A 71,149-nucleotide genomic window follows, 5' to 3' on the forward strand; every position below is an offset into this window, starting at 1 on the left:
AAAATGGAAAAATGTCCTCGGGTGAGGATAAAAAAAAAAAAAAAAAAGAATTCAGTTTACTTAGTTGCTTTGCAGCCTCAGCTCTCTCAGGGGCTCCAGAGAAGTTATGATTTTGTAGATTATCCAGTCTTGTCTCATTATGATGTTGGGAGTGATGACCTTTGTATTTATACATTCTAAGCCAACACCAAGAATCTTGATTGAATGCATACTATGTGCCTGGCATTGTTCTAGGTGCTGGGGGTAGGGAGGCAGACCAAACAGATCCACTCTCATTTGAAATTTATATTCAACTGAAGGGAGGCAGATATATTTACATATTATAGTACCAGGTGGTAATAGGTTCTATTAAGAACACTTAAGCAGATGAGAGAAAAGACAGTAATAGTATTTGCCCCTTCCCTTATACCTGACTATTGGTGTGGACACTGTCTACACTTCAGTGAACTTTTTTCTTCTCCTCAGGGATCTGTGTTAGAGAGTTGAGTAAACATAACCTACCCTAATCTAATACATGACTTGGTAAGATTTCAGCTCCACATAGTCAATGGGACCATAATCCCCATCAGAAAGGATATGACTGTTCCTTATGAACAAACAAGCCAGGTGCTGTTTAAGGACAAACTAGTACCTATAGACCCAAAATAGAGGGGTATGTACTTTGACTCAAAATAAAGAACTTTCAAATAGTCATAGCTATCTGCAAAAATAAAAAGGGATATTGTTCCGGAAGGTAATACTTTCCCTTCCTTGGAAAAGTTCCACCTGTTCCTGGAAAGTTTCCAACTTCCCCTGAGGGTATCTAACCAGACAGGTGAGGTGAACGGTCCTAGCCTCTAAAAGTAGAAGGCCAGCTCAGCCGGTGTGGCTCAGTGGATAGAGTGACCTCCCGTGGACTTGGAGGTCCCAATTTGATTCCAGTCTGGGCACATGCTCTGGTTTCGGGCTCGATCCCAGTAGGGGGAGTGCAGGAAGCAACAGATCAATGTTTCTCACATCAATGTTTCTATCATTCTCACTTCCTCTCTCTCTGAAAAATCAATAAAAACATATTTTAAAAAATAAAATAAAAGTAGAAGGCCATTGCCAAAGGCTTTTCCTAGGAAGCCACTCTCCTGGGCTGCTCAGCACTGATTCTTCACCTGTCACCCGGTTGTTCAGAGGAGTAAACCAAGCTTCAGCAAAGAGTAATGACTTGACCAAGATCACAGAACCAGGAGCTGGGTGGCTGAATTGGGCTGGGTGCCAAGGTATCGCATTTGACTCCAAAACCTGTTATCCTTCCCTGCACCTCCCAACCTCAGGCGGCATTTTCTGGTGTAAAAGAGGCAACTTTCCCAAGTTCAAACCCTTCCAGCTGGTCATGTTAGACGCAGCCTAAGGTGCTGGAGACGTCTAGCTGCTAATCTGTACTCATCAGTTCTGGCTGAGCACCTTTTGCCTCAGGAGAACGGCTCTCTCCCTGACCTTCCACCCAAACTGATCCCTTAAGAAAATCCATTTCAGCCGGCAGGTGTGGCTCAGTGGTTGAGCATGGACCCATGCACCAAGAGGTCAACAGTTCAACTCCCGGTCAGGGCAGGTGCCCAGGTTGTGGGCCAGATCCCCAGTGGGGGGCATGCAGGAGGCGGCCCATCGATGTTCTCCCTCATGGATGTTTCTCTCTCTTCCTTCCTCTCTCTAATATCAATAAAGAAAAAGACAAAAGGAAAAGCCATTTCGATGTAGAGAGGATCCCACCTGGGGCAACAAGTAAAAAGTTAGGGGACGAACGAAAACGCGGCGTCTGGACTGGAGTCTCCTCTGTCGGGTGTGGGAGCCGGCCGGTAGGCCCTTTCCCTCAAGTTTCCTCCTTCGCCCCTTGAGTGACTGGTTCTGGCGCACTCACGAAGAGGAGGTGAGATGACCTTCCGTTAGTTGAAATGGCACTCTACCAGTCGAAACGGTCGAGGTTCCGAAGGCCGTGCGCATGGGAACCAACAAACCTCCCCAGGCCCGGGTTCGCCACCCCACTGCCCCGCACGAATGGCCAGGGAAAACCTGGAAAAGGCGCGCAACCCTCCTGCGCACGCGCATGTAGCGTCAGGAGGGCGGGGCTCGAGTGGGCGGGGCCGGCGGCACCGCTAAGCGAGGCCCTAGAGGACAGCAGCGCGTGCGCCCCGGTTGTGGGCGGGGTTGTGGGCGGGGCCTGGGGGAGCGGGAGCCTGGCTGTCACGCGCAGCCCCACCCCCTGGGCCGTAGTCAAGCTCCGGGAGGCGGCAACCGCTCCTGCTCGGCCCTTCCCGGTTGGCTGGGCCGGCTGCGCCTCGGTTCTCTGGTGACTATGGGGGACCCCAGCAAGCAGGATATCCTGGCCATCTTCAAGCGCCTCCGCTCGGTGCCCACCAACAAGGTAACGGCCGCCGGGCGAGTTCAGGCTTGCTTGGCATCCCCGCCGGACCCCGCGGGCGCCTCCTGCGACGCCAGTGTCCGCGGCCGCGGGAGGAGGAGCCGGCCCGGCCTGTGACACGTCGCACTTGCGGCCGCGGCAGCTGGGCCTCTCCAGGGTCCGAACCGCGCGCCGCCCCCCAGCTTCAGCAAAGGGGGAGCGGGGAAGGGGCACACACCCGAGGCCGCGGGCGGGGCGGGCAGCCGGGCCCTGGGGGCGGGAGGCGAGAGCACCTTGGGGTCCTAGGGGCCGGGGGACAGATACTTATGGGTTCCTGACACTTGGCTGAGGAACATACATGGGGGCGGGGGCGGCTTTTGGGGTGGCCGAGTGAACACGGTGAGTTCCTGAGAGCTGGGGCGAGCTTGGAGGTCCCGAGAGAGGTTGGGGAGGATACTTCGGGGTTCCTGCGAGTGGGGCACCTGTGACCCAGCTGGGAAGCATGCACCGGGTCAGAACTCCAGCTGGTAGCACTGGGCATTTGGGAAAGCTCGGCTCGCCTCATCCCCACCCTCGAACGGACCCCTCAGGGGCGCCTGCTGGAGCCTGATTGCTTCCCTGTGTCCCTTGATGGCAGCGTCACTGTTCCTGCTGATAGAGCTGCCAAGGGGTCTGCGCAGTGGCTTCCAGCTCTTTTCTCTTTCTAAGAAAGCCCAACACAGGCCCTTTTCCTTCCTTCCCTTCGGGACTGTTTGGAGATGGGAGTTTTCCCTTTCCTCCCACGTCCAGGGGCTGCCCCCTACTCCACCCCACACCCACCCCTACCCCATGACTTTTACAACTTTTGGAAACTGGCTGGAGATGTGATGACGCATTGGGCCAAAGTGATACCTCCTCTGAGGATCACAGGTCTGGATCACAGGTCGGAGTGGAGCCTGGAGAGAGCAAAGGGCTGTCCTGTCATCGTGGACTCTCTCCTCTCCTGTCACAGGAGTTCTGTCTGCGACCCATCGTCACCTCCAAAGTGAACAGCTGTTCACCAGCATGGTCATAAGCCATGACATGATGGCATAGAAAGTTCCTGAGTTTTACAAAATTTGGATGTCTTTATTTTAAGCCTTGATGGTGGAGGGGAGCCCATAATTTTACAGCCTTAGGAGTGAGAAAGGAAACAATTTATTGCAAGTGATAGCTGATGAAGGCAGAGCAGTCAGGAGGAGAAAGGCTCCAGGAATTCTCCAGTGCCCATTTCTTTGCTGTTTTATCTCTTTTTTTTATCCTCACCCGAGGACATTTTTTTCCATTTTTTTGTTCAGATAGAGTGGGAGGGAGAGAGAGGAAGAGAGTGAGAGAGAGAAACATCAACATGAAAGGGACACATCGAGTGGCTGCCACCCGCACGACCAACCAGGGCTGGGGACAAACTGCAATCGAGGCACGCGCCCTCAGTGGGAACCAAACCCGGGTCTCTCTGGACCGCAGGCCGACACTTTAACCACTGAGCCAAACTGGCCAGGGCTCTTTGCTGTTTTCTTGACTTTCAAATTTAGAGTCATCTGTTAATAACGAGTGGTTCCTGTATATCTAGACAACATTCAGATCTGCAGTTAGCAGTGTAGAAGCTATATTTTTTGGTCTGTTTTATCTCAGAAACATAACATGTACACCCTATTCTCTTTGATGGGATACACCAAAGGAAAGGTGCCCTTTTATTTACTTGCTTATTTTTCTTTATTGATTTGAGAGAGAGAGGAAGGGAGAGGGAGAGAGACGGAAACATCGATGAGAGAGAACATAGATTGGCCAGCTCCTGCATGCCCCGCACCGGGGATTTGGCCCACAACCTGGGCATGTGCCCTGATCAGGAATGGAACTGACGACTTTTGGCTCATAGGTTGTCACTCAGTCATAGAGCCACACCAGCTGGGTGGAAGATGCCCTTTTAAAATGAAAAATCAGTGTCTTTCTACCAAGAGACACTTTGAGGGAGATAGCTGGATGCGCTTGTAACTTGTTATCCAGACTCTGCTGCTCTCCAGCTATGTCACCCTGGGCAGGTTACTGGAACACTTACTTTGTGCTTACTTACATGGGCAGGATCTAACTCGGAGGGTTATTGTGAGGATTAAATGAGAAAATCCCAGAAAAGCACTTAGAGCAGTACCTGCACCTACTAGTCTTCAGTACTTGTCAGCTGTTTTTATTATGAAGAACACATCTTTGGAACATTTTATATTCTGTAGTAGGATTAATAAAAGCATTGAGCAAAATATTTTCTAGGTAATGTCCCATAGTATTGTGTTACATTTCTTGATTAAGACTTTATTTGATCGTTAGTAAGAAACAGTTACCTAAACAAAGGTGAAAACTAGTTTTAATGACGTGAAAGAGTCGGATGACAATAGCATTTTCGAAAAGGGTTCTAAAAAGAAGCTCTAAGTAAGACACGCGAGACAGGAAAAGTAGGTAAAGAAAGACAACTCGGTTGACTTTCAGAATGTGGTATCCAATTTCTTCCCTTGTGTGTGATGGCCATTACTCTGGACCCAAGGTTTCAGCTCATAAGGGTCAGTTTTCTAGTTTGTGAAATCCTTCCTTGAAGCTGTACTGTCCCTTGGTTTTATATTGATTGCTTGAGTGATTCATTCAGCAGATATCCATTGAGCACCTGCAGTGTGCTGGGCACTGTGCCAAGCACTGAGGGTACACTGATGTAGCCTCAGCCAAGGGGCAGGCTCCTGCCTTCAGGGGGTGGACAGTCCAGCGGACAAAGGATGAGTAAAGGGCTGCCTGGTGAAGGGGGAAGAATCTCCACGTGGATTGCCTGGGGTCCAGTCCCTGAGGCACCATTCTTAGCTGTGATACTTCAGAATTCCTTAATTTTCTCTAAAATGGGGGTCAAAACTGCACTGCATAATTTTGGGGACTGCAGAATGGAAACACACAGCCCTCGTTTGAAAAGTGTGAAGAATTTCAAGATAAGACAGCAAAGCGCTAACCGACCATGGGCCCTTCTGAGTGTGGGGCCCTGCGGGACTGCACAGATCATGCACACACCTTGGAAGCTGGTCCCAAAGGGGTAGTAACAGTACCTTCTGGTAGGGTTGTTATGAAGATTCAGTTGGCCAGTAACAGTGCGTGACAGGGAGTAAACACTCAATATTAGCTATTATTTTTATAGCAACTAGTCTCATCCTTAGGTAAAACAAACGGTTAGTCAAAACTGTTTCTTTTTTAACACCATAATAACTGATATTCTGCTTAGAAAAGAGTGTCTGAACTTTGGTTCGGTCGCATATCAACACAAAGGGCAGCCCCCGCTCTCAAAGTACTACCTCCCGACCTCCAGTCCCACAGGTCCCAGTCTAACTCATTAGCTCTTCCACCCCTCCAAACTGCCCCACTACCTGTATTTGGATTTAATGCCACTTGGTGCCAGGCTGGGTGCTTAGCTCAGCTGACCAAAATAGACTGAGCCCCACCCTCATGGAGCTACATTCTAGCGAGTCCTTATCTCAGTTGGTGGGGCAGGAGGATGCTGAGGTCACCATGGTAGGAAGCCCATGTTCTCTTCTTGTAGCCAGCCTTTCGACCACCTTGGGAGTGGTACTCAGACTTGCTTACTCTGGGCTGTGCACACCTAATCTCTGCTGTCACCTCCGCCCACAGGGCCATTTCCTGCACAGGCTTTTGCCACTTACTGCCCTTCTAGACTCTTCTTGAGACCCCAAATGCCTCTTGGACCCTGTCTAGGAAACTTTTTGTATCCTGTCCTTGCTTCCTGAGATTCAAGTGTGTAACTAATTGGCTTTCCCACTAGACTGCTGGTCTGTGGGCTCCAGGCACACCTGCTGAAACACCTCTGTACGTCCACTTTGTGTGCTCCAGGTACATACTTGATTGTACGTACAACACAACTGTCAGTTGAGTAAGTGAGGGATTACAAATGGCCCTCGCAGAGGGACAGCACCTTCGGCACAGTCGGCACAGTCTGATGGCTGTTACCACAGGGCGTCTGAATTTTCATGTCCTCTCCCAAAGGGCAGCATGCGCCTGGCAGGGGGTAAGGGCTCAGCAAGTGTCTGTGGAATCAGTGATGCCATCTACCTCTTAATACCTCAGTGCCTGCCCCAGTGTCTGGTCCCTGCACCGTTGAAGTGAGTGGCTGGTACCTTTCATGTCAGTTGTCACTCCCACAACTCACGCATGCTTAATGTGAGCCCATCAGTGTGGGGCTCTGGAAACCCACTCATGTTTTCGCTCTTCTATTGCCCTCAAAAGGCCAGAAGCCTGGTTTTTCCTGACAGTTATAGTTGGGACAATCTTCACAATAGGTGGCTCTGCCTATAAAGTGTATCTAAACTATGGGTGCATTTTTTCTGGAAAAGAAACTATAATTCTCCTCCTAGTGGAAGTGTTACTATCCTGTTGTTCTGCCTTGAATTGTGTTCATTTCCATGACAAGCACTGCATATTTTAAATTACTGTTATGCTCCTGTTATCAGATGGAGGGTGTTTGACTTTGGTCAGCGCTGAGGAAGGAAGGCTCAGGGTCTCCTGAGGCCACAGTCATCTGAAAGCTGGAGTTTCCACTCCCGAGGCCACTCACGTAGTGGTCGGCTGGCTCCACTGGACTCGGGGCCTCCATTCCTCCCCGCTTGAGCCTTTCCACTGACCTACCTGAGTGTCCTCAAGACACGGCAGCTGGCTTCCCCCAGAGCCAGTGATAGAGAGAGAGAGAGAAAGGAAGTCATGGCGTCGTTTATAGCCTGATCTGGAAGGGACATACAGTATTTCGGCCATATTATGGTCACACAGACCACCCTGAAAGCGAGGGTGGATTGCACAAGGGTATAAACACCAGGAGGGGAGGATCATTGGGGGCACCTTGGAGTCTGGCCACCATACTCTTCTTCAGTTGAGAAGTGTGCACTCCTGCCATGTGGTATAGACCACTGTCCAGGGGACAGTGAGGCCTTGAGCATTCTCAGCATGGGGCCTCCCTGGCTAGTGTTCATTTATGTGACTGACGGAACCCTATCAATGCTTCGAGGCTAGGGAGTGTTTTAGATGATATACACACCTCAGTTCTCTTCACCACCCATACTGCACTGTGTTATAACAGATTCACAATAATGTGTAACTTACTATATAAGTAACATGTAGTAATATCATTCTATTAATATATAATTAATGGAATATAATATTATAATAATAAAAGAAGTTGAAATTTTAGGTTTTTATTTATTTATTTGTATTGATTTTAAGGTGAGAGAGAGAAAAACATCCGTTTGTTGTTCCACTTATTTGTGCATTCATTGATTGTTTCTTGTATGTGCCCTGACCGGGGTGTACCTGCAACCTTGGTGTACCGGGATGACACTCTAACCAAGCTACCTGGCTGGGGCCAAAGTTTAGGTTTTTAAAATCTAGATGAGATGGTTTCTGTTAGCCAGTAAATTATAAAGGTTAAGCAACTTTCAAGCTAAATCAGGTTGTGTGTCCCATGGGAAGGCTCATTTGGCTACTATAAAGTAATTAATAGTTGACTTTTCAATTTTTTTTTCAGGTGTGTTTTGATTGTGGTGCCAAAAATCCCAGCTGGGCAAGCATAACCTATGGGGTGTTTCTTTGCATCGACTGCTCGGGGTCACACCGGTCGCTCGGTGTTCACTTGAGTTTTATTCGGTAAGTGAAGCTGTCCCTGTGGGGGGTGGGAGGGGTTACATTGTCCCATGGGTCTCTTTCCACTTTTTCCTTTATGTTTCTTCTGACATCAAGTAAAATGAGAGGTTGGCTATGAGTTGTGGAGATTTAAGTCATAGAATTAACTAAACTGGGAAAATGGGTTGTTTTCTATTTCCTTACTGTTATATAGAGCTCCGTGTCAGACATGAGGCCATGGTGTGGAAGACAGAGGGGAGGGTTCGAGACAGTATTTCCTTTCCCTTTACGATCTTCTAATAACTTGCAGTACAAAGGAGTCCTGCTGAGAGAGTCACCGTAGAAGGGGACTCGGGTGCCCGGAGAGCCAGTGGCAGGACTCCGGCATAAGTGTCCAGCCCTGGCTCCCGGGCCACTCATACCGCATGAGTGATGATTTTGGTATGAATTTCAGTGGCAGTTTTAAATGCCTATAATATAAACATCTTGCCCTGGCTGGTTTTGCTCAGTGGTTAGAGCGTCGGCCCATGGACCAGGGAGTCCCAGGTTCGGTTTCCGCTAAGGGGACTTACCTCAGTTATAGTTTCTCCCCAGCCCCGGTTGGGGTCATGTGGGTGGCAACCACTGGATGTGTCTTTCTCACACTGATGTTTCTCTCTCCCTCTTCCTCCCTCTCTCCCTCCCAATCTGTCTGAAGATAAATGCAAAAATGTCCTTGGGTGAGGATTAAAATATATATATATGTCTTTCTTCTCTTTTCATCTGAAGTCTTGGGCTGCATGGACTCCTTCTGACAAGCTCCAATCTTCCACTCTGACACTGGTATGGTAGTAGCCTGGATGGGCCTTTGTGTGCAAGAGAGAAAAGGGCCCCCTCTGGGCACACATGGCCCCACAATCCAGTGGGAGCTGGCAAGTGCCCTGGTGTGAGGTAGAAGAGAGTGAAATAATATAAGAAATAATGAAAGGGTTCCAGCAGGGCTCAGGGCTTGGAAGCCGAGCGAGGCCTGCACTTCAGCAGCCGTGGGCCTAGGCCGGGCGCCTCCTTGCGGCCCTGTGGGATCTGTGTGTTTGCCGGCCACCTCCAACCACGCCACCTAGTTCCCTGCCACTGCTTTTCCCAGGGAAGGAGCCAGCGAGGCAGGCGGGCTGTTTGTACGGTGAGCGATCTCATCTTACCTTGACCTAAGGAATACTGATACACACAATTACTATAAAGAGCATTCGTTCCTGAAGGATCAAGTCTTATAATGCATAATGAGATATTTCGTATGATCGCACAAAAATAAATAGTAATAATAGCAACATAATTCCCTTTTTTAATATATTAATTTATAAAAACTTTTCTGGTGAACTTTCCTGAGTTCTCTTTTCAGAAATCAGTTTGCAAAGGCCTGATGTGACATTTACAGCCATACCACTCCGTAGGTGTATCTAGAAAAGGGAGTTCTTCTGTGTGTTCTTACTGTTTTAGAGGATCTGTCAGCTTTTGCCTTCTTTTTCCCTAGCTGTAGGTCTCAGAATATTTTGAAATTACTATCCTGTCCTTGTCTCCTTTTTAAATATTGAGGGATTTCATTGCCAGGGCAAGTTTATTTTTAATGTACTTCCCTCACACCCCTAAATGAGTTGTTACCAGTTAACATGGTGACTTGCTCTGCCCAGAGCCCAGAAGGCAGGACTCGAGGCAGTACCTAGTTGGTTGTCTTTCTTTCTCTTTCCTGTATTCTTTTCCTCTTTTCCTCTGCCAGGCCCTGCCCTTTGTAGCCTGGCCCTCCCTCTTCCTCATTGCTAAAACACACTGGCAGTTTAAACCCTTCCAGGAAAGGAGGTGGTTTTCTGACGTATTCCTCAGTTGAGGGAAGGGCTGAGCTGGAGCCTGGTGAGCCTGGACAGCAGGGTCTGTTTGGGCTTCTGCAGGTTTAATCACTAGTCTTCTAGTGAGATCAATATATATAAAAAAAAAAGTCAGATAAATATAACTATGAGTCACAGTGCTTATAAATGATTCAAAAACAACTGTTAAAACTGTTAAGGGGCAGCAGTCTAGGATTTGGCCAAGACAAAGTCTAGGATGATAAGGGTACTTAGTATCTTTTTTCTTTTAAAGAGGTGGAGGGCTATTCTTTGAACAGTAAAAAAAAATTTTTTTTTCTTTATTGATTTTAGAGAGAGAAAGGAAGAGGGAGAGAGAAAGGAACATCGATGAGAGAGAACATTGACTGGCCGCTTCCTGCATGCCCCCCTGGGGATTTGGCCCACGACCTGGGCATGTGCCCTGACCGGGAATCGAACCAGAGACCTCTTGGTGCATGGGTCGACGCTCAACCAGTGAGCCACACCTGTCAGGCTGAACATTTTTTACTGATTAAAAAAATCCCAAACACTAGCTTATTGGGGACAAATGTTGTATCTTGACTCATGTAAGTTATAGAGGTTGTCGGGGAACCTATGTTCTCCTTTACATAGCTGGTTAACAGGAGCTTTTTGGTTAAACTGACACTGGTTCTTCAACTTTTCTTTTTTTCACTATTTACTTTTTTCTTAGCACTCAGATTCTCTTACATTTTACCATCTCTTAATCTAAATTCAACATAAGAAGTAACCTACGGTGAGTCACCTCCTTGTGTAGGAATGGGCACTGATGAGCAATTCAAGTTTCTTCTTAAGGTTGGCTATATTCAGAGTCCAAAAGGTTGTCATCACAACCTTTTGTTTTCAATTCCATTGTATGAGAGAGAATCCCTGTCAGCTCAATTCAAGAACAATTATCCCTGCTGGTGTGACTCAGTGGATTGAGCATCCTACCATGGATTTAAGGATTCTGGTTCGATTCCCAGTCAGGGCACATGCCCAGGTTTCAAGCTCAGTCCCCATTAAGGGGCATGCAGGGGGCAGCCGATCGATGTTTCTCTCTCACATTGATGTTTCTTCCCCTCTTTCTCTAAAAAAAAGAAAAAAATCATAAAAAAACATATTTTTTTAAAAAGAACAATTCGTTTTTTATATTTATTTCTAAGAAATATATTAAAATATTTGGCTTTATTATTATTATTATTATTATTTTATCCTCACCTGAGGACATTTTTCCATTTTTTGTTCAGATAGAGTGGGAAGGAGAAAGAGAGAAACATCAACGTGAAAGGGACACATCAAGTGGCTGCCACCCGCACGACCCAACCAGGGCCTGGGACAACTGCAACCGAGGTACATGCCCTTAGTGGGAACTGAACCCGGGTCTCTCTGGACCGCAGGCCAACACACTAACCGCTGAGCCAAACCGGCCAGGGCTATTATTTTTTTTATTATTATTTTTAATCTTCACATGAGGATTTTTTCCATTGATTTCTTAAAATATCTTTTTATTGATATGTTTTTAAATATAAATATGTTTTAAAAATATGGTTTTTTTAGGGAGAGAGGAAGGGAGAGATGGAAACATCGATTGGCTGCCTCCTGCATGCCCCATACTGGGGATTGAGCCCACAACCTGGGCACGTACCTTGACGAGGAATCGAACCGGGACCTCTCACTCCATGGGACAATGCTCAATCCACCTGCTGAGCTTTCCCATTGATTTTTAGATAGACTGGGAGGGAGGAAGGGAGAGAGAAAGAGAAACATCGATGTGAGAGACACATCAATTGGTTGCCTTCTGGACCACCCTGGCTGGGGCAGGGGATCAAACCTGCAATCCAGATACATGCCCGTGACCAGGAGTCAAACCCATGACTCTTTGGTCCAAGGGTCGATGCTCTAACCACTGAGTAAACTGGCCAGGGCTGGCTTTATTTATTTATTTTATCCTCACCCGAGGACATTTTTCCATTTTTTGTTCAGATAGAGTGGGAGGGAGAGAGAGGGAGAGAGAGAGAGAAACATCGATTTGAAAGGGACACATCGAGCGGTTGCCACCTGCACGACCCAACCAGGGCCCGGGACAAACTGCAACCGAGGTACATGCCCTTAGCGGGAACCCAACCCGGGTCTTTCTGGACCGCAGGCCGACGCTCTAACCGCTGAGCCAAACCGGCCAGGGCTGGCTTTATTTTTTTTTTAAGGAGAGCTTAAGACTAAAAGTTGTAAGGCAGATTAGCAAGTCTGAGGACTTGTAGCAGTTTTAGGACACAGTTAAAGTCAGGTATCTATTATGTGCCTGTGCCAGGAGTGTGAGAGAAAAATATGGAGCATGCCTGTCCTCTGGAGATTGCTACTGATAACACAGTGTGACAGTTACCATGATGATGATGGCGGTAATCACAGTGAGAATTTTAGCCACATGGTGTTTACCATGAGCCAAGCACTTTTCAGATATTAGCTTATTTAATTTCCACAGGAGCGAAATAGATAATCCTATAATTGTACCTACTTTACAGATGGGGAAAGTAAGGACCAGAGAAGTAATTTCTCCAAGGTCATGCATCTAGTAATGGCAGAGTTGAGATTTGCACTTTCTCTGTCTGTCTCCAGAGACTGTGTTGTTAATGACCACCCAATGATAGATGGGGAGGGGATGGCACCTAACTCATTGTGGTGGAGGGGTCATGACCATGTGGTGACTAAGCAGATTTTTCAGAGAAGGGATTTCAGAACAAGATATATTGTTTTTCTTTTCTTTCTTTATTGATTTTTAGAGAGAGAGGAGGGAAGAGGGAGAGAGAAACAGAAACATCAATGAGAGAGTACATCGATTGGCCACCTCCTGCATGCCTCCTACTGGGGATCAGGCCCACAACCTGGGCATGTGCCCTGACGGGGAATCGAACTGGTGACCTCTTGGTGCATGGGTCAACGCTCAACCACTGAGCCACACCGGCTGGGCTGAGATATATCATTTAATCACCTTGCTTGGTAATCAAATTCTAAAAGGAGATTTAGCCCTGGCCAGTTTGGCTCAGCGGTTGGAGCATCGGCCCGCGGACCAGAGAGTCCCAGGTTTGGTTCCCACTAGGGGCACGTACCAAAAAAAAAAAAAAATTAAAAGGAGATTTATTTTTGTCTTTGGGAAATATGTTTCTTATCAAGTATGGTTTCATGTTTACTCTTTATGTCCCCATGAAGTAGATATGTCATTTGTATATGTAATAATATGTATTAGTATCGTTATTCATTGTAAGTTAGCTAGGCTTCAATATAATATTCACAAAGGTTAAACGATACAAATAGGCATAGAAATGAGTAAATGGAAGGGCCCATTGTGTAAGGATAGCCTACCTATGCCCTTTCTAACCTGTCCACATTCCTGCACAGTCAGTGTGGGAGAAGCTGTTGTGGAATACAGGATAGCCTTGCTTTTGCTCATAGTTATCGACGGAATATAAAGACGTCCAGCCTTGTTGTGCTGTCCTGTCTTGTTTTGCACTGATCACTTGGTGGATTTTACTGCCTTTACCTTGCCCTGAGGTGACCTTAGCTTTCAAGCAAGCAGGGCATAAAGTGTGGTGGGGTAGGGGGCACTCGAGCTTTCACTGCTAAAGCATCCGTCCTGAGTTTTCTTCCTCCCTCGTGGTGGTGATGGTGGGTTGGTCCCTTCCACCTGATGGTGAATGATGAGCATCCTCCAGGGTCCTACTAGGTGTCAAACTGGACCCCTGAAAAAGTCCAAACAGGACATCTGTTCATTTATTTTATTTATTCATTAATTCATTTTGTTAATCCTCACCTGAGGATTTTTTTTTTTTTTTAGAGAGAGTAGGAGGGAGGGAGGGGGGCAGAGAGAGAGAGAAACATCCATGTGAGAGAGACACATCGATTGGTTTCCTCCCGCACGCAGCCTGACTGGGGCGGGGACTGAAAATGTAACCCAGGTACATGCCCTAGATGGGGAATCAAACCCTTCACACTTCAGTGCACCGGCTGACACTCTAACCACTGAGCAACACCGGCCAGAGCAGGACATCTATTCTAAATAGAGACACATTACCAAATTTTAGATAATGACCCACTAAGAATGTGAGGCAAAGAGTCAGAGTTGTTCCAACAGCCCCAGGAAGCTTGTGGTGTTCTGTTCCCTAGAAGACATGGCTGACTGCAGTCAATGCAGAAGTGTGGCTGGCCTGGCGTGGCCTGCCCGTGGTCGGGTGTGCAGGGTAGTAGGTGGTTGGGGTCATCAGAGCCTTGGCTTCTAGAAAGGATGAGAGGGGCCAGGAGCTGCTGTACCAACGGTCATGCACTTTGGAGTTCCAGCATCCTGGAAGCATGCGTCACTGTTAACACAAGCTTGGAATCTTCAGGATCCTGAGGATCAAGGAAATCTTGTTCTCAGTAGTTCAGTGGCTTGATTTTGGAGAAGAAAAGTATTAACATTTAAGAATGTTCTTTCCATTTAGATCTACAGAGTTGGATTCTAACTGGTCTTGGTTTCAGTTGCGATGCATGCAAGTTGGAGGAAATGCTAATGCAGTAAGTTCACTTCAGACTTGTTTTCCTTCTGTATAAATGTGTGTTCCACTGCTTGGGGGGCCCTGTCGGATAACAGAGAGACATGAGGGGCTTTGGAGTTGGATGACCTGGTTGACTTATTTATCCAAAAACACCTAAGAAACACGAAGCTTTGGACTAGATGCTAGGATATAGTGATAAACAAGACAAATGAGACCCTCCCTTTGATGGCAGAGACAGAGAGTCATTAAAGAAGCAGATAAACAAGAACCTAACAGGTGGTGAGAGTGCTTTGAAGAAAATTTAAACAGGAAGCGGTGATATAGAGGAATTGGGAGGCTTATGACAATACAGTTTTTTATTATGTGAGAGTGACTTTTGTGCTTAGAATTGAATGAATGCCTATAGCTGCTTACATCTGAATTTTAGTTTTTAATAAAACCTATTCTCCAAATTTTCAAATATAATATATAAAATCATATATTCATTTATAAACTTATTAATTTCTGTGCAAAAAAATAACCAATTATGTGGTCAGTGAATCTGTAATGGTAAAAGAGCAGACTTAAAAAAAATTTTTTTTTCTTTATTGATATTAGAGAGAGAGAGAGGAAGGGAGAGGGAGAGATAGAAACATCGATGAGAGAGAACATTAACTGGCCGCCTCCTGCATGCCCCACACTGAGGATCAGGCCCACAACCTGGGCATGTCCCCTGACTAGGAATTGAACTGGTGACCTCTTGGTGCATGGGTTGATGCTCAACCACTGAGCCACACCAGCCAGGTAAGAGCAGACTTTTTAAACCCTACTTACAAACCTAACTAAGGATCCTCAAACATTTTAAACTTGTATCTGATTTCTCAAACTCTAAACTGGCAGCTGTAGAAGCCTAGCCAGCAAAGTCACTCAGGGCACTGATACCCTATTTATAATGCCAAATAGTAGAGGGTTAATGAATAGGATCCCATAGACATGCCGTTAAACATTAAAAGTGTAAGAAATCAAATGTCATACATTTCAAATAAAAATTGTATCTAGCATCAATTTGATATTTAAAATTATAATTGTGCCCAGCTGGTGCAGGGGGCTGCCAGTTAATGTTCTCTCTCATCGATGTTTCTATCTCTCCCTCTCCCTTTTTCTCTCTAAAGTCAATAAAGAAAAAAATTTTTTAATAAATAAGTAATTAAAATTATAATTGTAAATTTAAAATAGTTTTCAAAATACCAGATTCCCTCGGATGAGTGTTTCTCGACCTTTTTTCATTATTGTTCATTTTTCTTTTAATAATTTTTTCCTTTATTGATTTTAGAGAAAGAGGAAGTGAAAGGGAGAGCGAGAGATGGAAACAGCAATGAGAGAGAACATCGATTGGCCGCCTCCTGCGTGACCCCCATTGGAGATCTGGCCCACAACCTGGGCATGTGTCCTGACCGGGAGTCAAACCAGCAACCTGTTGGTACATGGGTCGATGCTCAACCACTGAGCCACACCAGCTGGACTTGTTCATTTTGCTAAGCAGAAAAATTAAATTTAATTAAAAAAATTAAATTAAAAATTAAATTTAAATTAGATTATTTTAAATTTAAATTGGATTTAATTTTTCCCTAGTGAAAGAAATGAAATACCAAGGAACATGATTTTGTCAGGTAGGGGGTGAGCATTGGAGGGCCACAAACCATTGTAATAACTAAGATTTTTTTTCACTTTCCAAGAAACAATTTCAGCCCATTAAGAACTCATTCATGCCTTAAAATTTCAAGCATCTTATTTAGAAACCTGTGCCCATTATCATGATGTCCACAGACTTGTTCCAAAAGTTAATAATGTGGGTGTGTATTTATCTGTCCTTAATCCTAAGCCTTCCCTGCCCACCAGCTCTGCCTCTCACCTGTGTGACACTGGGCAAGTTGTTGAGCCTCTCTGTGCTTCAGTTTCCCCACCTGCAAAGTGTAGACAGTAACAGTGACGCCTGATAGTGTTGCTATGAGGATTTAATGGGATGGTGCCCAAAGAACCTAGAAGAGAATCTGGTACATGTGGGTGCGGGATACCATTATTAATCAAATTGGGCTAATAAATAGGTTGCTGATACAGGTTGTTGGAATACCTGCTTTAATTAAGATAGGAATTCTGTATTCATGGCTGCACATGGACCCTTATAGGGTGGTTGGAAGCAATTTCCTGAGTCTAATTGTTTAAGGATTTCTTTTATCACCTTGCCTGTGCTGTCTCTGTTCATGAAGAAATAGTGCCGAACAAGGTGAAGATTAGCCTTGCGCCTAACCAGTTTGTCAACAATTCCAATTTAGTAGAACCCAAATTGAAATGGATTTCTCATGAATTAAAAGCAGTCCTTTGTGGAAAATGTCCCCCCAATAACATTCAGAGTGACCGAGGTGATTTAATGGAGAAACTAAGGGCCAGGTATTTCATATTGTAACTCTTCTCATGTCATTTTACCAAAATATTAGTTAAATCTGTGGAAGGTATTCCCTCTTACAAGGAAAGATTTCTTTTTTTTCTATTTTGTGGTTTATATAATTTGGTTTTCACAAATATTTTCAGAAATCTTCATAACATGAAGTAGCATTTTTGGGCACTGTGCTCGATTTGCTGCAGTACTGCTAGTAGTCCGACCAGCCGCAGAATTGCTAGTAATCCGACCTGCCACGGTACCGCTAGTAGTCCGACCTGCCACGGTACTGCTAGTAGTCCGACCTGCGGCAGTACTGCTAGTAATCAGACCTGCAGCAGTACCGCTAGTAGTCCAACCTGCCACGGTACCGCTAGTAATCCGACCTGCCACGGTACCGCTAGTAATCCGACCTGCCACGGTACTGCTAGTAGTCCGACCAGCCGCAGAATTGCTAGTAATCCGACCTGCCACGGTACTGCTAGTAGTCCGACCTGCGGCGGCACCGCTAGTAATCAGACCTGCCACGGTACCGCTAGTAGTCCGACCTGCGGCGGTACCGCTAGTAATCCGACCTGCCACGGTACCGCTAGTAGTCCGACCTGCGGCGGTACCGCTAGTAATCCGACCTGCGGCAGCACCGCTAGTAATCCGACCTGCCACGGTACCGCTAGTAGTCCGACCTGCGGCGGCACCGCTAGTAATCAGACCTGCCACGGTACCGCTAGTAATCCGACCTGCGGCGGTACCACTAGTAATCAGACCTGCAGCGGTACCGCTAGTAGTCCGACCTGCGGCGGTACCGCTAGTAATCCGACCTGCGGCGGTACCACTAGTAATCAGACCTGCAGCGGTACCGCTAGTAGTCCGACCTGCGGCGGTACCGCTAGTAATCCGACCTGCGGCGGTACCACTAGTAATCAGACCTGCAGCGGTACCGCTAGTAGTCCGACCTGCGGCGGTACCGCTAGTAATCGGACCTGCGGCGGTACCGCTAGTAGTCCGACCTGCAGCAGTACCGCTAGTAATCAGAGTCCTCTCCTCTGCAGTCGTCCTTCTTCCATCAGCACGGGTGTGCCACCGGGGACGCCAACGCCAAGTACAATAGTCGCGCGGCCCAGCTCTACAGGGACAGAATCAAGTCGCTGGCCACCCAGGCTACGCGGAAGCACGGCACTGATGTAAGTGCGGCTTGACGTCAGCGCGGCACGTCAGCGTGGCATGACGTCAGCACGGCTTGACGTCAGCGCGGCACTGGCCTACATCTGTCCGTCTGGCATGATGTGATCCTGCGGGTTGGGTTTCCCCTTCAGAGGAACCTTCGTTTCAGTAGAAAGAGTGGTTTTCACCCCAAACACCCCTAAAGTTCCCAGCTTGAGCCGCTTCTCACTGTTGGGGACTGGCGCCCCGAGGCCGCAAACGCCGCACTAGGTTGCTGGGCCGGCCACGGGCAGGGCCACGGGCTCCCGCAGCTCTGGCCACGTTTTCGTGCCCTGGGCAATACTAGCCCTAGGTAACAAGCGTTTCTGTTTGAAGACGCCTTACTTCAAACAGGATACATTGTTGACCCGGACACTGAACCCGGCCAACAGCACTGTAAGTCATGCCTGAATGAAACCGCATTTCCTCCGGTGGGCGCATCACAGCCTCGTGTGCTTGGGGGCACTGGGTGGCACTTCAGCTCTATGCGCGGGGCCACATTACGCCATGAAATCGCCTACAAAAATCATAAAAGTGTGAGAACGTGGCACCAAATAGATCACGAAAAGGGCACTTGTTTCCAGTATGAGCTGAAAAAGGACAGAGCATCACCTGTTCAGCTGGCTGCAAACGAACACCTCGGGCGGCTCGGCTCCTTTGCTGCTCTGCGCATGTCTGTGAAGCACCAGAGCACGAGCACTGACCCAGGGCTACAAGCAGATTGTGGCGAGTATATGAATTTGCGAATAAGGAATCCACATAGGAGGAGGCTAAATGTGCACAGGGACCCTGTGTAGGCCTGTTACTGATTTTATAACAATGGAAAGTACCAGTGTTGACAAACAGGTCCCTAGAAAGGGTGTGGAGGTATTAAATAAAACTTTCAAAGCCAGGGGAGATACTAAACAGTATTTCATGTCTTGTTCTAGCTGTGGCTTGATGGTTGTGTGACTCCGCCTTTGTCCCCTACACCGAAGGAGGAGGACTTCTTTGCCACTCATGCTTCCCCTGAGGTATGTATTATATGCCTTACATAATTTTGCAGTGTACTTACTCTGACAGTTAGAAAGGGTATGTATTTTAAATGTTTCAGTTAGGCCCGCTGGTGTGGCTCAGTGGATTGTGCATCATCCCGTGGACTGAGAGGTCCTGGTTCGATTCGGGTCAGGGCACATGCCTGGATTGCTGGTCTATCCCAGTAGGGACGTGTGGGAGGCAGCCATGGATGTATCTCTCTCACATTGATGTTTCTCTCTCTCTCTCCCTTCCTCTCTCTCTGAAAATCAATAAAAACATTTTTTAAATGTTTCATTTAGGATCCAGGCTAAGCTGCTGTGACAACCGTGAAATATAGTCGCTTAACCAAGATAGAAATTAATTTCTCATCAGCAGTTCAGAGGTAGCTGTCCAGGGTTGACAGAGCGATTTCTTTTGTTATTCTCATGTGTAGCTTCTACCTCAGGGTCCAAAGTGGCTGCTCCAGTTCATGGCTTTTCCCAGCAGTGAGACACCCAGGAAAACAAGTGCCCCATCCTCTTACGGACAAAATCTGGAGGTAGTGCTGATCATTTCTGCCAAGATGCTATTGGCTGGAATTTAGTTGCGTGTCTTTTACCAGCTGCCAGGGAAGCTGAGAAATGATTCCTAGTAGTCTGCCACACTTCCATTCCGAGCTCTGGAACTGACAAACAATAAAGACAGTTTTTTTTAACCCCAATTTTTTTTTTATCCTCACCTGAGGACATTTTTCCATTTTTTGTACAGATAGAGTGGGAGGGAGGGAGGGAGGGGGAGAGAGAGAGAGAGAGAGACATCAGTATGAGAGAGACACATTGATTGGTTGCCTCCTGCATGACCCTGACCAGTGCCAGTGATCGAACCTGCAACCCATGTACATGCCCTTGACCAGAATCGAACCCTTTGGTCTATAGGTGGACGCTGTAACTACTGCACTAAACCAACCAGGGCTTAACCCAAATTTTAATAGGGGTTTGAATCTCATCATCCCTGATAGGTTGTGTATACGTAGAACATATCTCAAAGCTATTTTGAGAATGAAATGAATTAATACTGATAAAAATAATTAGTATCTAACACAGAGTAAGCCTTCAATAAATGCGCTGTACCTGTCATTATGTTCATTTTCGTGGTCTGATAGTAGCAGTAACAACAAGTCATGGTCCTTCTGAGGATTTTCCAAAAATTGTTTAAATCAGGGAATATAGGCCTCTGAAGCCTAAAATATTTACTAACTGGTCCTTTAAGGAAATGTGTGCTTAACTGGCTTAGAGCCTCAGCTATTCTGTTAGCTGCCCTGCCTCCTCAGTCCTACTGGGGAGGGGGCACCATTTGCTTAACTGCTGCTCAATCCAGTCTTTAATTATTTTTCCAGTAAAAAATGTATTAAGTCTTATAAATTGCTAAAACTTGATTTTTTTGCTATTATAATGTATATATATTACATGTTATCATTGGTGTAGTCAGTAGTTACCAGAAATAATTATCAAAAAAGAGAATAGAAAACAATAAGAAAAGATAAGGTGTTCTTTGCTATTGTTTAATTTAGAAGTAGATATGTAATATCCATGATTAGTAGCTGATAAATGTTAGGAATAGAAATGATGGGCTAAAAAAGAGAGATATGACTAATTTTGGTGTGGGAGATATTAGTATAAATTCATGTTTATTTTATTGTCTGTCTATATATACACATGTGGAGAACTAATTCTAGATATGTGTGTGTATGTGGGATAGTACACACACATTGTATTGCCTGGCTCTGTCCACTGAGGGCCTGAGGACAGTGATACTTCAGTGTAGCAAGCACACCCAGCACCCAGGTTTTGGTTTCTAAATACCATACTCCACTAAAAGGAACCGGAGCTGCCTCTGAATAAATGGCAGGTTGTAGGACTGGGGCTGCGGGGGCAGATGAGCCTGGAGCATCTTGTAGAGCTAGAAAGTAAGGAAGTGCTGGGAGGAGGGCACAGGAACTGGATGAGGCCATGTCTAAAGGACTCGGGAACCAACCTGAAAAAGCTCCCAGTGGTCAAAGCTGGAAGAATTTGAACATCAAAATAAATATTGACAGTATTGGATTATAATCCAAAGAATAAAATAAATATCCAGGAGTCTATATTGATAAAAATGGCTGATTGAGCCCTGCTGGTTTGGCTCAGCGGTAGAGCGCCAGCCTGCGGTCCAGGGCGGCCTGGGTTTGGTTCCCGCTAAGGGCACGTACCTCAGTTGCAGTTTTTCCCCGGCCCTGGTTGGGTCGTGCAGGTGGCAACCACTCGATGTGTCCCTTTCACGTCGATGTTTCTCTCTCTCTCTCCCTCCCCACTCTATCTGAACAAAAAATGGAAAAGTGCCCTCGGGTGAGGATAAAAATAAAGTGGCTGACTGAGTAAACAAATGGGGCCCTGGCCGGTTTGGTTCAATGGTTGGAGCATTGGCCCGCAGACCAATGAGTCACGGGTTTGATTTTGGTCAAGGGCACGTATCTCGGTTGCGGTTCATCCTCGGCCCTGGTCAGGTTATGTGGGAGGCAACCAGTCTATGTGGCTCTATCACATCGATGTTTCTCTCTGTCTCTCTCCCACCCCCACCCCACTCTATCTGATAATAAGTAGAAAAATATCCTCTGGTGAGGAATTTAAAAAAATACAAATGGGGAGAAGGGATAATCTTCCGTATAGAAAAATTCCAAATCATGTATAATAGATGCTCCCCCTTCAGGAGGTGGAGCTTTATCTCCCTCCCCTTGAACGTGGGCCAGACTTACTGACTAGCTCCCCAAACTAGACCATGGAAAGAGGAAAACAAGTTTACCGAGAGAAGACTGGCAGGCACCACCGGAACCAGAGGTTTTCTTCCCTTAAATCTAGTCTAATCATGAGAAAACATCAGATAAACCCAAATTGAGGGATATTCTACAAAATACCTGATCAGTACCCTTCAAAGTTTCAAGGTTGTGAAAAACAAGGAAAGACTGAGGATCTCTTACAGACCAGGGGAGAAGAGACACATGCAATGTGGGGTCCTGGGCTGGGTCCTGGGACAGAAAGGAAACACTGGAGGAAAAACTGGTGAAATCCAAATCAAGTCTGGAGTTTAGTAGTAATGTACCATGTGATTAGTTTTAACAGATGCACCTCGGGTAATTTCTTTAACCAACCTGAATTATCACCTGAAGATATTTTTCCATTGATTTTTGGGGAAAGTGGGAGGGAAAGATGATGAGGAGAGGGAGGGGAGGAGAGAGAGAAACATGGATGTGAGAGAGAGACCTGGATTGGTTGTCTCCGGCACATGCCCCAACCAGGGGCCTGGGGTTGAACCTGCAGTCCAGGTGCATGCCCTTGCCCGGGAATCGAACCCACAACGCTTTGATCCAAGCACTGGTGCTCTAACCGCTGAGCCATACTGGCCAGGGCACACCACAAATATTTTAACATTAAAGGAAGCTGGGTGAAAAGTAAGAAATTGTACTATCTCAGCAACTTCTGTGTAAACTTGAAATTACTGCATAATAAAGTTGTTTTTTTTAAATCCCCACTCGAGGACATTTTTGCATTTATCTTCAGATAGAGCAAGAGGGGAAAGAGGGGGGAAGAGAGAGAGAGAAACATCAACTGGTTGCCACCCACACGACCCCAACCGGGTCGAGGACAGACTACAACCAAGGTACGTGATGTGCCCTTAGCAGGAACTGAACCTGGGACTCTCTGATCCGTGGGCCGACGCTCTAACGGCTGAGCCAAACCGGCCAGGGCAAGATTTTATTTTTTAAAAGGAGGAAAAATAAGGAATTTGAGCATTGAAATAGAGTCTTAAGATTAGACATGTTTAAATGTTATCCTTTCCACAAATCCAGGTACTAAGAAGATGACTATTTAAATTATTAGGTTTTTACTCTGATTTGTTTTTTTGTGACTTTTCTTGCTCTGCCTGCTAATGACTTTTCTCACCTAGCTTCAGGTGAGTGGCACAGGATGGACCTCAGCACACCCAGAGCCATCTTCTTTAACACCAAGGAGTGTGGAAACCACCCCAGCAAATAATGAAGGTAGTCTTTTTTTTCATTGATTTTGACAGAGAGAGGGGAACATCAGTTTGTTGTTCCACTTACTTCTGCATTCATTTGTTGATTCTTGTATGTGCCCTGACTGAGGATCAAACCCACAACCCTAGTGTATGGGAATGAACTCTAACCAACTGAGCTACCCGGCCAGGGCTGAAGGTAGTCTTTAGAACCGTCACAGACTATTGTCCTGTGGTCCAATGGCATGCTATGACACTAGCAGAAAATAAGACCAGATTAGAAGGTGGACAGAACAGGCTACTGAACACGGAATATGATCTCATTTTTGTAAAAAATACACACAAAGCATTCTGGAAGATACACACCAAATTGTTAACTGGAGAATGAAATTACTGAGGATTTTTAATTTTAACTTGATACAGTTTAGAAGTGACTGAACTTTTGTAATTAGTATGTATTTTATAACCAGAAAATAAGATTTTGATGTAAAATAACTATGAATAGTTGACACCTAATGATTTACATTTGATGACTTAATTATAGGATTACATATATTGTAAATATACTTATATCAATGGCTTACATTTTAAAACTCACTTATGTGGCCCTGGCCAGTTTGGCTGAGCGGTTAGAGCGTTGGCCCGCAGACCAGGGAGACCAGGTTTGGTTCCCGCTAAGGGCACATACCTTGGTTGCAGTTTGTCCCCAGGCTTGGTTGGGGTTGTGTGAGTGGCAGCCAGTTGATGTGTCTCTCTTGCATCGATGTTTCTGTCTCTCTTTCTTCCTCCCTCTCTCCTTCCTGCTCTATCTGAAGATAAATGCAGAAATGACCTTGGATGAGGATAAAAAAATAAAAAATAAATAAAAATAAAAATCACTAATGTGATACGAATAACATGGATCAAGACATCAACTTTTTCTGACTAAAATTGAGTGTATTTTGTTAGCTAGAATGTTAGTATAAATTAAAAACAAAAAAGGTAACATTGACATCTGAGCAGTAAGCTCCTGGAACGTGGTACCCAAAGAAGTTGCTGGCTTATACAAGTTGGGCCTGGAACTACGTTAAGGGACTTAGTGTAATAAGAAGGACTAAGCAGTCACCACCTGTAGATTGGGTGATAGTACTGAGAACGTTTCTGGCAAGGACTTGGGGGGGTGGAGATGGTCACTCAGCTGCCTGCGGTGAAGAAAGGAGATCCCTTCACTTGTGTTGAACTCCAGGTGCCGGGGGGCGTGTCCGAGATTCCAGGGTGCCTGGGTTTCATTGTACTGGTCAGGGGGGGACCTACCCGTGAGTCAGGAGAGGAACGCCGGGATCCTGGAGAACAATGAACAAACGTCTAGCATTTTGGAAGAATAATGAAACTAAGCAGAATTCCTTTCTTACTCTTTATAACTAAATTTAGACGGATCAAAGATTTCAATATAAAACCTGAAAATATGAGGGTACTATGAGAAACATGGGTGGCTTTTTCTGCCATCCTGGAGTGGGATCCCTTCTCTGCATATTCACGCCTCCCTTCTCTGCATATTCACGCCTCGTGAAGGGAAGAGGGTAGTAAGTCTAACTTCTGGAAATGTAACATTGTGGTCAAGACAAAAGATATAAATTTGCAATTCATATGTAGACAAAAAGCTTGGTTCCTTAATATGCAAAGAACTCTCACATGGCTGGTTTTGTGTGATTTGCAACTTGTGATTTTTCACATTTTATTTATTTATTTTTTTGGTACGTGCCCCTAGCAGGAACCGAACCTGGGATTCTCTGGTCCGTAGGCCGACGCTCCAACCGCTGAGCCAAACTGGCCAGGGCCACATTTCTTTCTTTTTTTTTTTTTTTTAATCCTCACCCGAGGACATTCTTCCATTTTTTGTTCAGATAGCATGGGAGGGAGGGAGATGGAAACAGAGAGAGAAACATCGACCTGAAAGGGACATATCGAGTAGCTGCCACCCGCACGACCCAACCAGGGCGAGGGACAAACTGAGGTACGTGCCCTTAGCGGGAACCAAACCTGGGTCTCTCCGGACCGCAGGCCGACACTCTAACCGCTGAGCCAAACTGGCCAGGGCTCACATTTCATTTTTTACGCACATGACCCTAAATGCCTGCAAAGTAGACATTGGCACATCCCCAAGTGACATTTAGCTTTTTGGTGTCTGACTTCCACGGCACTGCAGCCGCACTGGCCTGCCCTCCGTTTCGGTGTTTTCATTCTGTTAGGCTTGGAGTGGGACTCGCCCTCGTCGTCATGTGGCCGCCTCCACATTGGAGTCTCAGCTCCAGGTCCTCAGAGAGGGCCCCTACGCACCCTAGCCACAAACACAGTTCCGTATGTTGTGTCCCTCATGGCACAGCACACTTCAGCCCTGGAAAAGAACGTGTTCCTTAGCTCCTATGCCCACTGTGTGTCCCTTCCACTGGGCTGTGAGCTCCTCCAGGGAGAAATCCTTTTTTTTTGCATTTATCTTCAGATAGAGCAGGAGGGAGAGAGGGAGGAAGAGAGAGAGAGAAACATTGATGTGAGAGAGACACATCGAGTGGTTGCCACCCACAGGACCCCAAACGGGACCGGGGACAAACTGCAACCGAGGTACGTGCCCTTAGCGGGAACCGTACCCCGGCCTCTCTGGTCCACGGGCTGACGCTCTAACCACTGAGCCAAACCAGGACCAAGAAATTCTTTTTAAGATAAGGAACCTAGTCCTTGCTGGTTTGGCATAGCAGTTAGAGCGTCGGCCCTCAGACTGGAGAGACCCGGGTTCAGTTCCCGCTAAGGGCCTGTACCTCGGTTGCAGTTTGTCCCTGACCCCGGTTGCGGTCATGTGGGTGGCAGCCAGTTGATGTGTCTCTCACATCGATGTTTCTCTCTCTCTTCCTCCCTCTCTATCTGAAGATAAATGCAAAAATGTCCTAAGGTGAGGATTAAAAAAAATAATAAGATAAGGAACCTAGCTGGGCTGGTGATCCGTTTGTCATTGTCAATAAGAGAGAAAGAAAAGCTAGGTTTGTTATTATCCATAAGAGAGAAAAGAAAAACTAAGTCCGACACTCTCCTGACTAACATGGAGGAAGGGTGAGATTTGTACCTTCTGATATCCATTTAAACATTGTTACTGTTACAACCTATAAGCATAAAAGGCCTTTTGAGATGGAGGCTACCTGCTGTTAGTTAGGGAGACACTGTCTCAAGGCCTAACCCATTCTGTCAGCACTGGCTGACAAGGTGCAGTCTTGAGTAAATTTAAGGATTGCACAATGAAAAGGAGAGAACAAAAGAATTTTAACAAATAGAACAGGAGGCCCGACATACTGCTGCTGTGTTCTCATTCACTGCTGTTTTCCGTTGCCCAGAGCAGTTCCCAGCCCTTAGTGGGTGATCCGTAAATGCCAGGCCAGCGTTCTTCCTACAAAATGGCATTGTTCTTACTCATCCTGCTCTGTCTGTTTAAAAGCCTTAACTAGAGTTTACCATTTAAATGTTTACAAAAGTAGAACACTGTGTTTCCTGCCACTTTTTAAATAACAGCTTTATTGACATATAATTCACATATCATAAAATTCACCCTTTGAAGTATACAGTTCAGTGGTGTTTGGTATATTCACAAGGTTGTGCCCCCTTCACCACTAATTCCAGAACATTTCATCACCTCCAGAAGAAACCCCTACCCACTCACAGTCACTCCCCATTCTCTCCTGCCCCTGCTCCAGCCCCTGGCAACCACTGGTCTGCTTTCTGTCTAAGGATTTGTGTATGCTAGACATTTTGTTGTTGTTGTTAATCCTCACCCAAGGATATTTTACCATTGATTTTTTACATAGAATGGAAGGAAGGGAGGGAAGGAGAGAGAGAGACAGAGAGAAACATCGATTGGTTGCCTCCCGAATGACCCCTGACTGGGGCTGGGGATTGAAGCTGTAACCTAGGCACGTGCCCTTGACCAGGAATCGAACCCAAAACCTTTTGATCCACGGGCCAATGCTCTAACTGCTGAGCCAAACAGGTCAGGGCTATTCTGGACATTTTACATAAGGGGACTCAGACAGTATGTGGTCTTTTGTGACTGGATTCTTGTGCTTTGCATAATTTTTTAAAGGATTATCTACATTGTAGCATTTCAGTATTTATTCTTTATAGCCTAATAACGTTCCATTGCATGAATGTACTACATTTTGTCTACCCATTTTTTAATAAAGTTAAAATAACAAAATTTTTTTAAGTAAAGACTTAGTAGAGTTCCTATCCAGGATTGTTTTTAGGTCAGTGAGAAAACAGGGCCCTGGGCGGTTTGGCTCAGCAGTCAGAGCTTTGGCCCGAGGACCGAAGGGTCTTCGGTTCAATTCTCTGTCAAGGGCACATACTTGGGTTGCAGGTTAGATCCCCTCCCCAGGTTGGGGTCATGCGGGAAGCAACCAATCAGTGTGTCTCTCTCACATCCATGTTTCTCTCTCTCTCTCCCCTCCCTTCCACTCTATCTAAAAATCAATAAAAAAATATCCTTGGGTGAGAGTTAACAAAACAAAAAAATGGGCCCGGCCAGTGTGGCTCAGTGGATTGAGCATCGTCCCATGGACTGAGAGGTCCTGGTTCAATTCCCAGTCAGGGCACATGCCTGGGTTTCAGATTCATTCCCCAGTATGGGACGTACAAGAGGCAGCCAATTGATATTTCTCTCTCACATCAATGTTTCTATCTCTCTCTAAAAAATCAATAAAAACATATTTTAAAAAAACAGGCAGATTTCTTGACAACTGAAAATTTAGGTTTCTATTATTGATATAAATCGGTGTTAGAATTTCCAAATGTTAACATATGTTAGGTGTATAGTCCACATGTGTACTAGGTATCTCAGAATAGTTTACTTTAAAATACCAGATCATAAGGTAGAATTTCGAATGACATTAATTAGGAAGACCAACATTTTTTTTCTATAAAGCAACTGAATAAAAAATACACTTCTATTTTTTTTTCCTTTATTGATTTTAGAGAGAGAGGAAGGGTGAGGGAGAGAGAGATAGAAACATCAATGAGAGAGAACATTGATTGGCTGCTTCCTGCATGCCCCCCACTGGGGATCGGGCCCACAACCTGGGCATGTTCCCTGACCAGGAGTTGAACTGGTGACCTCTTGGTGCATGGGTTGATGCTCAACCATTGAGCCGCACTGACCAGACTACACTTCTATTTTAATGTACCTTTATTTTATTTAAAAATTTTTTTTCTCTATATTGATTTTAGAAAGAGCGGAAGGGAGAGGGAAAGAGAGGGATAGAAACATCGATGAGAGAGAACATTGATTGGCCGCCTCCTGCATGCCCCCCACTGGGGATCGGGCCCACAACCTGGGCATGTGCCCTGACCAGGAGTCAAACTGGTGACCTCTTGGTGCATGGGTTGATGCTCAACCACTGAGCCACACTGGCCGGGCTGTTTTAATGTACAGTGATACCTCGGTTCTCGAACGCCTTGACTTTCGACCAAATCGGTATTCGACCAGGAGATTCGAGAAACTTTTGTCTTGGAATCCGAACAAATATTTGGAACTCGAACTTCCGAGATGAGCCGAGTTGAGCCGAATGGCGTTCATTCGGCCCAGCGCGCCTTGCTCGCATCATCAGTGTGAGTGCAGAGAGAGAGTCACGCTTTGTGGAGAGAGTCACGCTTTACACTGAATTTAACCCTTAGACATACTGTACACTTTTATTTCTTGTTGAGACTTATGTTTTTCTACATATTATATACAAATTAGGCCAGTAAATAGGCATTTTCTGGGGCTTGGAACGAATTAATCCAGTTTCCATTATTTCCTATTGGGTTTCATTGCTTCAGTTCTCGAACAATTTGGTTCTCGACCGTCCTCCTGGAATGAATTATGTTCGAGAACCGAGGTATCACTGTTACTTTTAAATCGAAATTCTTATACTGATAAAATAGAATGTGGAGCTAAAAAGAAAGAGGAGCATTGACAAAATTAGAGAAGACATGTAGTACTCAGCAAGTTGAATATATTACATATTCAAAAACGAGTTTGATGAGTTTATTTTCTGCATTAATATCAATATTTTTAACTTGCAGGTGGACCAGAGCAAGGACCAAGTGTGGAAGGTCTTAACATACCAACCAAAGCTGCTTTAGGTAATGTGCATAAGAATATTCTGATTTAGAGAGTAAGATTTATTAACAAAAGAAATTAATCCTATCCTTGCATTCTGCTTAGAATTTATAGAGTATTTGACACCATAACTGTAGTCTTTTTTTTTTCATGACTGTAGTCTCTTTTTTATTTTTTTTTTTTTATTTTATTTTATTTTTTTTTTTATCCTCACCCGAGGACATTTTTCCATTTTTTGCACAGATAGAGTGGGAGGGAGAGAGAGGAAGAGAGAGAGAGAGAGGGAAACATCGATGTGAAAGGGACACATCGAGTGGCTGCCACCCGCACGACCAACCAGGGCCAGGGACAAACTGCAACCGAGGTACATGCCCTTAGCGGGAACCGAACCCGGGTCTCTCCGGACCGCAGGCGGATGCTCTAACCGCTGAGCCAAACCGGCCAGGGCTATTATTTTTTTTTTTATTGTCCTCACCCGAGGACATTTTTCCATTTTTTGTTCAGGTAGAGTAGGAGGGGGAGAGAGGAACAGAAGGAGAGAGAAACATCGACGTGAAGGGACACATCGAGTGGCTGCCACCCGCACGACTGACCAGAGCCGGGGACAAACTGCAACCGAGGTACATGCCCTTAGCGGGAACCGAACCCGGGTCTCTCAGGACCGCAGGCCAATGCTCTAACCGCTGAGCCAAACCAGCCAGGGCTGTAGTCTCTTAATGGGATTTTATTAAGCCCACATGTGGTTCTGTGTTAGCGGCTCCATGGCTGCAGCAGCGGCTGTGGACCTGGCCAAGGTGGCTGTTGGTGTTCTTGATTGGCAAGTTCACGTTGGCCTGGTTGATGTTCCAGCGTCAGCAAAGGTCAGAGCAGCCACAACATTCCTGTTTACTCGGAGTCTCTTAGTATCTTCTCCTCTTTCTGATTTTATAATAGGTGAACTTAACGTTTAACTTTTCATCATCAGAATTATCTGAAATTGCTGCGTATTACACCTCATTAATTGGAAAGCAACTGCTTTAGTGAAAAATAAACTGTTAGAAATGTTCCAGATCTTTTCATCGTGTAATTTTTTTATCCTTACCTGAGGACATTTTTGCATTTATCTTCAGATAGAGAGGGAGGGAGAGAAGGAGGAAGAGAGAGAGAGAAATATCTAAGTGAGAGATACGAGTGGTTGCCACCCACATGACCCCAACCGGGGCCAGGGACAAACTGCAACCAAGGTACGTGCCCTTAGCGGGAACCAAACCCAGGACTCTCTGGTCCGCGGGCTGACGCTCTAAACACTGAGCCAAACTGGCCAAGGCACATCATGTATTTTTTTAAATATGTTTTTGTTGGTTTTTTTTTTAGAGAGAGAGATAGAAACATCGATGTGTGAGAGAAACATCGATCGGCCGCCTCCTGCACACCTCCTACTGATGATCGAGCTCGTAACCCGGGCATGTGCCCTGACCGGGAATCAAACCAGAACCTCTCAGTCCATGGGACGAAGCTCAGTCCCCTGAGCCACCCCGGCTGGGCTCATAGAGTATTAATAGATTTGTAGGAGATTGAGAGTAGGTTATATGATGACTACAACACAACCCTAAAAGAAGTGGTGGGAAGAAAAATGTTCGTAGATCTCATTTTCTACTTGAAATGGAATGATGTTATTCTCTCATGAGGGCTAAAATTTTTTTTTAATCCTCATCCAAGGACATTTTTTCCCCATTTTTGTTCAGATAGAGTAGGAGGGAGAGAGAGAAAGAGAAAGAGAAACATTGATGTGAAAGGGACACATCAAGTGGCTGTCTCCCGCATGACCCCAACCAGGGCCAGGGACAAACCACAACCCAGGTACATGCCCCTAACCAGAATCGAACCCGCAACTCATCGGTCCACAGGCCGACACTCCAACTGCTGAGCCAAACTGGCCAGGGGTTAGGGCTAAACATTTTAATCATCTGTTATTTATAGTTTTATGCTCTTTTCATTCTCCGCTTTGTAAGAAAAAATAAAAATTTTATTCTTACTGGGTCTCTTACACATGATCCTAAAAACAGAATATATAATCTATGATTAAACTTTATCCAGAAAATAATTTTTTAGACACTTTCTTTAAAAGCGTTATATATTTTTGTACAATTTAGAAAGTACTGCTATTAAAATAATAGAATGATGTCCAGCCGGTGTGGCTCAGTGGTCAAGTGTCGACCCATGCACCAAGAGGGCCAAATCCCCAGTGGGGTCATGCAGGAGGCGGTCAGCCGATGTTCTCTGTCATCGATGTTTCTCTCTCTCTCTCCCTCTCTCTCTCTCTAAAATCAATAAAGAAAAAAATTTTTTTTAATACTAGCGTGCTTTATATTTCTTATTGATTCATATGATAAAATCCGTGTGTAAGTGAAGGTGGAAAAACATATCATTGACTGCTTTAGTTGTATACATAATGCCTGGCTAACGTAGTATTTTAAAAGAATTTGAACGTTTTTGAAGCGCAGAGGTTAACGGGAGAGTGCTCTAGTACACGGGGGACGTGCTCTAGTACACGTGGACGTGCTCTAGTACACGGGGGACGTGTCCCTGAAGAAAGCGGCAGACGGGCCCGCTCAGGCTCTTCGCTGCTCTTCAGTGTGGGGCCCGGAAAGTCGGTTTTCCGAGTGTGGGTGCCACGTGGAAATACTGAGGGCTCCCTTTGGTGAAGCTGTGTTCTAGATGCCCTCATAACAGTGTGGGGCAGAAATAGGCTCACAGTTGTGAGTACGCGGAACTGAGTTTATTAGTGTATATTTATGAATTACTGTATTTTCCATACGAACAACTGTAACCCTATTTTGCCCCACCCTGTCCTCGTCTTCTGGATGACAGCTAATGTGGGAAATGTTGTAGTCTCTTAAACAGTAATTTACAATACCTTAGAACTTTTTTAAAAGAACTCACTAAAAATAAAAAAGTATGTATTTCTATTGGTCTCACTTTCTGCTTTTTATTTTTTGACAGAGGTTTCCTCTATCATAAAAAAGAAACCAAATCAAGCTAAAAGAGGAGTGAGTATGATGTATAAAATATTTGGTAGTTCTGTTCTAAAATGGCTGATGCACTCAAAGCCACCCTGTCATTTTACTTTTATTTATTTTGAGCCATGTTATGTAGAATAAATGTGGCCTGGATAAAGACTCTACGAGGTGAACATTTACCAAGTGAAGATTTTCTTTAATGGGTGTTTAACATTTCTTCTGTCAATGATGAAATTCTAAAAGCAGCCTAGCGGAGGCCCCCTGAGAGTTTCCGTCATGGCTGCATTTTTATAGCAACACCGGCTCTGGAGACCTGGAGGGCTGTCTGTCGAGCTTTCAGAGCCGTGACTCCTGTGCGAGCCCCTGCAGGCGGCAGGTGGAACCCACTCTCCCTGGCTGGCTGTGTGGTCCTGCCCAGGTCGCCTAGCGTGCCTGAGCTGCAGCTCCTCCGTGAGCGGGAGAACAGTGAAGCCCACCTCGAGCCATGGGGCCCAGGAGAGCAGGTGTCACCTGCTTGTCACAGTGCCTGCCACAAATGTTAGCTATTGTCACAAAAGTTGTCAACATTTTGGGAGAATATAATCTTATATATCTTCTAGCTTGGGGCCAAAAAAGGAAGTTTGGGAGCCCAGAAACTGACAAATACGTGCTTTAATGAAATTGAAAAACAAGCCCAAGCTGTAGATAAGATGAAGGAACAGGAAGACCTCACCAGGACGGCGCCTAAGGAAGAGTCGATGTAAGTTTAAGTCGGTTATAGTGACATCATTTTAGTGAATGAAACTGTTAACTTCCAGGTTTACTTTGCTAATGCCATTTATTTCTATGTGTATGTGAGGAGGGTAAGGCAAGTTTAGTTTTATGAAAACGCATGTCACAGTGATGCGTAGGCTGGAAGGGAGGGAGGCCATGGCGAGGGAGAGCAGTGGCGATTCCCAGTTGAAGTGAGGGCAGGACAGGGTGGTGTCAAGGGAAAGGGGAAGACAGGTGTGTCAGGTGGCATTTACCCATGGATGATGCTCAACACCGTTACTCACTAGGGAAATGCACAGTGAGACACCACTCCACTCACTAGGATGACTACAGTCGAGAAGACAGACAATAACAAGTGTTAGCGAGAATGAAGAGAAATTGGCACCCTTATGCATTGCTGGTGGCAATGCAGAAAGTTAAACATAAAAGTACTGTATGACCCAGCAGTTTTACTCCGAAGAGTAAAACTTCCACACAAACGTGTACATGAGTGTTCATAGCAACATTAACCCCACAGCCAAAAAGTAGAAGCAACCCAGATGCCCACCAGCTGATGAGTCGGTCAAGAAAATGGTGTATCCATACAGTGGGATATCTTTCAGCCTTAAAAAAGAACAGAGCACTGACACAAGCTACCACATGGATAAGCCTCGAGAAGTCTGCACTAAGCAGCCAGGCACAAAGAAGCATGCCGTGCGATTCCACATGTAAGAAATGTCCAGACAGGCAAATCCACAGAGACGGGAGGCAGGCTAGTGCTGCCCAAGGCCAGGGCGGGGGTAAGGGAGAAGGGACTTATTGCTCATGGGCACGGGGTTTGTTTTGGAGGTGATGAAAATGTTCTGGAACAATGGGGGTGGGTGGCACAACTTTGTGAATATACTAAACACCACACCACCGAATTACACACTTTAAAGGAATGAATTTTATGGTATGTGAATTATATCTCATTAATGAGAAAACTGTTTATAATGTGAAGCCCCACGGAACCTGGTGGCTGAATTTTGAATGTATGATGGAAGGCTGTGGGTATGTGGTCTCCGGAGGTTTGAACCTGGACCAAGGAGGTCTGAGTCCCACTCCGCCCAGAGGAGAGGGAGAAGGAAAGGTCAAGAGAAGGAAGAGGAGAGGGTAGGCCACAGGGGGGCGGCCTGCGCTGGAGGATGCGGACTGACAAGTGGGGCACAGTGAAGTCCGCGGGTGGTTTGCGTGCGCCCAGAGGAGCGCGTGCTGCCGCAGCCTGTCTGCGCGCCTGAGTTGGGCAGTGCTGTCCAGCCTGGACACAGTCGGGAAGAGACCGGAAACCAGGATGCTAGTCAGGACCAGTGTCACGTAAACATTTAAGACCCTTGAGAGCTTTTCCTTTGTGTTGAAAGCAGCAGAGAAACATGGGCATCTGGGCCGTGTGCGTGAGTGACTGCGAGGTCATGAGAACCGTGAGCACAGCACGGAGGAAGGCAGCTCGAAGCCCTGTTCCTGTGTGTGTGTTTTAGTTACATGGCATCTCTCATTTCCACGTGTAGTTCTGTTTCAGCTGGAGTGATGGCAGACTGCATGATGAAGACAATAATGATATTTATTTTCTGAGGTTGTTTTGAGGATTAACTTAATTTCTGCCCATTAAAGTATATTAAACAGTGCCTGGCACACAGTAAGGCTCAGTCATTCTGATTTCTTACTCTTCATGTTAACAGTGTGCTAATTGGAACTTATACCCAGATAACTTGAAATTGAGTTATTTCTCCCTGTCATTTAACTCATAGAACATAGGGGGCAGTAGTAAACTGCATTTAGGTTAAATGTGGTTTGAAAAGATTTATGTAAAATTTTAGTTGTCTCAACTTCACTTTAATTTCTCTGACTGAGCTAGGTTTCTGACCCTGGGAAAAGGGGAGGGTAAATCTGAGTGTTTAGATGGCATCTCGTGGCGTTTGGGAGGGGGCTCTGTCCGGGTGGCTCGCACATGGTTCTCCCAGAGACCGTGTGCAGTCCTATGCCTGATGAGAGCAGAAGGCCACTGCTCCCTCCTGAAGCTAAGGAGGGTGGAGACTGTGATGAATATTGGGAGCAACACCAGCCTTGACCTGTAGCTTTCATTAGGACTGTTTAATATGCTATGAAAGCAAAGATGCAGGGCATGGCGTATTTGTGAATTTGATTTGGGAACCCAGGAGTTCTGACAGCTTCCTTGGCCCCGTTCAGAACAGCCGCACCGCCCTGCTTGAGGCACCGTCCTGCCTCAGACCCATCGCTGCTCCGTCTCACCTGCCCGGTCTCACCTGCCCGGAGCTTGCCAGCGATGAGCCGTGCGTGTGTTGTCCTTAACACGTGGCAGTTATTCTTCTGCAGTTAATGGAGTGATTAACGTTATTAAAGTAAATAAAGTTATTTCAGTTCCATTCCCATCCACTCATCCTCTGTGGAAGAATCTGTTACCACAGCTATATCTATTCATGATTTTAAACAGATCTATTGTTTCCTCCCAAAAATTATACTTGAAAGAGTATTTTTTTCTGAGTAATAAAATGGGTATATTGTCACAGCCTGTTCTGTAGGACTAATAAATAGTAAAGAAGGCAAACTGCTGGGTTAAAACAAAACAAAGAGCCCTGGCCAGTTTGGCTCAGCGGTTAGAGCGTCGGCCTGCGGTCCGGAGAGACCCGGGTTCGGTTCCCGCTAAGGGCACGTACCTCGGTTGCAGTTTGTCCCCGGCCCTGGTTGGTCGTGCGGGTGGCAGCCACTCGATGTGTCCCTTCACGTCGATGTTTCTCTCTCTCTCTCCCTTCCTCTCTCTCCCTCCCACTCTATCTGTACAAAAAATGGAAAAATATCTTTGGGTGAGGATAAAAAAAAACAAAAACAAAACAAAACAAAGAAACCCTGCTTGACTCGTTAGGGAAGGAGACAGTAAAAGCAAGATTACTTTTTCTTAGTGAGAAACTGTTCCGTCCCTGTCACTGCGCAGAAGGGCATGTGTATCCGGAGGGACTTTGTGCAGCACCTTGCTGTGAGGAGTGCATGACATTTGACCCAATTTTATGAAATGGGTGGTAGCTGGGAGATCCCCCTATGGTAGACACATCACCTTTCAGGGCCCTGAAGTTGTGTCGCTCTCTTACTGATATGATAAAATACCCTTGTTATTGCTAATATGGGCATAATTTTCTTTATGAAAAATTAAGTATTTCTAGCATTTTTAGAAATGTGAGAGTAAGGGCCAGTCTATATACATCTTTTTGCCCCATTTGGTGCATTATTTGTAACAGATAATTGATTGATAGATGCTCAGTTTCTGACTGACAGGTGGCGCAGAAAAGGCTATTGGCAGAGGGGTGATTATTCCGTTTTAAACGGTTTCCGAAGCCTGATTACACAACAAGAACTTATGGGAGCCGTTCTTGTAAATGAAGCATATTTTGCGATTAGTAACCCTTCTTAATTTATCAATTTGTAAAGTCAAGTTATATATATATTTTTATTTTAAACCAAAGGAAACCAGTGAGACTAATCTCGTGCTTCTGACATATCGTGCAGAAGTGTAATAAAATATCAGTCCAAGTAAGAAATTCTGCTTTTTACCATCCTATGTAGAAGTAATCTTGGTATACATTGTTATGTATAGTAGGTAGTATAAATTATTATTCTATGATAATAGGTAGTATAAACTAGGACAGTGATATAGGTTCAGCAGCAACCAAAAATGGTTATAAATTTATTTAAATTGTCTTGAACATGTACTCAAAAAAGACTTTTTAAAAATGCCAGCTTGCCTTCATAATTGTTAATCATGGAGCAAAGCACAAAACTAAATGTATACGTGATGTTTAAATGTGCTCAGTATTTTAATATGACACAGGATTGAAGCTGAATTAAGGAGTATTGGTTTTCTGGCAGTGTATCATCCTTGCGATTAGCCTATAAGGATCTGGAAATTCAAATGAAGAAAGATGAAAAGATGAACTTGAGTGGGAAAAAGAAGGTGGAGTCCGAGAGACTTGGCATGGGATTTGGAAACTGCAGAAGGTACGTGAGACTCTGCTTTCTCGCTTTCAGAATTTAAACCAGTTTGCTAATCCTGAATGGATTTTCCTGTTATTTTCAACATTAGCAGTATTTTCTCATTGTTCCTTTCTTTCTTCGATTGTTTTGCTTTGCACTAGTTTTGAACACAGCATGAGAACTTCCAGGTTTGATTCTTAAAAAATAGGAAATAGGTCTCGCTTGTCATTCAGTGGATACACAAGCAGACCTGATGTCTGTGACTGTATTTGGTGTAATTGGTTACAGTCCTCACTGAGGTCCAGTATTTTTCTTTTTTTTTTGGTACGTGCCCCTAGTGGGAACCGAACCTGGGAGTCTCTCGTCCGCGCTGCTAAGCCAAACTGGCCAGGGCCAGTATTTTTCATTTTGTTAATCCTCACCTGACGATATTTTTTCCATTGATTTTTAGAGAGAGTGGAAGAGAGAGGGTGGGGGGATGGAGAGAAACATTAATGTGAGAGAGACACATCAGTTAGTGCCTCCTGGGCGAGCCCCAACTGGGGCCAGGGAATTGAACCTGCAACCAGGTGCGTGCCCTTGACAGGGAATTGAAGGTGTGACCCTTCAGTGTGAGGGCCAGCGCTCTAACCACTGAACCACAGTGTTTTTCAATGCTTATAACAAAACAAAAATTTTATTGTTCATTTTTTTAACCTCACCAATTTAATTTTTGTTGAGAGTATAGATAAAAACATTCATTGGTGAACTCGTGTCTTTATAAACTAGTGTAATTTTTTTCCATTTAATTTTGTTTCTCAAGTGGTATTTCACATTCAGCAACTTCAGATATGCAGACTATTGAACAGGAAACACCAATCACAGCGAAACCAAGAAAAAAGTGCAGCGAGGACAGTGGTGACTCGTACTTTACTTCCAGCTCAAGGTAATGTGTTCAAAATCCTCCTTGAAGTGTTGTTTTGAAAACCACTGGTTAGTATGAACTTACTAGTTTATTTATATTAGAAGCAAATACTAATCAGTGTACTTACCTGTTTTTAAAAGCTTTGGCTGAGTCAAGGGTGTCCTTTGAAAACAGTTGGGGAAAATTTGTAAGTAGGCAACATTTATTAGTATTAAAATGTTTGATAATAAGGTAGGAAAGTTGTGTTCATCTATAATGGGGAATTGGAGAAATGTGTAAACTCCCAAAGGTACATATTAAGTTGTAGTCTTATTCCCAGAGTTGGAACATTTCACAGCTGAGCCTTTAGCTGACCTTCTTGTTTCACACTGTCAGCTCAGGAGTGTCCAACCGGCAGGGCAGACAGAGTATTAAGTAAATTCTGTGTGTGTGTATTTATTAATAAAAAATGCTGTTGCATGTCTGGCCAGTGTGGCTCAGTAGTTGAGTGTTGACTCATGCACCAAGAGGTCGCTGGTTCAACTCCCAGCCAGGACACATGCCCAGTGGGCCCGATCCCCAGTGGGGGGCATGTAGGAGGCTGCCAATCGATATTCTCTCTCATCCATGTTTCTATCTCTCTCTCCCTTTCACTTCCTCTCTCTCAAATCAGTAAAGGGAAAAAAGAAAAAAAAAAATGCAGTTGCACTCTGTAAGGGCTTCCAGGATACAGCCTCTCCCTGTCCCTGAGCGCTCACCATCTGATCTGACAAGTTGCCTAACTCCGGTGTGAAGCTGACCGTGGAGAGTGCCCTGGGTCAGGTGCCAGCAGCCTGCAGGGACAGGGAGAACGGGTTTGAACGTGAATCATCTCACTTGTGAGGTTCCTCCAACAACCTGACCAGCACAGGGAGAGTCCTGCTAAAAAGGCACCGAGTATTCTTGGGGTGTAACTGGAGAAGGCACCAGCTGAGAAGCCAGGGGCTGAGAGTGTGGCCCAGGAACCAGGCAGCCTGGACCGAATCCTGACGCTGCCACTCAGTGCCCGTCTGACCTCGGCCGAGTTACTTAGCCTCTCTGTGCTGCACCTGGATCTGTCAGTCAGGGTCCCCGCAGCGCCCGCCCCACGGGGTAGCGTGAGGGTCACATGCGTTCATACAATAGAGCATTTGGAATGCAGCTTATCTCATAATGTTATTTTACTTGCTGTGATTCTATAGAAACTCAATTCAAGAGGTGTGTGACTCAGTCTCAGTGTTTCATTACTATTGTTAGACATTTAATAAACCACATTGACAGCCACCTTCCTGGTAGCAGTTTGGGGGAATCGAGTGTTTGCCCGTCGGTAGCGGGCGGTGCTGGCGAGGAGGTGCCCGTCATGCCATCTCAAAGGCAGTGGAGTTCTGTGGCGGTACCGGCCTGAGGCATTTTTGTATATGTAACACGTTGTATTTCATAATTCTCCTATCGAAGTTCCTGGAGAGTACTGTCCTTTAAAAATTCTCTTAGCACAGCTTCAAGTTATTTCAAGTCCAGATATTTTACAAAAAAAAAATGTTGCTAGTTCAGTGGTGTCCCCGATCAGTATTTCTTCTTTTTCGGTACGTGCTTCTAGTGCGAACCAAACCCGGGACTCTCTGGTCTGCAGGCCAACGCTCCAACCGCTGAGCCAAACTGGCCAGGGCCCCGATCACTATTTCAGAGACCTGGATGGTTCCATACTTGCCTGCTGTGAGTAACCTGTAAAACACACCAGGCTTCAGTTTACTTAGAGGTACCGCCCAAGCCATGCCCCCTAAAAGTACTTTAGTATGTTTCCTGCTGGGTACAGGGAAATGTGGCACTTGGCTTGGCAGCTGCCTGCAGGTCAGATGTGTCAGGTGCGCATGTGGTGAGGGAGGGAGTGGGGCGCAGAGGGCCCTGGGCATCAGGCTCTCCGGTCTTCTCTGGGCTTCTCCGCACCTCTGGGTCGGTTCCCGCACCTCTGGGTCGGTTCACTGCTCACTAGCAACTCCCACAGGTGAGAGTTCAGGGAAGTACAGAAAATCAGTTTCAAGTTAAATCAGTTCTACGGCCCTGAGAAACTTCTGGGAGCATCGCCTGCTCCAGGCCGCTGACAGGCTCCTGTGGGCTTCACCTGCCTTGTCGGGGGCATCGGGGGTCCTATGGGCTTCTCCAAAGCTAGGGCAGAAGCGTTAGTCCTAGAGGCCTTCGTTGCTATGAAACAATTATTTATGGTTTGAAACCTGGGAGCAGATGGTGTTTTTATACTGACCACACTTGCTGGATTCCTGCCAGACAGACCTTGGTGAGCTGTTTGTCGTGAGGGACATACCCCCCTTCTCTAGTCCTGGGTGGTGACCACTGCGAGGAGAGCAAGGGCACTAGCAGTCCTTGGCAAGGGAGGTCACGGCGCGTGGACTTTCAGAAAGCAAGCGTATTAGTTCCCTGAAGAGCTCTCGTTGCTTCCAAATTATTCATTAGCCCATTAGAACTTGAATATTATGAATTATGAAAGAGTGCTGTTTCTATTAAAAATAAGATCAACCATGTCTTTGTTTTTTGTTTTTTACCGAGTTCCATTATTTCCAGGACATAGACAATGTAATGATATATTGAGTACAAAAGGATGAAACTAGAACAGTTTGCTTAGCCTTATGAGGTCAGTGTGGCCTTCAGAGGGACGGACAGTGTCCATACTGTAACTCAGACATGATACCAGGGTGCTCTTACCGAGGGGCGTGCAGGACTGTGTTCAGGGTTGGAGACAGCGGGAGGGCAAAATCAGAGTAAAAAGCATTGAGAACTAGGATCTGGAAACCAAAACATGAGAAAGTCAATAATGATGTGAAGACGGGGTTTGGAGGCTGCCGTTTCTGAGGAAAGACAAGTGCGCCATGGCCATTAGTCAGGTCGCCTGTCCTCCCCAGGCACTGGAGGCCTGGCCAGGCACCGGCTGTCCCCCAGCGAGTTGCTGCGTGCCTCTTGCATCCTGTGAATGCACAGAGCCCCCCAAGACAGGAAGCCACCTCCCACCCCGCCCAGCCCCGCCAGCCCGCAGAAGACTACCTAATGGCTCTTCTGACTCAGGATCCCAGCAGAGTGGCTTTCTCCTGTTTTTGAGTAATTCAGTCATTTTCTTAAAATCTGATGCCCCTGTGTTCTAGCACTCTGGTTAATGTGAATGAATATTTCCTTACAGTGACATTAAATGTGCAAAACCCTAAGTACCAGCTCCTCAGAGTTGTGAAGGGCCTGGAAGTTCCAACCACACCCTACCCAGTGCCTCCCCCACCTTGCAGCACCCTGGGGGACTGTGCAGCACCCTGCCCCTCCGTCCTTGCCCGCGGACACACCTGCCGGTTCCGAGCTCAACGCAGCCAGCCCGCGAGGGCTGGGACTACGGCTCCTGCCCCGAATCCTCACCTGACAGGCAGCCCTCCCAGGTGCTCATGAAGTCTTTGTAAGACTCCTCCTTGGATTGGTCTCAGTTCTTTCCCTTATAAATAGGTTCCTCAAATATTTGAAGATAACTCTCCAGGCCAACATGCATCCCACATCTTTCTCTGACGTGACATCAGGTCACTCCCTTGTCGGTCTCTTCTCTGAAGAGGGATGGTTGCCTGTTCCTCCAAGCGGAGCCCGCGGCTCAGAGCTGCCCCAGACCCGCAGAGACAGAGCCTGGTCAGCTTCCAGCTGGAGTCCAGGCCGCTTTGAACACTGATGTTTCCTGCTGCGGAGGAAGCTAGTGTGGTGGCGTTGGTTCCTAATGGCCCTCATGCCGGAGAAGGAGAAACCACATTTGGAAATTCTGCTTTCTCTCTCATCCACGTAAATTCACACTCTGCTTCAAACAGCAGATTTATCCCTTCTCTCTCTTACTTCTGTTTCCTGCCAGGAAAAAGAGTCTATTTGCTCTTAGCCCCCCACCCCCCAATCTTAGCTCATTAGGGCCCCTGCCTATTAGTTCTATATTCATCTCTGATTATAGGCCCCTCCCTGCCCAGGCTCTGTCTTGAGCGACTCCTTGTGCTGGTGGAGCCCGTGCTCACCTTGCTCCCTCCTGCTGAGAGCCGGGGACACTTGGGAGCCCCTGCGTTCTCTTCCATCACCCTCCCTTTGCCAGGACCTAGCCTTGGACTCTGCCTCTCTCTTCTGAGCTTCTGGAATTCCAGCTTCCTAAGGAGTGCGTATCTGGCTGTGCTTTTCCATCCTGTGCTGTCAGGGACTCTGAGATGCGCGGTCACTTCTATGAAGGCCTGGCTCGCCCACCTCACCTGTCAGTCGCTGTCCTGATCCAGCAAACCCTGCTGCTCGTGGTCAGAGGTTTTCCTCTCACCACACAGGACCGAGAGCTGACTGCTGTGAGTTTGGTCTCTGGGCAATGCCCTGCTTGGTGATGCTCAACTAATGAAAGTGTAAACGGACCCAGGAGCCAGCATCTCCTCTGAGATGCTCACAGATCAAGTTCACGTCAGCTTCAGACTGGAGGAGCATCTGCCTTACCGTCCACGATTCGGAGTGGGTCTGACTCCAGCAGGAAGAGACTAATTAACGTCATTACATTAATGGTAGTTATTGTTAGGACTGGAGTCTTTTTTTTAAATTGCGTATTCATTCTCTTTTTTCTTTTATTTATTTTTTATTGATTTTAGAGAGAGAGGAAGGGAAAGGGAGAGAAATAGAAACATCAACAAGAGAGAATATCCATTGGCCGCCTCCTGCACGCCCCCCCATTGGGGATCGGGTCCCCAACCTGGGCATGTGCCCTGACCAGGAATCCAACCAGCGACCTCTTGGTGCAGGGCCGATGCTCAGCCACTGAGCCACACCGGCCGGGCTAGGACAAGTCTACTGTGGCTGACATGGCAGGGATTGCTGACAAGGAGTTCTCAGACGCAGTCGGTTCTCCAGGACCAGCGGCGTCATTTGTGATACCTAACTTGGCAGAATTAGACCCAATGAAATGAAATATGTAACCTGTCGAGGGTAATACTTAAAGATGTCATGTGCTGTCCAGATAGGCTAGGCTGTGTTGCAGTGACCTCCCCCCAGATCTTAACACAACCATGGTTTATTCTGGTTCACTAAGGTCAGCTGAGGGTACAGGTGATTGTCCAGATTACCTGGCCTTCAGGTGGCACCTTGATCATCCAGATGAATAGAGGTTTCACCTGCCTGAGACTGCAACACCTGGAAAACATGCGCTCTCCCATTCAACTGGGAGAGTGGAGCGCTGTCAACTCCTTGGAGATGACTTGCCTGGTGTCTGCTCCTGCTTCACTGGTCAGATCACATGGCTGCTTCCAACTTCAAGGGAGCCCGGAAGCACAGTCCCCAGCAGTAAGGTCCTCCAAGGTCACTGTTCTGCTCTTTTTCACACAGGTACTTTGACGAGCCGCTGGAGTTAAGGAGCAGTTCTTTTTCTAGCTGGGATGACAGTTCAGATTCCTATTGGAAAAAGAAGAGCATCAAAGAGACTGACACAGTTCTGAAAACCACAGGCTATTCAGACAGGTATGAAGAACAGAGCAGTGGGATTGTAATAGTGGATCCATGCGTCTCTAAGAAAAGTCTCCAGGACTATGATTTTGTTCTACTATTTTTTTTTATCCTCACCCGAGGACATTTTTCTATTTTTTGTTCAGATAGAGTGGGAGGGAGAGGAAGAGAGAGAGAGAGAAACATCGACGTGAAAGGGACACATCGAGTGGTTGCCACCCGCACGACTAACCAGGGCCGGGGACAAACTGCAACCGAGGTTCGTGTCCTTAGCAGGAACCGAACCCGGGTCTCTCTGGACCGCAGACTAATGCTCTGACCGCTGAGCCAAACTGTCCAGGGCTTGTTCTACTATTTTAAGAATTTTCTTGGTATTCTGGCCAGTTTTCTGACCTTACCTTTCCCAGAATGTGGCATAAGTGGAATTTTGTAGTAACTGGCCTGTTTAGATTGGTTTATTGACTTTTCTTAGTGCTTTGAAACTCATTCATATTGTTGTGTTCAGTTCTCTTTATTATTGAGTCTGTTTATCCATTCACCTGTTGAAGAACTGTCTCCAGTTTGGGGGATTATGAATGAAGGACTGTTTAATTTATTTTCCAAACAGGGAACGTTGATAGTGCAAAGTGACACTACCAGTATGTTGGGACAACAAGTATAACCAGGGATTGTCCTGCATATTTGGAACTGAAGCTCATCCTCCTCATTCTGTGTCTTATATAACAGGAGGTGGTATCTTACATCCATTACAGTGGTTCAGTGTTTACTGGCAGATCTGTGGGACAGAGAGTGAAATAACAGGTCTATTTTGTTGTTGTTGTTAATCCTCACTGGAGGACGTTTTTCCACTGAGTTTTAGAGAGCGGAAGGGAGTGAGAGAGAGAGAGAAAGAGAAACATTGATGTGGTTGCCTCCCACATGACCCCTACTGGGGCCAGGGACGAACCTGCAACCCAGGTATGTGCCCTTGACTGGGAATTGAAGCCAAGGCCCTTCAGTCCACATGCCAACACTCTAACCGCTGAGCCATACTGGCTAGGGCAACAGGCCTATTTTATTTTATTATTATTATTCTTTATCCTCACCTGAGAACATTTTTGCATAGAGCGAAAGAGAGAGAGAGAGAGGAAGAGAGAGGAAGAGAGAGAGAGAAACATCAATGTGAGAGAGAGACATCGAGTGGTTGCTACCCCAACCAGGGCCAGGGACAAACCAGCAAAGGAACATGCGCTTAGTGGGAACTGAACCCAGGACTCTCTGGACTGTGGGCCAACGCTCTAACTACTGAGCAAAACCGGCCAGGGCAATAGGCCTATTTTAAATGGAAAATTCCTGCAAATGTTTTGTGATTTGAATGTGTATTGATTTTTTTTTTTTTTGCTAGAATTTTTAGGCATTTTAAAAGTTGCCTGAGATCCTTTTACAAAATTATTGCTGTTGGCTTTTTAAGAAAGTAAAATGGCCCTGGCCGGTTTGGCTCAGCGGTTAGAGCGTTGGCCTGCGGTCTGAAGAGACCCGGGTTCGGTTCCCACTAGGGACGTGTGCCTCAGTTGCAGTTTGTCCCTGGCCCTGGTTGGGTTGTGTGGGTGGCGACCACTCGATATGTCCCTTTCACATTAATGTTTCTCTCTCTCTCTCTCTCTCTCTCTCCCTCCCACACTATCTGAACAAAATATAAAAAAAAAAAAAAAAAAGAAAGTAAAATGGCAGGTGTATACATTATAAATAAGAAACACATTTGCCTCACCTCAAATTAGTTTAACCTATTTGCTGGGTTTTTTGTTTGTTTTTGGTTTTTGTGCTGAGAACACAATATCTACTCTGTAGCAAATTTCAAGTATACACTACAGTATTATTAACTATAGTCACTACGCTGTACATTAGATCCTCAGGACTTATTCATCTTATAAATGAAAATGTGTACCTTTGACCAACATCTCATTTCCTCACCCCCATCTCCTCCCCACCATTCTACTCTGTTTCTGTGAGTCTGACATATTAAAAAGAATTTGGATTCCACTTATAAATTAGATCATACAGTATTTGTCTTTTCTGTCTGGCTTATGTCACTTAACATGACATCCTCCAGATTCATCCATGTTGTCATAAATGGCAAGGTGTCCTATTTCATGGCAAAATAATATCCAATTGTATATACATGTAACATTTTCTTCATTCATTCACCCATTGACAGGCACTTAGGTTGTTCCTTGCCTTGGCTATTGTGAATAGTGCTTCAGTGAACATGGAATTGCAGCCATCTCTTCAAGATACTTTGTCTGTTTTAAAAATACACCCAGAAGTGGGATTACTAGATCGTATGATATTTCTATTATTTTTTTGAGGGACCTTCATACTGTTTTCCATAGTGGCTGCACTAAATTATGTTCCCACCAACAGTGTGTAGTGGTTTCCTTTCCTCTCGTCCTTACCAACTTCTCTTGTGTCTTTTTGATGAGAGCCACTCTACCAGGTGTGAGGCGGCACCTCCTTTTGGTTTTGCTTTGCACTTCCCAGGTGATCGGTGACGTCGAGCATCCTTTCGTGTACCTACTGGCTATAAACGTTCCTGTTAGAACTGCTTTTGCTATAGCCCATAAGTTTTGGTGTGTTGTGTTTCCATTTTCATTTGTTTCAAGATATTTTTATATTTTTTCTTTAACAGGAATGTGTTCATTTCCACTTTTTGTGAATTTTCCAGTTTTCCTCCTGTTGTCAATTTCTACTTCTATACCATTGTGGTTGAAAAGATACTTAATATAATTTCAGTCTTTTTAAATTTGTTAAGCCCTCACATACAATTTGAATTTGTTTTGTGACCTAACACGTGATTTGTCCTGAAGGTTCTTGTGTGTGCCTCAGAATGCATGTTCTGCTGTCAGTGGGAGGTCCTGAACGTGTCTGTTGGTCCATTTGGTCTGACATATGGTTCAAGTGCAATTTTCCCTACTGATTTTCTGACTGGGTGATGTGTTCATTGTTGAAAGTGGGTTATTGAAGTCTATTATCGTTGCAGTACTGTCTGTTTCTCCCTTCAGATCTGTTAATATTTGCTTAACATACTTAGATGCTCCAATGTTGGTGCATAGATACTTATAATTGTTTTATCCTCTTGATGAATTGACCCCTTTATCATTATATGATGACCTTTGTTTCCTGTCACAGTGTTTGGCTTAGAGTCTGTTTTGTCTGATATAAATATGGCTGTCCCTGCTCTCGTTTGGTTTCCACTTACATGGAATAACTTTTCCATCTCTTAACGTTCAGCCTATATGTGTCCTTGAAACTGAAGTGAACCTCACCCAGCCAGTGTGGCTCAGTGGTTGAGCATAGACCCACGCACCAAGAGGTGGCCGGTTTGATTCCCAGTCAGGGCATATGCCCAGGTTGTGGGCCTGATCCCCAGTGGGGGACGTGTAGGAGGTGGCCAGTCGTTCTCTCTCATCGATGTTTCTATCTCTCTCCCTCTCCTTTCCTCTCTCTCTAAAAATCAATAAAGAAAAAAAGAAACTGAGCCCTGGCCCATTTGGCTCAGCAGTTAGAGCGTTGACCTGCGGTCCAGAGAGACCCGGGTTCGGTTCCCGCTAAGGGCGCGTACCTCGGTTGCAGTTTGTCCCCGGCCCTGGTTGGGTCATGCGGGTGGCAGCCACTTGATGTGTCCTTTTCACGTCGATGTTTCTCCCTCTCTCTCCCTCTTTCTCCCTCCCACTCTATCTGAACAAAAAATGGAAAAATGTCCTCGGGTGAGGATAAAAAAAAAAAGAAAAAAAACTGAAATGAATCTCACATAAGCGGCCTGTAGTTGTGTCTTGTGGGTTTTTTTTTTTAATTCATTCAGTCACTCTACCTTTTTTAATTTTTTTTTTTAATCCTCACCCGAGGACATTTTTGCATTTATCTTCAGATAGAGCAGAAGGGAGAGAGGGAGGAAGAGAGAGAGAGAAACACCGATGTGAGAGAGACACATTGACTGGCTGCCATCCACATGATCCCAACCAGGGCTGGGGACAAACTGCAACCGAGGCACACGCCCTTAGCGGGAACCGAACCTGGGACTCTCTGGTCCCTGGGCCGATGCTCTAACTGCTGAGCCAAACTGGCCAGGGCTGCTTTTTTTTTTTTTTTTTCAGTCCTCATCTAAGAATATGTTTATTGATTTAGGGGGAGAGAGAGAGAGAGAGAGAAACATTGATGTGAGAGAGAAACATCAATTGCTTGCCTTCTATAAGTGCCTGACTGGGGATAGAACCCACAACCTAGGTATGTACCCTGACTGGGAATCAAACCTGCATCCTTTTGGTGTACAGGACAACACTGCAACCAACTGAGCCACCTGGCCAGGGCAGTCACTCTATCTTTTGATTGGAGATTTTAATCCATTTACATTTAAAGTGACTGTTGATAGGTAAGATTATAATTGCCATCTCATTGTTTTCTGCTTATTTTGTGGTTCCCTTGTTCCTCCCTCTCCTGCTGTTTTCCTTTGCGATTTGATTCCTTTCTCTTTCTCTTTTGTAAATGTACTGTAGGTGTTTATTCTGTCATTTCCATAGGCTTACATTAAACATAGTTATAGCAACCTATTTTAAGCTGGTAACAGCTTAACTGGGATTGCATACAAAAACTCTACCCTTTTCTCTCCCCACCTACATTTCATGTTTTTGATGTCACAATTTACATTTTTTATATTGTGTATTCACTAACACTTTTTCCACTAACAAATTATTGCTGCTATAGTTATTTTTACCACATTAGTCTTTTAACCTTTATATTAGAGTTAAGTGATTTATACACCACCATTATAGTATTAGTATTCTGAATGTTACTTTACCAGTGAGTTTTATACTTTCATATATGTTCATGTTACTAATTAACAGCCTTCCATTTCAGCTTCCATTCCAGCACTTTTTAAAAAAATATGTTTTTATTGATCTTAGAGAGGAAGGGAAAGGGAGAGAGAAACATCGATGTGAAAAAGAAACATCAATTGGCTGCCTCCTGCACACCCCCTGCTGGGAATCGAGCCTGCAGTTCAGGCAGGTGCCCTGACTGGGAATTGAACTAGCAACCTTTTGGTACATGGGATGACGCCCAACCAACTGAGCCACACTGGCCAAGGCTCTATCAGCAGTTTTAATATATCATCCCACTATCTCATGGTCTACAAGGTTTCTGCTGAGAAACCTGCTGATAGCTTTCCAGGAATTCCATTGTATGTGACGAGTTTTCTTGCTTTTACTACTTTAAAAATTCTCTTTGTCTTTGATTTTTGACAGTTTTATTATAATGTGTCTTGCTGAAGACCTCTTTGGATTGAATCTGTTTGGGGATTGTGAGCTTCATCTATCTGGATGTCCATATCTCTCTCCAGATTGGGGACGTTTTTTGGCCGTTATTTCTGTTTCGTTTGTCTGTCTGTTTATTTGTTTTATCCTCACCCAAGGACATTTTTCCATTTTTTGTTCAGATAGAGTGGGAGGGGGAGAGAGAGAGAGAGAGAAACATCGATGTGAGAGAGACACATCGAGTGGCTGCCACCCACACAACCCCAATCGGGGAGGGGGACAAACTGCAACCGAGGTACGTGCCCTTAGCAGGAACCAAAACCGGTCTCTCCAGACTGCAAGCCGACACTCTAACTGCTGAGCCAAACCGGCCAGGGCTATTTCTATTGTTTTTTAATCTTTGCCCAGTGATATTTTTCCATTGATTTTTTTAGATAGAATGGAAGGGGAGGAGAGAGAAAGAAAAACATTGTTGTGAGAGAGACACATCCATTGATTGTCTCCCGCATGACCCCGACCAGGGCTAGGGATCAAACCTGAAACCCAGGCATGTGCCCTTGACTGGGAATCAAACCTGTGACCTTTTAGTTGTAGGTCGATGCTCTAACTGCTGAGCCATACCGGCCAGGGCTAGTCATTATTTCTTTAAATAAACTTTCTGTCCCTTTCTCCTTCTCTTCTTCTTGGTTTCCCATATGTATAAGTTGTTCTCTTGATGGCATCCCATAATACATGTAGGTTTTCTTCACTCTTTCTCATTTTTTGTTTCCACCTCTGGAAAATTTCAAATGAATTATCTTTGAGTTCACAGACTTGTTCTTCTGCTTAAGTATGTTGTTGATGCTCTCTGTGACCGTTTTCACTTTCTTCGTTGTATTCTTCAGCCCCAGAGTTTCTTTTTGGTTCTGTTTTATGATTTCTGTGTCTCTGTTGAACTTCTCGTTTTGTTAGTGTATTATGTGCCAGATTTCATTGAGTTGTCGATCTGTGTCCTTGTACATTGCTAAACTTCCTTAAAACAAGTATTTTAAATTCTTTGTCAGGCAATTCTTTTGGGGCCAGATACTGGAAAATTATTGTGGTGTCATGTTTCCTTGATTTTTCATGTTCCTTGGAATTTTGTGTTGCTGTTTTTGTGTTTGAAGAAGCATTACTCCTCCAGAATTAATGACTGACTGGCTGTGGGTGAGAACTGTTCAGCAGTCAGCCCTGCTCGGCGTCTGAGGCTTTCTCAGGCCCTCTCTATGGATGTGCCCACTCCACACTTCTTAGTCCCTTTCGGAGGCGGATTTCTAAGTGGCGTATCTTCTCCCGGTCCCACAAAGCCTCCGCCAGGCGCTGAGAGCTTTCTGTTTGCTTTCCTAGGGTGGGGCCCTGAAGTGCTCGCGTTCATGTGCTTTCTCCCACTCCCACGCATCAGGCTGGCTTTCTGCACATGCTCACTGCTGTCTGCAAAGGCTTACACCCACCATCTGCATGTGCACGGTGCCAGCTATAGTGGGGGGAGGGTTGCATGGGTGAAGGGCACAGGGCATTGGATGGCACCTGTGGCCCATTTGGGAGCTCTGCAGATAACGTGCACCCAGCATCTTGTGAGTGGGCCTCATGGAGTCTACAGAGTGCTTAGTAGGACCCATGTGCCTTTGATGAGTTCCACGCCCTGGCTGCTGTGCTTCTAGCCTGGCCCAGCCCTTGGCTGTGTCCCACCGAGCTGGGGAAGCCAGGTACCCGCTCGGTACCCTCTCACTTTCCCCCAAGGGAGAAATTGGGTGTCAAGTGGGTCTCTCTTGGCAGCAGTGATGCCTCGGGGGTGGGATGCTGTGGGCAATGTGACACTGTTCCTCTTACCTTCTTTAATGTGCCCAGTCTCGTTGGCTTCAGTGGTGTGCTGGAGCCTCTGCTGGACTCCTGGGCCCCACAAAGGCTTTCTCATCTGTGGGTGATTGTCAGTGTCAGTGTTCTGTAGGAGGAGGGTGCAGAAAGCTCCTATTCTCCACCTTGCTGATGTCACTCCTATTTTGGCTATTCCTAATGTAGACCCACTGCTCGCCGCAAGCCGGACTATGAGCCAGTAGAAAATACAGATGAGGCCCAGAAGAAGTTTGGCAACGTCAAAGCCATCTCATCAGATATGTACTTTGGAAGACAGGCCCACACTGATGTAAGTGTCTGGAGAGTTTCTGTGTGTGCCCCATGGAACAGGGGCCTGGGAACGTGGGAGCGGGTGACAGGCGCGAAGTGAGATGGACTGAGGCTGCGGGAGGACCCGGCCCCGGAGCGGGAGCCAGGACTCGGCCCAGGGCTTTCTGACCGACGCCTCAGCGTGCTGCCCAGCTGGGGGGGCGACCGGAAGGGGGGCCGCGTGTCCTCTTTCTCCTACTCCGTTCTCAGTGTTCTGAATAGCCATCCACTCAGTATCTTTTGAATAACTTCAGACAAGTTTGGTCCAGCTGTGTAATTTACTTAATTTTTAACCACCGTTAAATGAAGAATACATGTCTGTTTTTGAAAGATATGGTTATTTTCAAGTTGTTGCTTGTCTTAGTGGAATCTCGCTAAGCAATCAAACCCAAGTGGAGGTGAGGGGTAGGCTGCCTTCTAATTCTGAAGTGCCACGTGCCATGCAGAGCGCTTGGGCTCTCCAGAGAATTCTGGCCTAAAATGGACTCGTTTTGTTTTGTAGTACTTTCTCCACATTTTAAAAAAAGTGTTTTTTTTTTGTCCTTTATTGACTTTGAGAGAGAAAGGAAGGGAGAGGTAGAGAGAGAGAGAAACATCGATGAGAGAGAACATTGATCGGCCGCCTCCTGCGTGCCCCACTGGGGATTTGGCCCACAACCTGGGCATGTGCTCTGACCGGGAATCGAACCAGCGACCTCTTGGTGCATGGGCCGCCACTCAGCCACTGAGCCACACCGGCCGGGCAAACTTTCTCCACATTTTAAGAGTATTTAGAGAAACACACTAGGCTTTTCCCACAATCCCTAAAAATCTCCCTTGCTTTAAAGTTGACAATGTTCAAGTTCAGTTACAAAAGAACATAATGTGTGTTGTAAGAGAGCTTCGGGGAGTGGTCCTTCCCGGTGAGGGCGGTGAGAAAGCCCCGTGACAGATGCCGTTCTCCCGCCTTGCTCTGGCCTTCCGCTGCACTGCTGCCTGGCCCTGCCTCGCTCTCTGACCTTCCGCTGCACTGCTGCCTGGCCCTGCCTCATTCTCTGACCTTCCGCTGCACTGCTGCCCGGCCCTGCCTCGCTCTCTGACCTTCCGCTGCACTGCTGCCCGGCCCTGCCTCATTCTCTGACCTTCCGCTGCACTGCTGCCTGGCCCTGCCTCGCTCTCTGACCTTCCGCTGCACTGCTGCCTGGCCCTGCCTCATTCTCTGACCTTCCGCTGCACTGCTGCCTGGCCCTGCCTCATTCTCTGACCTTCCGCTGCACTGCTGCCTGGCCCTGCCTCGCTCTCTGACCTGTCCGCGCGCGACCTGCCCGGCCCTGCCTCGCTCTCTGACCTGTCCGCGTGCGACCTGCCCGGCCCTGCCTCGCTCTCTGACCTGTCCGCTGGCACTGCTGCCTGGCCCTGCCTCGCTCTCTGACCTGTCCGCGTGCGACCTGCCCGGCCCTGCCTCGCTCTCTGACCTGCCCGCTGCACTGCTGCCTGGCCCTGCCTCGCTCTCTGACCTGTCCGCGTGCGACCTGCCCGGCCCTGCCTCGCTCTCTGACCTGTCCACGTGCGACCTGCCCGGCCCTGCCTTGAATGGCGCTCAGCGGCTGTTGGAGAGAGCGGAGGCCCCCTCGGGTGACAGCTCCTCAGAGATGCTGTGTGAAAGCGGCTGTGGGGTTTGGAGCTAACGTCCCTTTCCCTGGTCTTGTCTAGCATGAAACCCGGGCCCGGCTGGAGAGGCTCTCAGGAAGCTCCTCCATAAGCTCAGCCGACCTGTTCGACGAGCAGAGGAAGCCGACGGAAGGTGAGGAGGGAGGTTCTGTGGCATGGATGCACTTTCTCAGGACTTGACCTGTCCTCTGATGCGCTTACCTCCTCTGTGAGTCAGCTAAAGGGGAAGCTACTAGTTCCCGCTTCGCATGCGAGGGGACCAAGCTGTAGTTCTGCAGCAGCCCCGAGTTCCTGTCCTAGAGCGCTGTCACAGAGGAGTGTGTCTGCAGAGCAGAACGGGTGACCTCCCTCACTGTGAGACCGTGAATCTTTCATGTCGCGTTTAGCCGCCGCCTCCTCTGTAAAGTGGGTGGATTCATTCCTGCCTCGCAGGCTGCACTGAGGCTGAACGAGGAACTGCACGCAAAGTGCCCTCCCGGCCAGGGGCAGGCAGAGCAGGTGGGACCGGAGACTCCCTCGGCTTCGTCTTGCAGGGAAGACAGTACAGGCAGATGGAGAGGAACCTCTGTCTCCCCATCCTTTCTCAGGGTCCAGTCTGCAGTGGGGAGATGTCGGGGAGCCCCTGGGACTGAGCCTGAGAGCCGGCACCCCAGGTGTCTAGAGCTGTGCCAACCTTTGCTCTGCTCTGTCCCTACATCTGGGAAGGCCAGGTTCGAGCCCCACCGGGGCTGCGCCAGGCCACAGGCAGAGGAAGTGCAGGCCCCTGGTGCCACATTTGAAGGAGCCGTGTCTTCCGAGGTCGTCTCAGGAACCTGTTCACCAGCAGGAGAGCCCAAGGGGTGGGATCTCCAGAGCCAGGCATCGGGCCCAGTCCCGCCTGCTCCTGCCTCATTTGTAACCCTGGAGGAACTGGGCACGGGCATGGGCATGGGGTAACCAACACGGGCAGCCACACAGAACAACTGTTTTCTGAGTCCAGAGAGAAACAGCCTCAATAGAGAAGGTTATAGAGCAGACCTGAGTGCCGGGGCCTTCTGTGTTGAGGTTTGGGGGCGTTAGAAGGCCCTCCGGTGCAGTGGGCACTGCCAGCCATTTGTGCTCAGTGAGAAGGCATGTTCCAGATCCACAGTGCCTGTGAGCCCAGGTGGGTGCTGACCGCAGGGACAGGCAAGGGCTGGGGCCTCGGCTGCTGCAGGGTGGCCTCTGGGCTGAGGATACCTTGAGCTCTGCCCTGACCCCCGCAGGAGGGGCTGGTTGCTCCGACTGGGTGTTTCCTGCTCTGCATGGGGTGTGGCTCGTGGGCCTGCTCATCTCCAGCTTTCAGTGTCCCGGCTCTTGTCAAGGCCACTTCTTTTTTGTTTGTTTCTTTCTTTGTAGGGAGAGAGAGGGGAAAAGAGAGAGAGAGAAACATCAATGTGAAAGGGGCACATCGAGTGGCTGCCACCCGCACGACCAACCAGGGCCGGGGACAAACTGCAACCGAGGTACATGCCCTTAGCGGAAACCGAACCCGGGTCTCTCCGGACCACAGAAGGCCACTTCTTTTGTGCAGCCCCTGGCAGAGGGGTGCTCGGCCCTTTGGAGGTCTCCCAGCAGTCTCACCTTTGCCCCCCGCGGGTCGGTGCTCTGTTGCCTCGAAGGAGCCCTGGCACAGGCGGGTCAGTCCAGAGAGCCTGCGTGCTGAAAATCACCCGGCAGTGTGTCCCTTTGTTATTCACGTCACTGGCAGCTCCCTCTGGACTGTTCTGCTTGCTAGACACCTGCGATCGCACGAGAGCAGGCTTTCCAGGCCAGCCTGTGCTCACCCTCCTGCCCCTTCCAGAGAACAAAGGTTCGTTTTTTTGGCCCATTGTGGGTCCCAGGCAAACTCTGGTTCATGGGGACCTGCAGTTACGGTATGGGAGCACTGTGGGTTGCTAGGCTGCCCAGAGACCTCCCCCGAAAGCAGGCCAGTTCATGTTGTGTCCTCAGCACCAGGCCCACTAGGGGTTATGAGGACAGAAAGCAGGGAATGGAGACCTGGCCTAGTCCACGGGGCAGGGAGCCTCTTCCTGAAGAAGCGACTTGCACTGGCCTTTCCCAGAGCCCATTGCGGAGCCTGAGCCCACCTGGGCTGCCTTCCGCCTCTGCCACCCCCGCGCCCGCAGAGGGGACAGTGCCAGCTGCCCGAGGAGGAGGACTGCTGGGCACCCAGAGCAGCAGGTCCACGGGGAGGGTAGCAGGGAACTCCTTGCAGAGTCACCTCTCCCCTGGAGCTTAGATCCTTAGTGAGGACTGAGTCATGGAAACATACAGTGACAAGGCCCAATCAGCTCTGAGTTTGTTTCCCGCTCACGTACGGTCTGGGGAGGTGGCTCGGGACAGGTGTGTTGTGTCCCCTGCGTCAGGGCCCAGCCCCTCATCTTGTTCATGCTCCCTGTCTCTCCTTCGCCGCGTGCGCAGTGCGGCTGCGCCAGCTCTGGTCATCACATTTGCATCCGGCCAGCAGGAGGGAGGAAGAGGGCAGGCAGAGGGCGTGCCGCCCCGTGAGGCTCCTCGGCTGCATCCTGCCCCCAGAACTCGCTCACTGGACACACTGCTACAAGGCTTCGAACTCGGGAGTCTGTGCAGAGAAGGGGAGGCGAGGGGTGGCGTGGGGCCTGTTAGCCATCCCGGGGCCCTGGGGACTGGACGTCGTCAGCGAAGGCTAAACGTCCCACAGCCGCTCTGCCCAGGCCCGGGCAGGTTCTCGGGGGCCACACGTCAGAGGGCTCTGTGGAGCCTTAGGGGGTCCTGCCTCAGCTCTGCTCTCCTCTGTGAACATCACCCGGGGTGGAAACTCATCCTCTGGTCCCCACCTGCGCAGCCGCTCTGGGCCTGTCTTCGGGCGGCGGGGCTGTGGCTCTGACCCTTCGTGCTCAGGCTCCCACACGGGGCCTGTTTGCCGTCGAGGCCCCTTTTACAGGCAGGCGGCTTGCTGGGGAGGGGCCGTGTGGGGCCCGAGCCCAGACCCCGCCGCGGGCCTCTGCCCTGGCACTGGCAAAGGCCCACACAGTTTTTAAAAGTCTGCCTGAGGCGAAGAGGGGAAGACCCCACACCCATGGCCCCTCCCCACGCAGCGCTGCAGGTAGACACGTGCTTCGGTGCTGTCGGAGCGGAGGACAGACGTGTCCTTTCTGTTCTGTTCTCGGAAGGCCCTGGCTTCTGGTGCTTAAGGGCCAGGCCGGTGTGGACAGGTCATGTGTGGTGCCACGGGGGTAATGGCTGGGCTCCCTCGAGGACCCGCAGGGTTGGGGTTCACTCACAGTCCCCGAGCCCCTCCAGCATCTGACTGCAATTGGGTGACAAAATGTCACCACGATATCCCAGTGTTGAGCTTTCTGTGTGATAATGCTCATGTACCTGACCTGCCTCAGTGGCACTGTGCTAGTGTTTGTGGAGGGGCAACAACACTTAGCGACAGAACCCCCGCTGTCACTGGCCTCGGCAAGGGGGTGAGGGGTCGGCCCCTGTACCTGGGAGGTTGGCGGCGGGTTTGGCTCCATCTCAGGCTCAGAGCAGCGTGGGGACAGGCCCACCCATATGGGGCACCTCCCTGGGTGAGCCTCCTGTTGTGCAGGCTTCCTCCCCCTCCTTGAGCAGTGAGAGGGAGGGGACAGCCTGAGCCACTGCTGGGGAGGTGCCTTAGCCCCACCAGTAACCCCAGAGCAAGGACAGAGCTCCTCTCGCTGGAGTATACAATTCAGGGAAGGCTCTGATTGGCCAGGCCTGGGTCACGTGCCCATCCCTTTGGGTGGGGTCCTTGGGAGAGGCCACCCCAGAGGAAGGGAGAAGGGCTTTCCTGAGAGGTGGGGAAAGGATGCCGAGCACACGGAAGCCCCAGATGTTTCTGTGTTATGTACCGTCAGGGCTTGTGTGAAGCCCGGAGGAAATAGGGGCCCAGAGAAGGAACCTCTCCAGAGGTACACAGCTTGAAAGTGGAGGTGCCAGTATGGAGTCCATGGTGCTCTCCAGACCCAGGACCACATCTCTCATGTGGGGTCTCACAACTGGTCGTAAACGCAGGACAGTAGGGCTGGTGCTAAAACCCGAGTCCTGACCCCAAGGAAAAGGGATCCTTTTCCCTTGACCCCATCTGCTGCTCATGGGAAGCAGGAGGGGTGGGGGACCCACGATCTCTGCAGTCATCGAGTGGCCGGGCACCGGCGGTGCCGCTGTGGCGGCAGAGTGACGAGCCAGCGTCTGCTCTGTGTGCAGGAAACTACACCCTCTCGAGCGTGCTGCCCACCGCGCCCGACATGGCCCAGCTGAAGCAGGGAGTGAGGTCCGTTGCTGGGAAACTCTCGGTCTTTGCTAATGGAGTCATGACTTCGATTCAGGTCAGTGCAACTGCAATGACATTATCTGAGTATGATGGTGGGTTCGGTTTTGAAAATGAGATTTGGACCACTCTTTGGTTGCTGGAAAATTAGATTTTATATCATTATCTATATGTTTGCTACAGTGTAACCAAGGATATCATAAAAAACAAGAAGTTATAATTTTATATTTGTTTAAATTTTCTAATTTATGATTCTAGGGGAATTGTTACAGGAATCGTTGTGATCATCATCCACTTTTTTCCTACATTGGAACAGAGAAATATTAAGAAGAAAATAAAAATGACTCATAATCCCACCTCATGGGGGAACATCTCTTAATATTTTGGTATATTTCTAGATTTCTATGCATTCTTTTTTTTTTTTAAATCCTCACCTGAGGATATTCTTTTTCTATTTATCTTCAGATAGAGTGGAAGAGAGGGAGAGAGAAATATCTGTCAGAGAGAGAGAAATATTGGTGCAAGAGAGACACATTGACTGGTTGCCTCCCACGTGACCCTGACCAGGGCTGGGGACCAAACTGCAACCAAGGTACATGCCCTTGACCAGAATCAAACCCACAACTCTTTGGTCTGCAGGCTGACGCTCTAACTGCTGAGCCGAACCAGCCAGGGCTCTATGCATTCTTTTCATCCTTGTATACTCTTTTTTTTTTTTTTTTTTGGTACGTGCCCCTAGCGGGAACCGAACCCAGGACTCTGGTCCACAGGCCGATATTCCAACCGCTGAGCCAAATTGGCCAGGACCATTCTTTTTATCTTTAAAAAGATATTCCGTGTATATTTTTCCAAATTAAAAAAGATTACATTGTATATATGGTTTTATATTGTTGGGTTTTTTTTAGAGAGAGAGGAAGGGAGAGCGAGAGAGCTAGAAACATCGATGAGAGAGAACATCGATTGGCCGCCTCCTGCATGCCCCCCACTGGGGATTTGGCCCACAACCTGGGCATGTGCCCTGACCGGGACTTGAACCGGCGACCTCTTGGTGCATGGGTCGACGCTCAACCACTGAGCCACACCGGCCGGGCTATATCCTGTTTTCAGATGTTTTTTTATGAGCATTTTTGTGTAATTAAAAATTCTTCAAAAACCACATTCTGTTGAATGAAAATACATGTAATTTATTTAACTATTCTTCAAGTTGGCTATCTAGAATGTATTCCAATCTTTTAAACATGGCAAAAGTGAGCCAGCTTGTATATAGGGTGTGGCAAAAGTAGGTTTACAGTTGTTCGTGTGGAAAATACAATAATTCATGAATAATAATACAGGAGTAAACTCTTTCTCATTCTCACTCTGTAAACCTACGTTTGCCCACCTCGAATAACAACCTAAGGCAAGCTCTGATCCTACGAAGGCTCATCTTGCGAACCTTCCTGTCCATGTCAAGTTATTTTAGAGGGATTCTGTCACGAGTGGACAACATGGCCACAGGGAGCCGGACCTAATGGGTGGGCGCGGGCACCTGTCCCCGCTGTTGAGGTTCCCTGGGGCTCCTGCTCATGCACTGCTGTCGGTGATGTGTCCTTGGTTAGGACTGAGCCCTCCGCGTCCCTGAGGTCGCTGAGCCCAGTCAGCCCTTCCAACTAGGTGACGCCGCTGACTTACAGATGACCGCCCCCGTTTGTAGTTGACACATTCTGTAGGTGAAGAAGTCGGGGCACGGAGAGGTTCGGTTGCTTCACTCAGCCGGACCAGCATTTCAGGGTTCAGCCTCCAAATGTGTTGCTCTGTCCCCCATCACACCTCCCCGAGGGCTCACCCCTTGGCCTGCACTGCCCGCCCTCCCAGACACTGTGCTGCTCACCGCACGGCCCCGCCCACAGCCCTGGGCCGCATGGTCTCCGGTGGGCGCCCGCAGATCCAGGCAGGTGGTGCCCTGTCAGTGGTGGGAGAGGAACTGGCGCTGAGTGCTGTGACTTTCATTCCGTTCTCTCTCCAGGATCGCTATGGTTCTTAACACTGATGCCAAGTGTTTCCCGGACAAACTCCTCCAGCGAGCCCGCGCGCCTCGCAGGCTGCCGCGGAGGCCTGCGGATGGCTTCGCTGCCTTCTCGTGGGTCTGTACACCTTACCGACGCGTGACCTTTCTCTTGATGTTGTAGAAGCTTTCTTGTCATTTCCGTTTTGTGTTACTTCCTGCACATATCCATGTATATCCTTGCTTTATTTTCTTGGAATCTGTAGTTCCAACAGCTGGGGGCCTGGAGACATGGGCCCCTCCCCCTGTCCGAGGACAGAGAGCCTTTGTGTGGGGTCTCAGCTCGTATGGACCCTGGGCAAGGGGCTCCCAGAGCCAGCTGACGCCAGTGGGTCTAGAGAAACGAAATTCACACACACATTTTCTTCAAAATGGAGCAAAGAATAAAAACAAAAGACCAAAAATGACTGGTGTCTAATTTGACAGATTGCTTCATTTATTTTTCCACATATTGAGGTGATTTCAAAATAATGTTTAAAGTCGTCTGACCCCTTGTAAGTTATTTATTTTGTGTGATCTATAAATTAAAAAATAATTTTCAGTGAGTGCTTTTAACAAACCTAAGCTGCCTTGCCAAGGGAACTAACCTTTGGCCAAGGTGAAGCGGTTCGGATTTATGGAGACGGGAAAACGCCTAAGTGCATTAGAAGCCGGTACCGCTTGCGGGATTTAAAACAAATGAGGTGAAAGGCACTCACGAAAATATTTCAGTATATGGGCAAATAGTAGTTGTAATTGGGTACTTTTGTTAATATTTTTTATCTTAATCTTTGTTTTAAAAAAAATTTCAGAATGTGTATAAATGAATAAAGACAAATAATTTGGCTGTGTTTTAGACAGCACTAGAATATATTGTTCAGAATGGTAACCTGTATTTGAAGTTTGATGAACCAGAAATGTGGTTTCAACAGAATATTTTGTGAATCTTTCTTCAAAGCCCCGATGATTAGACTTCTAAATAAACAGTTGCGGCAGACTGCATTGCTAACTTTCTTACCAAGCCTACAAAATGATCGGCGAGCGAGGCTGGTGGTGTAACATCCATGTACATTTAATGATGGGTTAATTACCGATGGATCTGTTTTTCACGTGTGTAGGGGGCCTCAAGGGCCATTGTCATTAACTGAGATAGCTCGATGACGGGGTGGGGGGGTCCCTGCTGAAAGTGAAGTGTGCAGAGTGGCATCTTCCAAGCCCAAAGGGCTGTCACCACAAGGTCCCGCCGAGCGGGGCCTTAAACAGCAGAATGCATCATCCCACGGTTCTGGGGGCCGAAGTCCGGGGTCCCGCTGCCAGCAGGATGGTGTCTGGCGAGGCCTCTGCCCCTGGCCTGGGGAAGGCCACCTTCCCCTCTGTGTCTCACGTGGCCAGAGATCCCAGTGTCTTCTGTCCTGCACTCCAGTCCTCTGGGACCGAGGCCCGCCCTATGACCTTGTTTATCTTGACTTCCTAAAGGCCCTGTCTCCAAATACAGTCCCCTTGGGAGTTAGGGCTTCCCCATGTGGATTTAGGGGGACGGAGTTCAGTCCACAGCAGTGTCCACAAGAAATTCTCACACTGGGTGGTCCTGCTCCAGGCTGGCGCCTGGGCCTGCTACACCTCCTGGGAGTTTCCTCCCCACAGGTTACATCCCCAGTTTTCAGGGGGAGGGGAGGGCCAGACTCTGCGGAAGGTCACTCCCTTTGCCCTGAATGAGCCTGCTTTTCCCCATCACTGATGCCTCAAGGGAAGGGCCGGGGCAGCCGCCCCCCAGGCCTTGCCAGGGCACCTCTCCTGGGCTCTCCACACGCGGCTTCAGGGCCCCGCGCCCAGTGGAGCCTCGGAGGGGACAGTGACGTCGACGCTGCACTGCGCAGGCCAGTCTGCCCGTCGGGGGCCTCCTTACCCCCAGCACATGTGCAGTTGTGAACGTGTGTGCGTGTGCGTGACTGTAGTTGTGTGCCTGGCCCGTTTATCCTCGGGCCTCAGTGTTGTGTTTACAGTCAGTTTGCATAGGTGCTCACGTGGTAAAGAGCGTGGTGACCTGACCGTCAGGGGCCAGGCCTGTGTCTGGAGGACTGGGGCGGCAGAGCAGGGAGCGGGAGGGGAGGGTGTGTACTACTTTACAGAGCTCTTACCAGAACAGATTTGCTTGGAACAGCAGGTTTTGGTCCCCTTGAAGAGCTGTGGGAATGTGGGTGAACGGGGAGAGCTGTCGGTGCCACTCTGGAGAGGGGCATGCCCAGTGAGACGGCACCTGACGAAGAGACGAGCCTGTGGGCCTGGGTGACGCAGGGGCAGGGCCAGCCCAGCCCCTCCGACCGGAGGGCCTTCATGCACCGGCTCCTCCCACACGGCTCGCCCCACTCCCCGTCCTTGCAGCCAGCCAGGCGGGGCGTGTCCCCTCCGAAGGAGCCCTCCAGGGCTCCATCCAGAGCCCCGTGGCCCCTCGCACGTCACCAGCCACCTCGGTCCCCACCATTCATTTCATTTGTCCTCCTGCCCACACCCGCTCCCAGCACCCAGAGAGCCCGTGGCCGTGAACAAAGAGTATCTCAGGTGGCCATGAGCGCCGACCCCCCAGTCGCGTGGTAGGCATCGGGGCCACACGAGGCCCGGGCGCCCTGGTTCGAGGTCTGGGCCTGCCCCTGGGCGTCGGAGTACCGTGGCCTCCCAGAGTCAGACACCAGGACCCAACCCTGCCCCGACTGCCGCTCCTGGGCCCTGCTGGGCCGGGAGGTGAGGTCACTAACCTTCCTCCCCAACCCCAGAAACTTCCGCTCTCGTGGTCACAGGACTCAGTTCCCTTGTTTGCTCGGCCCTGTGATCAGTGTGCAGAGGCCCCCGTGCTGTGTCCCTTTCCCGGGCCGGTTTCCTCCGTCTGCAGTTCTTGTCTGCTTGCCCGGCCCTTGGTCTCACCCACAAGAGTGCAGTGGCAGGAACGCCAGCCGGGACCTGGCACGGACAGAGGGCTGGACGGACGAACAGACGGGATAGTGAGGGAGCAGACCCCAGGGGTCTCTCCAGCCACACAGGCTCGTTGTCTTGGAAACAAGCTCGGATGCCCGGTCTCCCTCCCTCTCCAGGGCCTGAGCACACCCCCTGAGGGGGGCGCTGTCCAGCCCAGATGAGTGGCCCTGCCTCGGGAGTTCCTTTCTTGACAAGACCTGGGAGGCCCGAGCCCAGTTCCTCTCTCGAGCCTGCTGTCCTTTCTGTCACCCGATGCCGGGAGCCTTGCCTGCACCACACCCTGGGGACGGTGCTGACCGCCCTCTGGGCTGTCGGAGCCGAACAGGCCAGAGGCCGGCAGTGCTCAGGGGCGGCCACGCGCATGCTCAGGCCCCCAGGGCTCGGCCTGAGGCTGGGCCATCAGTGCCAGTCACTGAGTCCAGGACACCCCGCCATCGAATGCCCTGCACCCCGACGTGCAGGCAGCTACCCCACCATGCCGTCCGCTTGCAAACAGCCAGAGGGTCTGGAAAGCTTCCTTCCTAGGGTCCCAGCCCCGCCGCCTCCTGACCTGGGCGCCCCGCCTCTGACCAGGAGGACTCCGAGCTCTGGGGGTCCCTCCTCCAGCCGCCCCAGCTGCCCGCTCACTCGCCCACGGTGGCCTTGTGACAACACTGCTCCCGTCTTCCCGATCCCAACCTCCACCAGTCCTTTCTGCTCCGGGGTCCTGAGCTCCTCGGCGTGGCCCGACCCGGAGGCCTCCACCCTGCCCCTCGAAGGCCCCGGCTGCCGGCGCCATCCCGGCCGGCCTGTCCGCAGGAAGGGGCCCTCGGAGGGAGCGGTCAGAGCTGGTTCTCGAGGTGAGCAGGCTGAGGGTGCTGGCAGCCTCAGTGCCCGCCCCAGGCGGGGGGGCCACGGGACACCCTGAGCTCGCCCCGTGGGGTCCCCGCACAGTGCGGCGGCCTCGGCCCTCGGGTGCGGTGGGCTGTGAGAACAGGTTCAGAGACACCGAAGTATGAAGGGCTCACTCGCAGTCACACCAGCGACCCCACGCCTCGCCCAGACCTTCCTCGTCCAGTCAGAGGACACATGGAGGCCTCCCTGCCCTCCCGGTCACCCCCCGGGCACAGGACTGAGCCTCGCCGACGGTAAGCGCGGGCCCCTGTGTCCGGAGACCCACCCAGAGCTCCCTCCGCAATCTCCACTCTCGGACCCAGACAAACCCTCTCTCGGGGTGACGGTGTTTGAGGTGTGATGCAGCCAAACCTGACACAAGGCAGCAGAGGCCTTGAGGGCTCAAAGCCTCCCGCCTGGCCCAGAGTCACCCTCCCGCCGGACCCAGGGTCACCCTCCCGCCTGACCCAGCTCCCAGGGTCACCCTCCCGCCTCGCCCAGGGTCGCCCTCCCGCCTCGCTCAGCTCCCAGGGTCGCCCTCCCGCCTCGCCCAGGTCCCAGGGTCGCCCTCCCGCCTCGTCCAGCTCCCAGGGTCACCCTCCCGCCTCGCCCAGGTTCCAGGGTCGCCCTCCCGCCCCCTCCTGGGATCCCACCTGCCACTCTGCCTCATTTCACAAAATAAAACTGAAGCCCAGAGAAGAAAGGACTTATCCAGGGTCAAGACTCGAACCCAGGGCTCTGTCTGGTAAACTGTTTTCTAACCCTCTCCTAACTGAGCGTGGCCGAGTCAGGTTCTCAGGGTGGGGCATGGATGCAAAGGAGAAACCTGGGCTCATCCCATCAGTGACCATCGGAGGCCCCTGGGGCCGAGCTGAGGGGCCGAGCGGTGGATAGCAGCAGCCTGAGGGGAGCTGAGGGAGGGCAGGAGGGGAGGGAGGCAGCCGTCCGTGTGGGCAGGACAGGCACAGGGTGCAGACGACGGAGGAGGAAGCGGTATGGGGGTGACGCGATCCCCTACCTTCCCACGAGGAGCTGACCCCTGTGCAGAGCAGAAGGTAAAGGGGCTGACTGGCCACACAGCCCACCAGCTCCCCCAGGGCTAGCAGGCACCAGGGGTGTGGGTTCATCTCATCCTCACCACGGCCCCTCAGCCTCCGCCTTTATAAACGGAGGTGCAGGGAGATGCTCAGGGACGGGCCACTGGGAAGCCGCGGAGGGGACCAGCAGCATGACTCACCCTGCCTCCCCGCACTCAGCTCTTGTAGGGGGTCACACGGCAGGGTCCCCTAACTCCTGGGCAACACCCAGCTGGCCTTGGGTTGAATCAAGCCACTTGGCCCTGAGCCAAAAGTCCACCTCCCTTCGATTGTCAACAAGATGGACAGACATGTGACCCTGGAGGGTCCTGCGTGCCCTCATCCCCAGGAAACGGGAACGACCCCAGCCTGGCAGGGTCCCCTCAGGACGGGGGACAGCAAGTGGACTGTTTGGATGCCTCTTTATGAGGAAAAAATACAAGACCGAATATAAAATTAAGTATGAAAGTGAACATTAAGAGTAAAGAAGTCACAACAAGTTGTACAACTTAAGAATCCAATAAGTGGCATGAGCATCAGATCCTAAAAATTAACAGACTGTTTTCATCAGAGGGCCGACTCGTCTCTCTCATGCTCTTGTTCCTCGTTTCCATCCCCCACCTGCTCTCTGACTGCCTCTTTGTAAAATGACAACTCTGCAATATTACTTTTCATTTAAAGAATGCTAATTCCGTCCAGCCGGTGTGGCTCAGTGGTTGGAGCATCAGCCAGTGGACTGAAGGGTCGAGGGTTTGAATCCCAGTCAAGGGCACGTACCTGGGTTGCAGTTTCGGTCCCCAGACCCAGTTGAGGTCTTGCAGGAAGAAACCAGTCGATGTGTCTCTCTCACGTCAATGTTTCTCTCCCTCTCCCTCCCTTCCACTCTGTTTAAAAATCAATGGAAAAATATCCTTGGTGAGGATTAACAACAAATAAAAGAATACTAATTCTGCCTTTCTTCCACCACTGGTGGTTGGAAATCTTTTAAAATGATAGGCAGCTTGGCCCTGGCCGATTTGGCTCAGCGGTTGGAGCGTCGGCCTGTGGTCCAGAGAGACCCGGTTCGGTTCCCACTAAGGGCGCGTACCTCGGTTGCAGTTTGTCCCTGGCCCTGGTTGGTTGTGTGGGTGGCAGCCACTCGATGTGTCCCTTTCACATCGATGTTTCTCTCTCCCTCTCTCTCTCCCTCCCACTCTATCTGAACAAAAAATGGAAAAATGTCCTCGAGTGAGGATAAAAAAAATAATAATTAAAATTATAGGCAGCTTGGACAAGGCATTACTAAGAATCAGGTTCCCTGCGTGCACTTTGACCTGCCTCTGCCGGACAGATGCCAACACTTGGAAGGATGTTCCCCCAGCTATCCCTGGCTCTGCCGGCGCCCACCTTTGTTGGACATTGCACATTTCTCCCCTTTCACCCATGTACCCTCCAGCCTAGCCCAGAGAACCCACTGCATCAGCACAGCACACTATTTGGGTGGCTTTGTTTGGGGGACTCCGTGGCCAGCACAAACCACATCACTGTATTCCACTCACCCAAACCAAATCCACTCCTGACTCCGCCTCCCGTTAGCTGAATTTCCCAAATGCCAGCCCACACCCAGGCAGTGATGTGCAAGGGGTGGGGTCGGGCCAGAGGAATGTCTGTCAGAGCTCAAATTTGCAAAAGTATGTGGCCCGGTGGCCACATCCTCAGGGCGAGGCCCTGAGGGCCCGTGCAAGGTTCCGGCCTCCTGGGCTATGCCTAAGTGCCCCCTGGCTCAGTGCTGAGAAGTCACTTCTTCAAGGAAATTCAAGAAACTTTCCCATAAAGTCCTGGGCTGCGTTGAAACCAGAAGGGTACCGTGTCTTAAGGCTCCAGAAGACGCGTGGCCCGGTGACCCAGGCTGCCCGTGGGGACTGGAGCCCCGTCCAGGCCGGGAGCGGAGGGACCTCTGGGTGACCTCGGACAGGGCAGGCCTCAGAGGCAGAGCAGACCTCGGTCACCGTTAGGACTGAGCCCCTGAAATGGCCTCTCACGACCGGGCTCAGGGTGCACTGATGATACCGCCAGGAAGGACGGGGGTCTGCAGGGACTCGAAGTCACACAGTCCTGTCCCTGGGGACCAGTGCCGTCGAAAGGGACTCGCCGGTTTGGAAAAGAGTGACTCGCGGTCTCGGGTTTCTCTGGACCAGAGAAACTCTGGCACGAGCCCTGCAGCGCGGCTGGGGAGCAGGGGTCAGTCCGGAGACTGGCCCCGCGGGCGTTCGCCCGGGCAGCGCCTCAGAGAAAAGCGTCCCTGGGGGAGTGTGGACTCCATCAGCGACCAGGAGGCCACCCCACGCTCTCACTTCCCTTGTCAGGGAGGTGACATCAGAAAAAAGAAGTAAGAGGTAGTTGGCCGTTGCATGAGAACCGAGCCACAGTTTGGGTTACAACTGAGGTGGCCCCTGGGTAGCACCAAGGCAGGCTCAGGCCTGGATCCTGGGCCCCACCCATCAGACATCTCAGAAACCACACTCGAGTCCCTTCCCATGGGGCAGGCCTGGGCACAGCAGGCAGGAGACAAATTCGGGGACAGAAAAGGGCTTCCCAGGGCTGGGAGGCGGGCAGGCCACGTGTGGTGCTCCTCGTGCAGGGCTGGGCATCACCTGGGAGCTCCCACCCTAGTGTCACCTTTCAGGAGCAAGGGAGGGCCCAGCCACAGGACGTGGGGTCAAGGACTCCAGCAGGACTGACCCCAGCTGCATCTGACCCCGACAGAAACAAATGCCTGGCCCTTGAGGTTCCCTGGACACTGGGCTGTCAGGATCCCCTTCTGGCCACATGTCTTCCCCAGCCACGCCCAGCAGAAAACATAGCCCTAGCTACTGGGGGAGGGGAGGGCTGGCCCACAGGTCAGAGAGGTCCTGGTGGCCCCCGGAGCCCCGCACAGCCTCTGTGGGTGGAGCCTCCCAAATGTCTCCAGGGTCAGTGTCAGGTGCAGAGAGGACGGGGACTGTTTGCAGAACTGCAGCAGGCCCTGGGGGTCGGCAGCTTTGTGCAGCTGCCTTACTGTGCATGGACACGACATGGAGAAGGAGGACTCCCAGGAGGTGGAGGAGCGGGGAGATGGACTCCATCAGCGACCAGGAGGCCACCCCACGCTCTCACTTCCCTTGGCAGGGAGGTGACATCAGAAAAAAGAAGTAAGAGGTAGTTGGCCGTTGCATGAGAACCGAGCCACAGTTTGGGTTACAACTGAAGTGGCCCCTGGGTGGCACCAAGGCAGGCTCAGGCCTGGATCCTGGGCCCCACCCATCAGACATCTCAGAAACCACACTCGAGTCCCTTCCCATGGGGCAGGCCAGGGCACAGCAGGCAGGAGACAAATTCGGGGACAGAAAAGGGCTTCCCAGGGCTGGGAGGCGGGCAGGCCACGTGTGGTGCTCCTCGTGCAGGGCACCCAGCACAAGGGTGTGTGTCCTCCCTGTGTGTCCAGCCACCCAGCTTCGCTCTCTCAGGGCAGAGTCCTGCCTTCACCGGGGAGGAGCGGGACTGCCAACAATCTCCCTCTGCCTGAGCCCTACTGGCTCCAGGCTGGAAGAAACTCCCAGGAAAGGCTCTGATTGGCTTTGCTCCAGTTAGGACCCGCCCCCCGGCCAATCATGAGCAGCCTTAGGTAAGAACAGGTACTCCTGTCCAGTCGGTGTGGCTCAGTGGTTGAGCGCCATCCATGTACCAAGAGGTTGCTGGTTCGATTCCTGGTCAGGGCACATGCCCAGGTTGTGGACCCGATCCCCAGTGGGGGCATGCAGGAGGTGGCCAATCGATGTCCTCTCTCATCGATGTTTCTCTCTCTCTGTCTCTCACTTCCTCTCTCTCTAAAATCAATAAAGGGGGGGGGGACAGGTACTCCTGTGAGAACCACACAGTTGGGTGGGGTGTTTCTGGGAGAAGGGGGAGGGGCCAGGGCTGCAGAATGGCAGGTGCCCTCCAGAGGGAGGGGCAAGTTGCCTGAGCATCTCCTCTGTGCCAAGGACTCTGCACAGGTCACCTCTGAACTCCTGTAAAATCATCTCTTCGTCAGCTCACAGGCGAAGACACCAAGGTTTGGAGAGGCTGTGAGACAGCAGAGCTGGTAAATGCTGGAGGCCTGACCAGAAACCTCTGGGTGCCAGAGCCTGGCCCATCTGCTGTGTCGTCTGACAGCCTCTCTTCCATCCTGCACACCCTCTCGCGCGAGCCCCAGGCCCTGAGGCGGAGACCCCTCTGGCTCTTTCTCCCACTGCCGGGGCGCGGGGCTTCTCCCAGCTGGGTCCTGGCAGACCCCTGTTGTCCACCCAGGGTGTCTCCAGGGAGTTTGCACCGAAGCAGACAAGACCACAGTCCTGCCTTTACATAAATCTCACAAATGTGCAATGTAAGGTTGATGATGACGATGCTCAGAAATCTCCCCAGGTGTTCTCTCCTGTTTTGTTGTTGTTGTTGCAAAAAGCTTTGCTGTTTCCATGTGATCCAGTGCAGGGGAGAGGGTGCCAGGTTGGGTTCAGGGCGGCCTAGTGGTTGCAGGGGGCCAGCCTGCGGAGGTGAGTCCGGGGTCGCCCATCGTCCTGAGGAGGTTCACCAGCTCACCCGGCAAGTGGTTCTCCAGGAAGCCACAGAGGCGAGCGTCTGTGTGTGCAGAACCCAGGGCCTGGTTCAGGCTCTTCTTCAAGGCCACGGCCGCTTCTGTACCCCACTCATCTTGGGGAGGCTTCTGCACGCCCTGGAAGAGGGCACACCGCCCCCTGGTTCTGTGAGATGCCCCGCAGGTGGAAGGAGCGGCCACGCCCTCCAGAACCACGTGGTCGCGGTGCAGCTAGAAGCCCAGACAGAGGTGGGCGGAGGGGCCACACGCGGGCTCATGAGGCGGCTGACAGGGCCTCGTCCTCCATGGAATAGTTCTGCCAAACTGGGGAGCTCGTGGTTGCTCGGCCATGAAGAGTTAAGGTAAGAAAAAGATGGTGTTGCCCTGGCCGGCTTGGTTCAGTGGTTAGAGCGTCGGCCCGCAGGTCAGAGAGTCTCAGGTTCGGTTCCCGCTAAGGGCACGTACCTCGGTTGCAGTTTGTCCCGGCCCCAGTTGGGGTCGTGTGGGTGGCAGCCACTCGATGTGTCTCTCTCACATGGATATTTCTCTCTCTCTCTTCCTCATAAAAAAACAAAAAGAAAAAAGTGGTGTTGGCTGGTCTCAGAGGCTGAGGACGGCCAAGACGGCTCCAAAGGTGGTGAATAGAGGTCAGAGGCTGGAAGAAGGGGCATCCCTGGGTCTGCTCCGTCCAAACACTGCTGAAGCAAGAGACAGATCCGGGGCACCACCGAGGGCACTGCTCCCCATGTTCCTAACAGTCATCATGCCCTCGAGGGTTGCACGTGACAAGGACTGTCCCAGCTGGTTCACCTCGGGTACTTTTTTCTTTTCTTTTTATTTAAAAAATTTTTTTTCAGATAAAACAGGAGGGAGAGAGGGAGGAAGAGAGAGAGAGAGAAAGAGACATCCATGTGAGAGAGACACATCAACTGGTTGCCAACCACATGACCCCAACTGGGGCCAGGGACAAACTGCAACCGAGGTACAAGCCCTTAGTGGTAACCGAACCCAGGAATCTCTGGACCGCAGGCCGACGCTCTAACCGCTGAGCCAAACTGGCCAGGGCAGGGTGCTCTATTTTCATGTCATTTGCCTGCTGTGTTTTCATGTATGAAATTTACATTTTCTTTTTTACTATGGTATTGCATTATATCCCTAAAACACGGAGCTGGGATACATGGCCCCAGAGGCTCGCCCAGACATGATGTGGGGTGCAAGGAGACATGGAAATCCCACAGCTCAGAATGATGGTGTAAACATACATACAGGGCAGGAGAGCCTGGCTGCTGTGGCTCGGCTGGTTGGAGCCTTGTCCCACGCGCTGAAAATCTGAGATATCGATTTCCAGTCAGGGCACATGCCCAGGTTGTCCCTGGTCCAGGCACACGCAGGAGGCAACCAATTGGTGTTTCACTCTCACATCAATGTTTCTCTCCCCCTCCCTCCTTTCCCCTCCCACTCTCTCTAAAGTCCTAAAAGCATGTACAAATCCGCAGGTGCAACGCTTCCACACAGCAGCTGGAAAGAAGGAGCATCTCAGTAAGATGACACTGAGGTCGATATTGCCTTTACTGGATCCCAGGGCACACTGATTTTACTGGATCCCAGGGCACACTGACTTTACTGGATCCCAGGGCACACTGACTTTACTGGATCCCAGGGCACACTGGTTTTACTGGATCCCAGGGCACACTGACTTTACTGGATCCCAGGGCACACTGATTTTACTGGATCCCAGGGCACACTGATTTTACTGGATCCCAGGGCACACTGACTTTACTGGATCCCAGGGCACACTGACTTTACTGGATCCCAGGGCACACTGGTTTTACTGGATCCCAGGGCACACTGATTTTACTGGATCCCAGGGCACACTGATTTTACTGGATCCCGGGGCACACTGATTTTACTGGACCCCAGGCACACTGATTTTACTGGATCCCAGGCACACTGGTTTTACTGGATCCCAGGCACACTGGTTTTACTGGATCCCAGGGCACACTGGTTTTACTGGATCCCAGGGCACACTGGTTTTACTGGATCCCAGGCACACTGGTTTTACTGGATCCCAGGGCACACTGGTTTTACTGGACCCCAGGCACACTGATTTTACTGGACCCCAGGCACACTGATTTTACTGGATCCCAGGCACACTGGTTTTACTGGATCCCAGGGCACACTGGTTTTACTGGACCCCAGGCACACTGATTTTACTGGATCCCAGGCACACTGGTTTTACTGGATCCCAGGGCACACTGGTTTTACTGAATCCCAGGGCACACTGATTTTACTGGACCCAGGGCACACTGATTTTACTGGATCCCAGGGCACACTGACTTTACTGGATCCCAGGGCACACTGACTTTACTGGATCCCAGGGCACACTGGTTTTACTGGATCCCAGGGCACACTGATTTTACTGGATCCCAGGGCACACTGATTTTACTGGATCCCGGGGCACACTGATTTTACTGGACCCCAGGCACACTGATTTTACTGGATCCCAGGCACACTGGTTTTACTGGATCCCAGGCACACTGGTTTTACTGGATCCCAGGGCACACTGGTTTTACTGGACCCCAGGCACACTGATTTTACTGGATCCCAGGCACACTGGTTTTACTGGATCCCAGGCACACTGGTTTTACTGGATCCCAGGGCACACTGGTTTTACTGGACCCCAGGCACACTGATTTTACTGGACCCCAGGCACACTGATTTTACTGGATCCCAGGCACACTGGTTTTACTGGATCCCAGGGCACACTGGTTTTACTGGACCCCAGGCACACTGATTTTACTGGATCCCAGGCACACTGGTTTTACTGGATCCCAGGGCACACTGGTTTTACTGAATCCCAGGGCACACTGATT

The 71,149-nt window shown here is 49.0% G+C and overlaps 1 protein-coding gene across 2 annotated transcripts; it reads left to right on the forward strand.

Annotated features, from left to right (window-relative positions):
• Positions 1 to 2,252: 2,252 nt before the first annotated feature.
• ARFGAP3 (ADP ribosylation factor GTPase activating protein 3) lies at positions 2,253 to 59,752 on the forward strand. 2 transcript variants are annotated; one of them, XM_036252844.1, is made up of 16 exons: positions 2,253 to 2,392; positions 7,938 to 8,056; positions 14,361 to 14,433; positions 17,880 to 18,011; positions 18,960 to 19,043; positions 23,011 to 23,098; positions 29,155 to 29,214; positions 32,174 to 32,220; positions 32,790 to 32,929; positions 36,838 to 36,966; positions 37,745 to 37,867; positions 43,211 to 43,342; positions 50,650 to 50,773; positions 52,486 to 52,576; positions 56,680 to 56,801; positions 58,749 to 59,752. In XM_036252844.1, exons 1-16 carry the CDS (start codon positions 2,324 to 2,326, stop codon positions 58,764 to 58,766), a joined length of 1,551 nt encoding a protein of 516 aa, XP_036108737.1. In that variant the 5' UTR covers positions 2,253 to 2,323; the 3' UTR covers positions 58,767 to 59,752. The 2 variants fall into 2 exon arrangements, with proteins under 2 accessions (XP_036108737.1, XP_036108736.1); XM_036252843.1 differs by having other exon boundaries at positions 2,258 to 2,392; positions 23,005 to 23,098.
• The last annotated feature ends 11,397 nt before the right edge of the window (positions 59,753 to 71,149 follow it).

This window comes from Molossus molossus, unplaced genomic scaffold, assembly GCF_014108415.1.
Source record: "Molossus molossus isolate mMolMol1 unplaced genomic scaffold, mMolMol1.p scaffold_m16_p_10, whole genome shotgun sequence".
NCBI lineage: Eukaryota > Metazoa > Chordata > Mammalia > Chiroptera > Molossidae > Molossus > Molossus molossus.

Excerpts from the sequence above, each read along its gene's own strand:
- ARFGAP3 (XM_036252843.1), top strand. The coding sequence starts at position 2,324 with ATGGGGGACCCCAGCAAGCAGGATATCCTGGCCATCTTCAAGCGCCTC. Across the intron at positions 18,012-18,959 it reads CGCGGAAGCACGGCACTGAT|CTGTGGCTTGATGGTTGTGT; the intron begins GTAAGTGCGGCT and ends GTCTTGTTCTAG. Across the intron at positions 50,774-52,485 it reads GAAGACAGGCCCACACTGAT|CATGAAACCCGGGCCCGGCT; the intron begins GTAAGTGTCTGG and ends GGTCTTGTCTAG.